Below are 72,089 nucleotides of genomic sequence, written 5' to 3' on the forward strand. Positions count from 1 at the left end.
GCCTTGAAAACCATAACCTAAACATTTATAGTCCGCACCTTACGCCGATAAACGCGTAACGGATTCGTTTTAGACACTTAGCCTTTGTCAACGGCGGATTGACAACCTACAGTATGAAATAGGTTAGCTATTCCATTACTTACAATGTTTGAAACCCTATAACAGGTTAGGGTTAGGTTTTCTTACCTAAGTACGGAGTCGGAATCGCTGGAATAGCGATGTAGAAGCGGTAGCTAAACTCGAGGAGCAATGGGATCGAATCCCAGGAGGAATCTCCAACTCACTCTCTCACTTTCTCTCTCTTTCCTTTCCTTTTCCTCTACTCTCTTTCTTAGGGTTTTAGAATTCGTATGGAATATGAGAGAGAGAGTTTAAGGCCCTTATATAGGCCCAGAACTGATGGGAATGGCCCCAGGGCCAAGATATACTTAAGTTATATCCAAAGGGCGTCTGTTTCAGCCCATCGGAGCACTTCTGGTGGCCCCTTTTCCACGTGCGGTCGGACTTAAGCTCCCTGACATTGGATCTAGGTCAGGCTGAGTTTTCGCTCCGATCGGGTTTGCAGATCGACCGTGGCGGACCAGTTTCAGTTCAACGGTCACGGTCACTCGATCAGGGCCACAAGTACATGGCCATGTATGGGACATTTTTCCTGATCCGAGGGTGTATTTGGGTCAGATTCTGACGGTCTGAATCCTTATATTTGGCCCGCAAGCGACACGACTCAGATTACTTAAATTCAGATTTTATTTCTAAAGATATTCACGTTTCTCACACACTTTGCTCCGGGCTCAAGTTGTGCATTTCTAGACACAATTAAGACTTGATTTTCGAGGGAGTTGTCAAGTCCAGTAATGCGGTCATAACTGTATAGTTTTGCGGTTATCGGACTTTCGACGTGCGGTCCAGGTCCGATACGGAGTTTCGGTGTGCTCCCGAGAGCAACCAGGTTTAGGGATGGATTCTAGATTTCAGGGTAATGTAGCGTCAATGATACTGCACGGTTTGGGTCTTACAGATCATATTTAAAGTGATTAGTGCTAATTTCACAAGTACTCTAGTTTAGCACTTGCTAATATTAACCTAATTTCTAAAGGTTTTGGCCTGGGTGATTTTTGCCTGAGGTGGTACTCGGGTCCTTGTACGAATTTTTTCGAGACGTTACACATACGGGCCAACATATATCACATCGGACCTCAAATACACACAACAGTTGGGCCTCGCACCAGGGCCTCGAATACATCCCAATGGGCCTCTTATGTCAGGCGGGCCACATTACATGGGCCACACTATATGGGCCACACCGACGGGCTTCATGTATATCAAATAGGCCGCACCGATGGGCCTCATTTATATCAAATCAGGCCCAACCTTATGTATATTTGAGATCCAACATATTTATAAGTTAACATAGGGATAGATGAAGTGAAAAACAAATATTAACTTGAGTGGGAACCACCGTGGCCCCTAAGAAGTTTTTAAACGGTGGATGTCACTGTACCCCACTATTTATTGCAATTGGTGGGGTCTACTTAAACTTTGGATCTCACTCATTTACCCCATGTCCTAAAATGATCTCACCGATGGTTGGACGGTTTGGATACAACACATGCACCATGGTGGGTCCCATAGATAGACGGTGTGGGTGAAACAAATGGGACCCACAGAACTAGCTGCCGACATAGAGAGAGAAAGAGGAAGAGAGAGAGACAGAGAGAGAGAGAGCAGCACGTGGAGTTTTTCTTTTTCTTTCTGAAACAAATAGAGGTGGGTCCCACGTAGGGCCCACCACAGCAGCATATATTTAATATAATATATATATATATATATTATAATATAATATATCATATATATAATATAATATATAATATATATAATATAATATAATATATATTATGTATCAAACGTCCAGGCCGTCCAAGTCTTGGACAGTACATACATCACAGTGCTGCCCACACGTGAGGTGGGTCCCACCGTCCTTGGACGGTGGACACAATACATGCATCATGGTGGGGCCATCTTATACGGATGGATGGCACAGATTCTACACATGCAACAGGGTGTGGCCCAACTAAGTGGATGGACGGTGTGGGTGGATCCCATGGACCCCACCGTCCAATCACACTTCTCTGCTAGCCACCTCCACTAGGGAGCCGTACCAAGACCTCAGCGTTGAATGAGGTATCTTTCACTCCGTCTGCCAATTGAGCTATGGATCTGGGTGTGTACACGCACCAAGGAGGGCCTACACGGACATGGGCCCCACCGTCCAGGGGTGATGGACGGTTTGGATAAAACACATACAGTATGGTGTGGCCCACCAAAAGGGATGGATGACGTGGGTGGGTCCCATGGACCCCACCGTTAGTCCACACCCATGTCAGTACACACTCCATGTTAGCCACCACCACAGGGATCGATACCAAGACCTCCCGTGTTGAAACGAGGCATCTTTCGCTCGATCTGCCACCTGAGCTATGGAGCTGGGTGGGCCCACGTTGGATCACACTTCACTGGCAGCCACCCCCACTATTAGCCACCTCAAGGTGAGCCCCCCTATGGACGGTTGGGATGGCATATAAACATCATGGTATGTCCCACATGGATGGAGTCCATCGGTAGATGGCATGGATGATATACACTCATTATAGGTGGGCCATAATCATAGAAAAAGAGAGAGAGAGAGAGAGAGAGAGAGAGAGAGACATCGGCGAAGATGGAGGTGATGGAGGGGCCCCGCCACTATGGGCCCCTCTTTGATACAAAACATACATCAAGGTGGGTCCCACATATATGGACCCTTAAATAAAACAAATGAATGAAATACAAAATCTAAGATCACCCACCACCTTCTTCTTGCTCCATTGGCTTCCTTTGCTCCTTAGCTTCGATCTTAATGGAGGAGATGGAGTTTTGATGGTTGAGATGGGAGATGAGAGGGGAGGAAGTGGGCCACACTAGAGTTTCTCCATGAAAGCTTGGGAAGCTCATACGTGAGATATTTTTTGTTGCTTGGAAAAGTAATTTGAGGAATGAGAGAGGGAGTGTTGTAAAGAGAGAGAGAGAGATGTGATAGAGTGATGGATGGGAGAGAGAGGGATGGGTGTGTAAGAGCCTTTATTGACTTTTGAGGTATTTTGTGTAAGAGGGGTATGGGGTGTGTAAGAAACTTTTGACTTTAGGGGTTGCTTGGGGAAGGGTGAGAGGTGATGTGTACTTGACATGTACTTGACATGATGGGATTGAGTGATTGATTGATTGAGGTGACAAGTCGTAGAGATTCTCTCGAAATTCACACGCTCGGCGTTTTCCTCACACCGAACGCTGGCCCACATCTCCTGGCCAGAGTATCGGATCGGCACGAGAGACGCGGCATCGGAACCGCGGTGACCGCTCGGTCACAAGGGTATAAGTCTCAGGTTGACGGCGTGTGATGCAGGGTCACGCGCAAATGCTGGTCAATGGTCGAAGGTCCGGGAAGACCGCGAAAGTCTACGGAACAGTACGGTCTAGGATACGGGGTTTACAACTCTCCCCTCCTAATAAAATTTTTATCATTTAAATTTATACAATCATCACAACTTGGCATAACTCATGAGAGATGTATGGCCCACCATGATGTTTCATATCCATGCCATCTAGCCACATGGACCCACCTTGATGTTTATGCCATCCTCACCGTCCGTGGATAGTGGACCCACATGAGAAATGTGTTATATTCCACACCGTTCATTTAACTGGATGAGGCAGATGCAATCTCTAGTGGAGCACACCATGTGGGGCACACTGACGTATATAGTTTTCCACACCATCCACTATCTGGACGGTGGAAAACCACCTTGCTGAAGGTATGGTATCTACGCCGTTCATCCAGATCATGTGGGACCCTCTGTGATGTATATGTTTGAGAATCCACACCGTCCGTCCATTTGAGGGTGGACCCCACCATAATGTAAGTGTTTTATATGTGTCGTCCATCCATGTAGGACCCGCATGATATATGTGTTTATCTATACCGTCCATTCAACTGGACGTGGCCCCACACTAGCTATGTAGCTAATGTATTTACGTCAGCAAATGGTGTGGGACGCCACTGAGATGTATGGGTCTCATCCACACCGTCTAGCAATTTGGACAGGTGGGACCCCACCCATGATGTTTGTGTTACATCCAACCTCCATCCATTTGGTGAGCTCGTCCTAAGGCTTGAGACTGAAATGAAGCAGATTCAAATCTCTGGTGGGCCACATGTGTGGGGCCCACCTTGATATATGTATTCTCCTCACCGTCCATTTGGACGTGAGATAGATCCGAATCCCTGGTGGGCCACGTATGTGGGACCCCACCATTATTTATATCGTTTTTTTTAAATCAGCCGTTCAACTGTTTTTCCAGCATGGAACGACCATGATGTATTTATTTCATCCACACACGGTGCTAGACAATGTTTGGATAGTGTTGATTTACTTGTCCAATGTTTGGACAGTGGGACGTTGCAGTGACGTATGTACTGGATGCACACCATCCTCCCAGCGACCACCATGATATATATGTTTTGTCCAGTGTTGCCCACACGGGCACAGTGGGACCCACATGATGTAAGTGTTGTATCCACACAGTCCACCCTATTTCCAAATCATTTCGAGGCCCACCATGATATGTAGGTTTTATCCTTGCAATCCATCGATTTTCAGGCCCACTTGCTGATTGGCGTGACCCAAATGAGATGTATTTGGAGCCCATGTTTGAGGCCCATTGGTGTGGTCCACTTGATGTATTTGAGCCCTATTGGTGCGGCCTATTGATGCGGCCCACTTGATGTATATGAGGCCCATTGGTGCGGCCCACCTGATGTATATGAGGCCCATTGGTGCAACCCACTTGATGTTTATGAGGCCCATTGGTGCGGCCCGTTGATGCGGCCCAATTGATGTATATGAGGTCCGATGTGATGTAATTATGGCCCATTGTGATGTATATACGGCCCTTGAGTGAGTCCCATGGTGATATATATTAGGCCCATGTGTGAGGCCATGGGCCCACTATACGTTTGGCTATATGTGGGTCACTTCTTGAAAGCAATGTTGTTAAATGTCCACATTGATGGGCAATAATGGTTGAATGTCCACATTGTGACCTTCTCTTAGGCCCTTTGTTAGGCCGATTGTTAGGCTGATTCCAATCGTCGAGGCCGATTCCGATTATCGAGGTCGATTCCGATTGTCGAGGCCAATTCCGTTTGTTGAGGATAATTGTCGAGGTCGATTATTAAGGCCAATTCCAATTATCGAGGTCGATTCCAACTGTCTAGGATAATTATCGAAGTTGATTCCGACTATCGAGGATAATTGTTGGGGCCGATTCTGATTGTCGAGGTCGATACCGATTGTAGAGACTGATTTTGATTATCAAGACCGATTCCAATTATTGACGCCGATTTCAATTGTCGAGGCTGATTCCGATTGTCGAGGATAATTGTTGAGGCCAATTCCGATTGTCGAGGCCGATTCCGATTCTTGAGGCCGATTCCAATTGTCGAGGCCAATTTCGATTATAGAGGCCGATTCCGATTGTCGAGGCCGATTCTGATTATTGAGGATAATTATCGAAACCGATTCTGATTGTCGAGGCCGATTTCGATTATCGAGGTTGATTTCGATTATCGAGCCCGATTCTTATCGTCGAGGTCAATTTCAATTATCGAAGCATATTTCGATTGTCGAAGTCAATTTTATAGGTCGATTATCTGTACTGGTTGTCGATACCGATTATGAGTATGTGACAGCATAGCATCATGATACATGCCCATACGTATCATCTGCATGTTTGTTATGAGATGTGGTTGACCATTGCATATGTCATTAGGCAGGTTTTTATGGGACTCCCTGATAGGCGGAGTCATCCCACATGAGCACACTGTATGCGCAGGATTAATGTATGACTGGATTGTATGACTCATGTATCACGCATTTTGTAATATGACTATTGTACGCCCTAGCGATATCAGGGTCGTAACCTCCACAGGCATATCATAGATGACCAGATGGGACACCAGAAATGTTTGGTTCTAGCATACGGGCGCTATAGATGTTCATGGGTGAAAATTCTTAAACCTCCATAGCCAGGAGATACCCCAACGTCGAGACCGAGTGGATATATATAGCGCATGAGGGTCGTATACCAGTAAGTCGCGTCTCTCACTGTGTCGTGGTCGGTTGGGAGGGGATGTGACCTTACCCGCCTGAGTGAGAAGGTAATATTTAGGTTGAGTTTAACCAGCTTAAAGAATGAGTCCGCTATCGACGAGCTAAGCTCGATATTGGCAAGCGAATAGTGAGGTCTGTTCCACTTACCCAATTGTTTGCTCGAATAGGGGCGGCAAATTGACGTAAAGTGTAATAGACTCCAGTGATGATCCCAGAGATGTACAATACTAATATGTGGACTTATTGAGCAGGAGTTGCATACTCATTCATTCATTCATTCACTATTTACTCGGACTGATGATGTGCAACTATTTATTACATGCACCTTTGCAAATGACCAGGATTTCGGTTGAGGCACACAACTAACCTGAGATCAAGAGTCTACCACATTGAGACTGACTATCCAAATTTAAGTATAAGACTGGTTTAGATAGAAGTTCCTCGTGATGGACCCCATAGCCCGTGATACTACGTACTATCATCATGTCCTCACACTCCAGCTTAGTCATTTCATTCGCATCACATATTGCATTACATTCGCGACATATAGCATTTTGAGTTGCTATGTTTCTGCACTTATATGGCCTAGACGGATTTAGCAGGATTTGCATATTGTATTGTATCCTCAGTATATAATATTTGACTCATTATGATCTGCATTGCGTACTCTGATATCATATGATTCATGATCTTGACAGTATTTCCGACATTGTATGATTATGACATTGTATTAAATACTTGACACTTATCTTGTGCACACACTTTCACCACCCCCTAAGCTTTCTATAAGCTTACGCACGATAGATGCATGCAGGTGGTGTTAGGTCACAGCAGCATTGAGTTTGGAGCATGCAGCCGTCTTCTGGAGCTTTGATTTCGATATATGTATTTTACCTTCAGCATTGTATTCAACTGTTTATATTAGTGGATATGTGATGATGATGTTACCTTTGTGATTTGGGTAAACTTGTAGTTATGCTTATTACGAGATAAATGTACGATGAAAAATTCTTATTGTAGGATCCTAGGATCGAAATCTAGCGTATGCGCACTGGGAGCCGAGAAGGGGTACTACGGAGGTCGTCGGCACCATATTGGCGATCGAAAATTTTGTGAGACTGGTTTCCGAGTTTGGGGCTTGGCACCTCAACAGAATGATGATCCCACTGAACCATCACCAAAGGAATGACCTTGGTCTGGAGGACCTGCTCCTTCCGATGAAGGATGCGAATTGGCTGCTTAATGTAGGAAGCATCCTCACGAACCTCGAGAGGCTTCCAATTAATCAAGGGATAGTGTCCAACTCACATTCTCGCAACATAGAAATATGGAATACATCGTGTATCGCGAACAACTCGGAAGGTAAGGCAAGCCTATAGGTCACAGCGCCCACACGCTTGGTAATCTTAAAAGGTCCAATAAATCTCGAGGAGAGCTTGCCTTCACACCAAGGCGAACCACGCCTTTCATAGGCGAGACCTTGAGATATACCATGTCCCCGACTACAAACTTGAGGAGTCGACGCCGACGATCAGCAAAACTCTTCTGTCGGCTCTAAGCTGTGCGCATCCTCTGCTTGATGATGTCGATGACCTCTGACATTTGTTGTATAAGTTCGGGGCCTAGGAGACGGTGCTCTCCAACCTCAGCCCAACAACTGGGGGATCTACATAGCTTGCCATACAAAGCCTCGAAGGGAGTCATACCAATAGTCGCATAATAGCTGTTATTATATACGAACTTAGCCAGGCGCAAATGCTCATCCCAGTTACCCGAGAAGTCGATCACGCAAGCATGAAGCATATCCTCAAGAATCTGGTTGACCCTCTCGATTTGTCCATCGGTCTGTGGATGATACGCGATGCTGAACTGCAAGGCAGACCCCATCGCTCTCTGAAATCTCCTCTAAAACTGAGATGTGAACCTCAGGTCTCGGTCGGAAACAATCGAGACTAGAACATCATGCAGTCTCATGATCTCATCAACAAACAATTTGACAAGCCAGTCCAAATGCTAAGTCGTACGAATCGTAAGAAAATGTGCCAACTTCGTCAGGTGATCCACGACAACCCAGATGGCATTATGACCGCGCTGAATCCTTGGCAAGCTCATAATGAAATCCATATGTGCTCCCAGTTCCACGTCGGGATGCTCGACGGCTGCAATGGTCCTGAGGGTCTCTAATGATCGGCCTTGACATGCTGGGAAGTATCACGCTCGGCCACAAAATTGGCTATCTTGCACTTCATCTCTACCCAAAAATACTACCTCCTCATATCATAATACATCTTCGTCAAGCCAGGGTGGATAGACAATCACAATAAATGTGCCTCAGTCATAAGGTTTCTGCGCAACTCTAAAACATCCGGGACACATAACCGACCTCTGAAGTGAAGTCCACCATCAGAACTAATTTGCTAATTTGACTGACTCTTAGATGCTGCCTCTGCCTGATAACTCTACAACGACTCATCTGCCTGCTGAGCCTTAATCACCCTTGCGACAAGAGAGGGTTGAATCGACAGGCTCGATCACTGCACAATAGAAGACTGCAAGCCAATCTCGAAGTCGAACGCTGACACGTCCTCAAGCATCTTCCATTTCTGAATCATCATGCGCGCCACCAAGCCTCGTGGCTGAATACTAGGGGCATCCGCCACCATGTTTGCCTTACCCAGGTGGTACTAAAGATCAAAATCATAGTCTTTTAGGAGCTCCATCCAACGACTCTACCTCATGTTCAACTCGAACTGAGAGAATAGATACTTCAAGCTCTAATGGTCGGACAAAAGCTCAAACCTGACCCCATAAAGATAGTATCTCCACACCTTTAGTGCGAAGACAACTGCTGCCAGCTCTAAATCATGCGTAGGGTAGTTTAGCTCATGAACCTTGAGCTGACGAGACGCATAAGCCACCGGCTTCCCATGCTGTATCAAGACAGTACCCAAACCAACATGCGAAGCATTACTGAATACAACAAAGCCTTCGCTCCCAGAGGGAAGAGCGAGGATAAGAGCGGACGTAAGGCAGTCCTTTAACTCTACAAATGCTCACTCACAGGTGTTACTCCACACAAACTTTGCGCCCTTCCGAGTCAACCTGGTCAGCGATGTTGCAATATGGGAGAATCCCTCGAAAAATCGTCGGTAATATCCCACTAAACCAAGAAAACTGCGGATCTTGGACGCATTTGTCGGTTGGTGTAACACCCTGTACCTCTGGTACACGGGTGTTGCCTTTTAAACCTGCATCAACTAAGATTAGAATGGATTAACCAAATAGCTTGAACTCAACATATACAGGATGAGAATTCCGGTCGACGTTAAGGCTATCCATCAGGGTCTCCAGGAGCCAGAACACACCCTACAACGGTCAAGAAGGTGAGGTTATTCGAACACTCTAAATGAAAACCACTATGTCGATGAATATTGGTGCAACACACTTGTCACCAACACTTGAGAGTGAGTTAGTGACAAATGAAGCCTTCATCATGACCAGGACCTTATATTAATAGTTGGAACCCGATTTCAAATCAATCCGACCTTGGGATATAGGTGTGATGGCAAACAGAGTATGTAGATGTACAATATGGCCCACCTGGGCCTCGACCCCACCAAAAACTGGGTCGGGACCATTATGCCTGGCCTACAAGACGATTGGACGGTATGGATTATAATACATACCTCATGGTGGGGTTCATTAGGGTGGGCCACACACATCGAGAGAGAGAGAGAGAGAGAGAGAGAGAGAGAGAGAGAGAGAGAGAGAGAGAGAGAGAAGTAGAGGAAGGAAGAAGAAGGAGACAGAATGGGGAAGAAAGGGAATGTGGGTCCAACTATATGTGGGTCCTAAATCAAAAGAAGAGGTATTATGAACACCCACCTTTGATCATGGACTTCTCCTTCCATCAACGCATTCTAGAGCTCCAATGGATGAGATTCAACGGTCGAGATGAAGCTTGGATGGTGGAGATGGGAGGTAGGAAGGTGGGCCACACCAAGCTCTCTCATGGAGGTTGGGACGTGTGTTGTTTGGAGAATGAGAGAGAGAGAGATGAGAGAGAGAGGTTGTAAGGAGAGAGGGATGGTGAGAGGTGATGGAGTGATGGATGTGTACTTAACATGTAAGGGAGAGAGTTGACTTTAAGGGAGGGGTGGTTGTACTTGGGGATGGTTGCTTATACTTGACTTGATTTGATTGATTGATGTGACGCGTCGTAGAGATTCTCTAAGAAATTGCAATGCACGGCGTTTTCCTAGAACTGAACGCGGGCCCTGATCTCCTAGCCTGGGTGTCGTATTGGCAAACGAGACGCGGCATTGGAACCGGGGCGACGATGCAGTTGCGATGGTATAAGTCTTGGGTCGAGCCGACTCAGATCGACAAGATGCGACTCAGGGTCGAGTGTAAACACCAACTACAGATCGCAGGTTGCCGAAATTCAACTGGGGGGACCACGGAAGCTTACAGAATGGTACGATCTCAGATACGGCCTGACATCGTATATCCTTTTTGTCAGCTCATTTTAAAGCATGAGCCTCAAAACGAGAAAGATGCAAATCTTAGGTGGATCACACTACAAGTAAACAATATTAATCGAATGTCTATCATGAAAAAACTTTATAAGGCTCACTAAAATGTTTATTTACCATCTAACTTACTGATAGAGGCACATAGACAAAAACATAAATATCAGCTTAATCCAAAAAATCGCTGTTATGAAAGTTTTCAACATTAAGCGTTCAATCCCCCATTGGAGCTATACACGAGTCAAGCTTAACATAGCTCGACTCGGCTCAGCCACTAGCTGATTCCTGCTCAAACTCGGCTCGGTCCTAAAGCCTAACTAGCCAGATCGCCTCGGTTCAATCAACAGCTGTGAACGTTGGAAATCGGCGCCTACGCTGATTTATATTTGTTTTGGGGTTGTATGGGCTAATTTGGATTGATGATGTTATAGACTTAGAGTCACAACTACTCAATTGGCTCAAAATCCCATTGTCGACTAGAACCTACAGAATCTGTAAAAGCCATGGAATCCAAAAACACTCTTGCTTTACGTTAACTCATGATCTATGACTTGAGATTCTAAGTAAGAGACCTCAATTACAGAGAGGGAAGGTGTTGGGCACCATCTCTTCCTGTATGGGCGTACAGTCTCTACTTCATATGGTAAGCTGATCTTAGGGGATAAAATGATAATACATGGAGTATTAAAATGAGACTAGGCAGGCTTGGATTTTTCCTGTCACGCTTTATGATCATGTCTAGGATTTGTTTTGTAGCTCCTAAATCCTTCATGACAAATTCTCTAGACAGTTGTAACGCCCTGAAAATCGGGAGTCGAGCAGGTACCCAACTCCCGAGTTCTAATGCATCACTTATGCAACATAGATAATGATGATTTAATGTTGTCCATGTTAGTGCATAAAACATGAATGAGATTAAGCTAAATCAGCAAATCATACTCCAGGGACAGTTGAATTTACGCAAGCGAAATATTGTGATAAGTGTATAAAATGTATAAACTATTGTAGGTCCCCAAAGTATGAACGCCTTGCCAGGTCAAATAGTTACAAGTATTGTTTCAAAATATAAAATATCAAAAAGTAATGGTCCACTACAAGTATAAGCCCTGAAGCCCTGTTAATCAGAACGGTCTATAGAAACCCGCCAGAATACTGCATGTATGAGAATGCCTCCTCATCATCCTCGAAGTCCGGCTCTGCCTCGCAGGTCGTGCCATCATCTAAAACTACAACAGGGTCTGGTTGGTGTTTAAAACACCATCCCGCAATGTGAGAGTGAGTGATTAACTCAGTGGAACAATAAAGCAAATGTTAACATGTTATCAATTCAGTCAAGCAATAATAATAACGTAATACAATTAGACATCCCTAAGTACTGTGATTAATGCAAGAATAGTATGTAATAATGATACATGCCCTCGCCTGCACTCCCTCTGCTATCTTCATCTCACGGTCTCGGCATGTCAGTCACTTCCTCAGTGCTCTACCCAACGCCAAACGACACATGCAATGCGGTGCATGAGCGTGATTATCAGGTTCTTATTATGTCTTTTCATACAACAGGATTGAGAAACTAAGGTACCTCCTTTATATCATTTCCCAAATGATGATCCATTCTAGGGTCGTCAGTCCTATCCAGTCTCATACGATGTTACGGTTACAGGTCGCTACAAAGGGTTCGTCACCTCGATGCATGCCTGGTTTATACTCTTATTTACTACGGTGAGGCTCGTCACCTCGGCGCAGTCCTAGAGTATGCCCGAGGTCACTACGAATGGCTCATCACCTAGACGTAGGCCGACAACTCGAATGCAGTGTCCTATACCACCGTATTCGGCTCACGAGTTTGGGTTGCTCACTGGTCACTGCGGGGAGGCTTGTCACCCTAGCGTAGGCCGACAGCTCGACCACGGTGTCTCATACCACCATGCCCGGCTCATGAGTCTTAGCAGATCGAGCTACCAAGGTTAACGGGATTTCCACTGGTGAGTTTGGTACCTTAGGTTCAATCAGTAGCGTCCATACATGGTGAACATACATTGGGTCAATCGGGTTACTTGACGAGCTCGACTGGTACGAACGCACGTTGAGCCGATTGACATGGAGCGCGAAAGTACTCTGCGTGGCCTAACCACTGTGGACAACCCAAGTACGACTCGGATTCATCGAACACGTCCGGTGTGGTGAAACAACCTCAGCCACCAACCCAAGACTTGTTACCGATTGCCTGGACTATACCATAGTCCCAAACACACTCCAAACAATTCATTTCACATGTGATAGTCGAGAACAACATGTGATAATCAATCCACATAGAAATCTTATTTGAACATTTTAACAAACAAATAGTGTACATACCAACACACATAGGCATTTCATCACAAATCACGTGATAGTAGATAAGTTACATAAGGAAACCATAAGTATAGATAAGGGGGTTGATGATCCTGTCTTAACGCCCTTATGTCATACCATTAAACAAGCATTTACTCACTCAATCATTTTGTCAAACACTTAGACTACACATATTACGTACATGTAATAACTTAATTAAAACACATATTATAGCAAATCCTTTTACAAGGAGATGCCACGTATACAACGATCATGCATTTACAATTAATAATCATGGCAAGCACGAATCATAACTCCATATTCATTCAAGCATATCAACAAACACATGGATTTCACTATATTCAACATAGTTCATATATGTGTGTAAAGTGCGGGAAACATCGCATCTAAGCATGTGATAGCATTCAAGTCAGTTATAAATAATTAACTAACATTGAAAACCTTGAAAACCATAACCTAAACATTTATAGTCCGCACATTTCACTGGTAAACAAGTATCGAACTCAGTTTGTATATCGAGTTTTTGTCTACGGTGCAACGACAATCTACAGTATGAAATAGGTTAACTATTTCATCACTTACACTATTTGAAATCCTAAAACAGATTAGGGTTAGACTTTTCTTACCTAAGAACGGCATCGGAATCGCCGAAATAGCGATACAAAAATCGTGGTTAAGCACGTGGAGCGTCAGGGAAAGATCCCGGCAACTAACTCTCACTCTCACTCATTTCTCCTCACTTTCTCCTTCTCTTTTCTCTCTCTTTTCTTCCCAGGGTTTGGAAATTCGTATGTGGTGAGAGAGAAGTAGGTTTAGGCCTTTATATAGGCTCAGGTCTGATGGAAATGGCCCCAGGGCCAAGGTATACTTAGGTTATATCCAAAGGGCGTCTGTTTCAGTCCAATGGAGCACTTCTGGAGGCCCCTTTTTTACGGCGGCCGGACTTAAGCTTCCTGACATTGGATCTAGGTCCAGTTAAGTTTTCAGTCCGATCAGATTTACAGATCGACCGTGGTAGATCGTTTCAGTTCGAAGGTCACCGGTACTCGATCAGGGCCACAAGTGCACTTACATGTGTTAAAATTTTTTCCTGATCCAAGGGTGTAATTGGGTCAGATTCTAACGGTCTGAGCCTTATATTTGGACCTGCAAGTGAACGACTCAATTTACTTAAGTTTGGATTTATTTCTAAAAGATATTCGCTTTTCTCACACACTTCGCTCCGGGCTCAAGTTGCACGTTTCTAGGTACTATTAGGACTTTATTTCTAGGATGGTTGTCAAGTCCAACGAGGCGGCCATATTAGTATAGTTTCGTAGTTATCAGACTTTCGATGTGCGGTATAGGTCCGATACGGAGTTTCGATGTGCTCCCAAGAGCACTCGAGTTTAGAGATTGATTTTAGATTTCAGGGAAAGGTAGCATCAATGATTCTACGAGTTTTGGATCTTGCATATCATATTAAAAGTGATTAGTGTTAATTTCATAGATAATCTAGTTTAGCCCTAGTTAATTATCGCCTAATTTTTAAAGGATTTGATCCCGTGTGATTTCTGCTTGAGGTGATACTTGGGCCTTTGTACGGATTTTTTCGAGACGTTACATGTGATAATGCTAGAATGTTATGTAGGAGGACCAGGCTACCATAAGTTTCTGATGTGACAGGGTCCAGAGTTCTAGCAAGTTACGGAGAGTACATTCAATAGTAACCTAAGAAAGCAGGGGTTGAGAAGGGAAGTAATGATGCGATTGATGAAGTATAAATGCTAGTGGTAATGGCACAATCTTTGACTTGTACCTGACATAGCTTGGTGGTTTATGTGCATCATGGTTGAAGGATTGATCTAAGTGGGATTGAGAGGCTAAGAGATGGCTGGATGCAGCTAGATGGGGGGGGAGGGAAAGACGGGAGCTTGAGAACTCAAACACTTCCTCTCTCTCTCTCTATCTCCCTCACTCTCCTTCTCTTTGTTGGTTGGTGGTTGGTTTTTTTTTTTAATAAAGAGAATATAGAGGTATTTATAGCCTCTTAAGATGGTTTTATGGTAATCTAAGAATTATGGAGGGTAAATGATGATGTGACAGCTTAGGATTGGTGGAGGAAAGGGAGATGCCACATGACACTTTCTTATAAGTTTGAAGGGCTTGGTAAAATGGTAAATAGGAGAAATTATAAGGTCAAATAGGTTAGCATAGTTGACTTTTGAGGGGAGCAACAACTGTAGCTCGTGGGCACATTTTTCGAGAAGCGACAGTAATTGGATTACCGCCCCTAACTGTACTTGTTCGAAATTCAGCTGGGTGGTAATTGGATTACCGCCTCTCTCTTGTTTGCTTCCGTGGTTTAGCCGATAGGCTTGTTCGGGCCCGGAGAGTGGCTAAAGGCCCCTTTTTTGAGATTTGGCTTGAGGATGGCTCAAATATGGCTCGACTTTGGGAGATGGCTCGGCTTGGGTAATAGGTCGGGTTCAACTAGGGTTTGGGATATTGGTTCGGGTTCCGCTAGGGTTTAGGATAAGGGCTTAGGTTCAATTAGGGTTTAGGATAATGGCTCGGGTTCGGCTAGGGTTTGGGTTAGGCTTAGAAATGGCTAAGGTTTTAAGTAGGATTTAAGGTTTAGGTTTAGTTCCTAAGGATCGTCCACACTTTATTAAGTTGCTAGCCTAGGTGGGGTGTTTAGAGCAACTCAAGCCAGTTCGAGCTGAGTTCAAGCCTGTGTAGCATTTTCCTAAACACATGGAGTGCGTGCACCTTCAATTTCTCACAATATGCAAAACAACAACAACAGTTTACATGTATCTCATCAAAGACTCGGTAGGCAACATCAAAATCAAAATACAAGGGTAGTTTTATCATGTAAATTTATTTTTTTTAGTGATTTGTTTCATATCCGTACCTTCCTTGCCACCGGCCGATGCCGCGAAGAATGTATGCACCCGAAACAACGCTTCATTGAGTCATTTCATCGAACACTTGGTGAGCAACATCAATATTAAAATAACTAAGTCACCAAATTTGTTCAATTCGAGCTCGGAGAAGCTTGAACTCGACTCGAAATTTTTTCGAGCTCCAAAAATCAGCTCGACTCAGCTCGAACTCAATTTCGAACCGTTACGAATAGAGCTTTTTCGAGTCAAGTTGAGCCAGTTAACCGAGATAACTTGGTTTGCATACCGCTCTAATCCCCACTATTTTTTATGGTGTAGCCCACATGAGATTTGGATCTGTTTAATTTTTGGACCCATGTCTTAAAATAATATGGAAAAGTGGATGGATGGCGTGAATAAAACACATATTACAGTGGGGCCCACAGGCATTCGACAATAGCTAGGTGGCTAATGTTGGATGCGGATTTCCCGCAAAAGCTGTTTTTTCCGACACTCACACCCACCGCGATTGATACCTGTACCGATGATCTCTGCTTTGAAACTTTTGTGAGTCTACCACTGATATGCGAGTAGAGGCCTTCGCGCTAATGACTTTAACAGCAAGTACCTGTGCCGGGAAGTTAAATGGCCCACCGTGGTGATGTTTGTGAGAAATCCAACCGTGCATTCGTTTTGCGAGCTTATTTTAGTACACGTGATCTAAAACAAAACTCAAGTGTGCCGCATGAAAGGAAAGGGATTGAATGACCACCGTCGAAATTTCATATGGCCACAAAAGTTTTGTTTCAGGTCAAGGGTTTTTATTTTTTCAGTTCATCGCAGTGGGAATGACCTTATAAACGGTTTAGATGGCATATAAACATGAAGGTGGAGCTCAGGAATGTTTCAACGGTAGGCATTTATTTTCCCACTCTTTCCTTTCGTGTGGCCCACTTCAGTTTTGGATCCGCATGATTTTTGGTCGAAAATCATGAAATGATCTCTCTAAACGGATGGACGGCGTGGATTTCTCACAAGCATCACGGTGGCCCCACATAGCTTCTCAGCGCACGAACATTCTGGCAAGGTTTTTCGCGTACGCTCGTCACCGGCAAAACCCCGTCTCAAAGCGCTCCTCTGAATAAACGTTCATCTCGATTTGCGGCGGTGGGAAAAGAGTAGAGAAGAAGAGCAGAGAGAGAGAGAGAGAGAGAGAGAGAGAGAGAGAGAGAGATGGCGAATGCCGCAGGTGAAGTAGAAGCTGTTGATTTCGAGCCGGAGGAGGATGATCTCATGGACGAGGACGGCGCCATTGAAGCCGAAGGATCGTCTCCTCCTCATCCTCCACTCCCCAGGATCAAATCCGCCATTACAGGAGGAGGCGGAGGAGGAAGCGGAAGCTTCGCTGCTCCAAAGAAGACCAAAGGCAGGGGATTCCGCGAAGAGACGGAAGCTGAACGCAATGACCGATTCGCTGCCAAGGAGTTCGATTCCTTGATCTCTGATGGCGGGCCCGGGCCCCAACGATGTTAGTCTCTCTCTCTCTCTCTATCTCTACATCGATTTTTCCATCTCTTCTTCCTCCGTTTGGTTTCTGTGCTTGTTTTTCATTTCTAGGGTTTCTGAGTTATTTTCCTTCACTTGGGGAGTTATCATTCGGTAGTCCGCAGGACTACACAGAGATGTAGTCTTCGGATGCATTCAGCATGCATCCCTCCCCTCGGTTGTCAGGGGTCCCCGCACGAGTGTGGATAGAGTGCGGCCCAGCTCTGGTTTTGAGGTCTGATTGAGATATGTACCAGATTTGAAGAACATTGTTTACTAAAAAGTTGCATAGGCAAGAATCACACGCAAGAATGATAAGAAAAACCGCTACTGTATAAGCTTCTCACCCAAAAAGAACTGTCGAACATGGGAACATGAGCGTTTCTGTTTTTTCATTTAAAATCAACATGGCTTGGTCCATATACAAGGATTATTCTCCGTATGTATATATAAGTTAGACGCAATATATCAGTTACATACAATAGTTTCCTATTAATATTATTATTGGAACTTCCTGAAAACAACTAACAGACCCGTTTTGGATGCCTTTAAAGTTTTAAGTTGTAAACGCATTACACCTGAAAAGAGTTTCATGTGTAAATGGTTTACATGCCATTCCCTTTGTCTTTTAAGTGGTAATCTGTTTACAGGTGAACAGATTGTGCGTTTGGCTAGCATGTAAAGTGTTTACAATGGATAAAGTACGCATTCATACCATAGAGCTTGGGCGATAAACCTTCCAAAATCTGCAAATCACATAAACACTTGATTTTATTTTTATTTTTTATAATTTTTAATAGGGGCCCTAACAGAGCAACATGCACACACTAGACGGATTGGATGTCCTCCACCCATCACAGTGGGCCTCAAATGCAATATGGGGGTTTTTAATGGTGAATGTCTCATCCTTCCCTCATGTGGTCCATTTGATAATCAATGAGCTATTTTTCTAGAGCCGTAGGAGAGCATCAAGGGAAGCACATGATGGATAGATTGGATGTACTATACTCATTATGGTGGGCCCCACATATCATGAGTGTATATCAACCATTGTGTTCCACTATGTATAATGCCTTTTTAGCTGCAAAGACTTTACATGTAATTTGAAACATGGCTTTTTGCCAGGTTTAAGATTACAACTATAAGTAGTAATCTGTTTACAGCCTATAAAGCCTTTACAGGCAAATACATGCATCCAAACAGCCCTTGTAATCCCTTTATAACATAAGCACTTTACATGCATCCAAATGATCCCTAAGAGAATGGTTGCTCTTCTTAAAAATAAGGAATGGGTAAAGGACTTGACATGATATGGCTACCTAATAGAACATGTGTCTTGCCTATCTTTTCATCATCATTGCGGCCTAAGCATTAACGAATTGGCATCAGCTATGCGAATCATGTTCTGCCTTGCACTCTATCACAGACCATATCCTCAATTGAACATAGTCCTCTAGTCTTTTCTTACTAAGTAAACCCACAGCTGTTCGCACCTTCCCTTGCTCTTTTAAAGCCTTCAACTTGAACCAACTCATTTCTTCTAACCCGTTTAGTTCTTGGTCTTTGTTGCATGTGGCTAAACAATACCTACCCTCGTCACCATCATCTAAGCCCTTCATCTTTCAAAAAAAAAAAAAACCCCATCATCTAAGCCTTATCCTAATTATTTGGGTTTGACTACTTGAATCCTTTTGTTGACTACTTGAATCCTGTTCCACTCTATCAATGGACAGACCTTCAGTTGGGCCATAGGTCATCGAGTTTCTTCTTAGGACCTCTATCCACATCCTTTTGGACCTTCCCCTTGCCCTTTTAGAGCCTTCAATTTTGGTGCAACTTGGTTATCAAGTCAACGAGATCTTGACACCCGAATTGCAAAGAAATGGACAAGATTACACTCACAATAAGGAGAAGTAGCTTCATTGATATCAAACTTCTTCTCATAATACCTATTAAAACAAACTTACACTTAGAAAATTTAGAATGCTTACTGCCTAGAACCCCCTGATATAGACCCTAAATAAATCTTAAGTGAGGATTCCCCAATTAAGAAATTGATTTCAAACAATCATAGTTGATTTCAATTCAATATAATGTGTATAAAATGGTAAAAGCCTAATAATAATAAAAGAAAACTTAAGAAATAATCCTCAAAATGTTTAATGACTTCTTTACATTAGCCTCATATCTTCCATCACATCGCCACCATATCTCCCACAAATAGTAAATTGTAGTTGTTGGCATTTAGGTCCCAAATCTATAAACAATCCAAAATTAGCGGACGCCGGTCCTTATGGTTGGCCATGTGCCTACATCAAACTTGTACCAACCTAATAGGCGTGGTTCTTGGTCTCCATTGCATGCAACCAAAACAATCTAAGTTTACTTTCCTTTATCTTATTACTTATTGATGTACTTATAAGTTCCCTCAAATGCATTCGACCAAACCATCTAAGTCTACTTTACCACATCTTATTACTTATTGATGTTGCAATGCCTCGAAAATTGACTCCCATGTACATCACATGGGATTCGACTTTTGTGGTATTATATAACGTACTCAAGGTATAATCTCTTGTACTTGTCATACATCACATGCATTCACATTCATGAAGGTACCCGGTCATGAGAATAAAACCAATCATACTATAATTCTTATTCTATTTAACCATAAAAGTTTAATAAATCATTTAATGCCCACTTAAGTGAGAGCTTATTATAATAATCTAAATTCTTAGCATGAAACGTAAATAAAACTAAACTAAAATGGAAGCATCGATGACGTAATTCCACCTTACTCGTAATAATCTTCCTTAGGGACATTATCGCCCATATCTTTTACCTGTGCATCAATTGCATCATCTATATAGTTGGAGAGGGTCAACTCCTTACTCATAGTGATGGTTAACCTTCAAAGTTAACAACAATTCAAGTAATTCACCACAATGAAACAATATAAAGGTTCCGATACATCTCGCATTCCAACACTACGAGTGGTATCGGTATGTGCAACCAATCTACACGAATGTATGCCTAGCATAGTTGTGCGACTCATCATACATGGTGACCATCACATCATGGAATATAATTCATAAAAGTTTGGCTCGCTCCGCATCCCATAACTACCAAGATTCATGAACCAGGCCCTGCTTGGGAAGTGGACCTGGAGACTTGGAGCGGAACCGGAAGCATTGTGGAACATCATCATCAAAGGAAAATATGGCTCCACTCCGGGTGGTTGGTGGACTAAGGATTCCACAAGCTACAGAGCCTCTTCTATATGGAGAGGTATTCTTCGTCACAAAAAAGCGATAACTGACAACATCACGTTCCAGTTGGGGTTGTCGATCCGTTTCTGGGATCACCGTTGGATTGGGGACAGATGTTTATGGGACTCCTTCCCTTCAATTTTTTGCCTGATCGTTCATCACAATAGACATATCGATTGCTTCTTTTCCATATCAGATTTGGGCACCGTTTGGGATATCAGATGCCGCAGAAATTTGCGTGACAGCGAGGCGACCGATTATGCTGATCTTCTCTCCCTCCTATCCACGGCGAACCCATCCACCTTTGAAGCTGACAAGATCATCTGGCCCTTGGATAAATCCTCCAACTTCTCCGTTCGATCCCTCTATTCAAAACTCATCCAACCCCACCATCCTGTCTTGCTGACTTCCCACTTCATTTGGAAATACCCCATCCCTCCCAAATGCATATGTTTCACCTGGCTGGCCTCCAAAAATCGGATTCTCACAGTGGATAACCTCATGAAAAAGGGCTTGCAGCTTCCTAACATCTGCCTCTGCTGTATGAACAGTGCCGAATCAGTCGATCATCTTCTCATTCATTGCCCGCTAGTTACCGACATCCGTCAGGACTTTATCCATCGTTTCAACACTGTTAGCTGTATCCCCTCTTCTGCGTCCCCTCTCCTCGCTTATTGGCACGGGTTCAAGATGGGGAAAATGAAATCCAAGGTTTGGAAAATGGCAATCATGGCCATCTGGTGGGCTATTTGGAAGGAGCGAAATGATAGATGCTTCAACAACGTTCACGCTTCTGCTCAGTCTGTAGGATCAAAAGCTAAGAAACTTTTAATCGAATGGGCTTCGAATGTGCCTACCTTAGCTGGTTTTGATTTTCTATTTTAGGGATATAGCTTTGGTCTTTTTCGCCTTCTTTTCCTGCTATCTCAGCAGCCCCGTTTGTATCTCTTTCTTTTCGTCTTTAATATATTCTGGTTACTTTAAAAAATAAAATAAAAATAACTACCAAGATTCGTCGGCATGTTTGACACTACCGTGGATTTATAAGAAAACCTCGAGACAACACAACTCATGGATTGGAAGAAATTACTTACACGATTTGTTCATGGAGCTACTAATTGTGACATCCAATCCCAGGAAGTGATGTACCATGCCTAGCGAAATTATGTACATCGATATGTGTTCCACTAACCGGATCTAAGGATTAACGCGTCGACCAAGATGGTCACTACACAGAGGACATTATGTCCACGATACATGTACTAGTCACCAGTTGTCAATCTTTCAACACATTACTTGCATCAATAAATAATTAAATAGAACCATAAGAGTTTGGGGTGTCTAGACTATTGTCATGGAGTCTGAAAACTCTTATGGTTCGATTTAATTCTTTATTGATGAAAGTGATGTGTTGAAAGATTGACAACTAGTGACTTGTATATGTATCGTGGACATAATGCCCTTTGGGTAGTGAACCTCTTGGTCGATGCATTAATCCTTACATCTGGTTAATGGTACACACATCGATGTACGTAATTTCGCTAGATGTGATATATCACTTCCCGAGATTGGATGTCGCAATTAGTAGCTCCATGAACAAATTGTATACGCAATTTCTTCCAATCTATGAGTTGTACCGTTTCAAGGTGTTCATATAAATCCACGTTAGTCTCAGACACGCCGACGAATCTTGGTAGTTATGGGATGCGGAGCGAGCAAGACTTTTATGAATTATATTCCATAATGTGGTGGTCACCATGTATGATGAGCTGCACATACTATGTTAGGTATGTATTCGTGTAGATTGGTTGCACATACCGATACCACTCGTAGTATTGGAATGCGAGATGTATCTAAACTTTTATATTGTCTCATTGTGGTGAATTACTTGAATTGTTGTTAATTTTGAAGGTTAACCTTCACTATGGGTAGGGAGTTGACCCTATCCAACTATATAAATGATGCAGTTAATGCATATGTAGAAGATATTGGCGATAATCTCCCTAAGGAAGATTATTACGAGTGACGTGGGATTACGTCGCCAATGCTTCCATTTTAATTTAGCTTTATTTATGTTTCATGCCGCGAATTTAGATTATTGTAATAAGCTCTCACTTAAGTGGGCATTAAATGATTTATTAAACTTTTATGGTTAAATAGAATAAGAATTATTCCCATAAATGCATCAATTTCTAATTCTATCCTTGCCTTGCCATTCATCCATCTTAACATCATCATTTAAGCCACATGCCCTTTCAATTTGAGTGTACATGACGATCGCATCTTACTCTCGAGGTACATCCCCAGTTCATCCACCCATCTTTAATTCTATGAGCAACATCCTTCTGAATCGCTTTGCTCTCCCGAATCATTGATCCCATATATTGAAAATGATCGGTCATTTTGGTCTGCTTATTGGTTGCCAATCTTAACTAATTCCTTGTTTCTACTCTTATTGTTACTTAAACTGTACTCTGTTTTAGTTCGAATAATTTTAAAACCTCTAGGTTTGAAGCATCCCTCCATAATTCTAGCTTCGTGCTTATCCCTTCGTTTCGTCAATCAGAATTATGTCATCTGCAAATAGTATATGCCAGATGACCTCTTCTTGTAAATGGCTAGTTAATGCATTTGTAACCAATGCAAAAAGATATCTGATCAATGTTGACACCTGCCGCAAGCCTATAACAACTGAAAACTTGCTTATTCCTCTAGCGATCCTCATATTTGTTCAAGCTCCCTCACACATATCCTTAATCAGGTTAATACAACCTCTTGAAACTCCTTTCTTTCCCAACACCCGCCGGATTAACTCTCCAAGGACCCTTTGTCGCATGCTTTGTCTAATTCAATAAGACTGTGAAGATCCTCCTCTCCTTATATTTGTCCATCAACTAAGTAGGAAAATGGTATTAATGGTCAACCTTCCTAGCACGAATCTAATTGATTTGTTGATACATTTGTTGCATGCTTTAATTTTTAATTGATCACTCTCTTCATAAGTTCCATGGTACGACTAATAGTTAGTGCATCTTTGTATGCAAGTATTTTAAATAGTGTGTAGGTGTAGCATTCACCCCTTTGAAGCATGAGGCGTAGCTACATAGTGTTTAGCATAATCTACATACTACTTGTAGATTTTTAATAAAGGTCGTACTGGGTTGCACCAATTTCATGATATTCCACCCCAAATTAGATTAATTAATAATGAAATTTAACAAAATTTGATGACGTTTGGTGTAACCAAATGCAACTTGAAGTAATAGGAAAGGGCAATGATATGTATAAGGGTAAAGAAAGAGCAATTAAAACTAATTTTATATTGTTACCTATATTATTTTACTAAAAGCATTGAAAAGATTAACTCTCTCTTCTTCTTCTTCTTTTTTTTTTTTTTTTTGTTTTTTCTTTTTTTAATTATATTGAAAATAGAAAAATGGAGCAAATCATCTAAAACATTAATTGATTTTAATGTTCTAGTGAAAAATAACTTGTAATGTCAGCTACATGGCGTGTAGTGTATGATAATTAATCATATGGCAGCGTAGGCTACATGCGACTTAAGCTATTTTCATGAATTACATGGTGATGGCAGCATTAAGGCTAAGCTACGCTACATAGCGTATCTATTGAAAACACTATTATATGCTTTCATGGTGGTTGTCATTTAACAAGTTCTGGAAATAGCTTCTTCAGCGCTCATTGATCTCATTATATACCCTCTGGTTATCACCTTTAATGTATTTGACATGATCTACATCCCTACCCTTGTTGTCTCTCATTTTTGCAAGTTTGAAGGCATTTTGTATAATCTCTTTTCCCCAGTCTATTGTAAATATCATCATATGCCTTAAGTTTAGCCTCACTTTCTACTTTCTTAACGTTCCTTTTGGTGCTTCTCTATTGTTCTAAATTTTCCTCGTATCTAGTCTTTTCTAGGCTTTGGAACAATGATAATTTGTCACTAACAGCCTTTTGTGCTTCGTTATTCCACCATCAACTTTCCTCATATGAGTGGCTTTTCCATTTGAATACTCCTAAAACATCTTTCACCACTTTCCCAATGCACTGGACCATCTTATTCCACATAATATTAACTTCGTCCTTGACATTGTACTTTCCTTCATCAATTTATTACTCAATAACATTGTTCTCTCTCCTTTTAAACTCCACCACCTTGTTTTTGGACACCAATTAATTTCATTTCATACATCTCTTAATGTAAACGTCCATAATCATTAACCTAAGTTGCATAGTCAAACTCTCTTCTGGTATGACTTGCAATCTTTGCATATTGATCTTTCCATCTTCCTAATTAGAAAGAAATCAATTTGACTTGTATATGATCATCACACTTCCGAAAGTTATTAAATATTCATCACTCCTTTTAAAGTATGCTTTTGCTAGAGCTAGATCTATGCCATAAACAAAATCAATGATAGTATTTGCTATTAATTCCTTCCTCCAAAACCATATCCTCCATGTACCTTCTCATATCCTCTATTTTTTTCTACATGATCATTTAAGTCTCTTACAAATATCCTCTCTTTGCTTGGAATTCTTTACATTAGTCCATCCATGTTTTCCTAGATGTTTCTTGATTTTGCAGGTCCCACCCTTGATCCATGGTGGACATTGGAGTAAAATTCTGTCTTCTTTTGGAAATTGAGGGTGCCCATTTTTTGGGATTTCAATGCCCGGAGGGCATTTAAATTGCCAGTATTCTCAATGCAAATCGCCCTCCAAACACTGGAATCATAAGGTTAGTGGATATTAGAATACCCATGCATTCAAATTCCCCGAATCCAAATGGCCCGTAAGGATTCTCTGGAAGTTCCTTCTCAAGCAAATTGCCTACTCTGTTAGTCTCACCCACGTGTCCAGAGGCATCTTTGCTTTCATTCTTTTTTCTATTTAGACCACCACATCAGCCATATTGATCTCTTTGAATGAGCGTCTGTTTAGACTTTTACCCTTATGGTCAATGCAAACACGAGTGCTTCTGCATGACAATCATTTAGGGGCTCATATAGGTTAGAATTGTTCTCTCTCTCTCTCTCTCTCTCTCTCTCTAAGTTAATGATTTCTTCTATCCCTAATCTCTCAGTGTGGGAAATAGGTTAGAATTGTTCTCTCTTTCTCTCTCCCTCTTAAGTTAATGATTTCTTCTATCCCTAAGCTCTCAGTGTGGGAAATAGGGGGCACCCTTCATGAAGATTACTGGACACGAATTGGTACGGTCCGTTCATTAGGCATGCTACGCTAATGAACATGTGTCTGATTCAATGCATATGTGGCACTGGGTCTCACCCTGTGAGTGGACTGATCTGTTTTGCACACTAGGTGATCTTGTAGTGGCCCCACTACCATATTGTGTGTAATAAATGTAATATAGGTGTAAATACAGTTAGGACGTTAACATTTATGATAAAAAGGATTTTTTTTTCCTTCTTCCTTAGTTATGTTTAGTTGTTTGAAACACTAAAAGACCACCTGTATTTTTGTTAAAAAAGATACGCATTCCATGATTATTGGATGCCATTTTTTGTTACCTTTAGTATTTCTCCCATTGACATGCAAGCTAGAACAATTGCTCATATCTCCATATATTTCTTTGAGAAATTCAGAAATGCCGCATATAAATAAATGAATAAAGAAGAAGAGAATTTGGAACTGCTGGTTCGCATGTCCATAAATTCACTTGCATAATCTTGTTGCATTTGTCTAATTTTCCAAGTTTTACAGCATTGGCCTTTTTTTTTTTGAAAAGGCACAGCAATGGTCTTGTTGGTCTTATGTTCCTAAAAGCATTTTAAGCAATAGCTTGCCTTTCATGATGCATTTTTCCACTTTTCCAAGGTTTTACGGATTTGTGATCCCTTTTGGCTGTTTTTTTCCTGTTATCAGTCTACAACTTTAGACTTAGCAGAAATTTTATGAACTATATTGCCTACCTGCCAAGAGTTTCATATAATTTGCAAAATAACTCAATTTGTCATTTTTTTTTTTCCCTTCATATGAGCAGCCATTGAGGGATGGATTGTGTTGGTTACTGGAGTACATGAAGAAGCACAAGAGGATGATCTCCAAAATGCTTTTGGTGAGTTTGGGGAGGTTAAGAATTTGCATCTGAATCTTGACCGCAGGACTGGATTTGTTAAGGTATGCAAACTGCTTTATATATATTGATGGAGCTACAAATATACAATTATACATATGCGCACACACAATCCTCACCCACATGTATTGGTTTCATTTGCTTTGATAAGTCCACACGTGTACAAGGCTGGTAATGCACATGCTACACATGTAGCAGCCAAGCACATTGGTAGGGGATCTAATCCATAAAAATATACAACTAGATATATATACATATACATAATCATCACTCACATGTATTGGTTTCATTTGCTTTGCTAAGCCCACACATGTATACAAGGCAGGTAATGCACATGCCACACGTGCCAACCAGGCATATTGGTAGGAGATCTATCTATTCATCAGAGGTGTACCGAGTACAACTTAGATGGTCTCAACCGAAAATCAGATAAGTCCAATCGTCTGATGGGTCATATTTTAGAAAACAAATTTATTGCTGAAAATGCTTTGTTGAAGTTTCCTTAACCACGTAATTGTTTCTGAAATTGTGGCCCATCTGTTGAATGGACTTGATTAATGTGTGGCTTGGATATTGCACCTGTCAGTCTCACTAGTGCATGTGGTGGCATGTCAATTGGCAGCCTTGTACACGTTTGGGCTTAGCAAAGCTCTTGGTTCCATTTTGGTGTGAAACATAAAATGCAGGGTGGTCATATTTGTGATCCAACCACCTTTGGTTATTTTTATTTTTATTCTGAGAGACCACCTTCGGTTTTATGAGTGTCAGCCCTTGGAAAAAAAAGCAATAGAGAGAGTCTAACTGATTTTTTGAGGGTTGGATCTCCTAAATCCAAGGGCGGTGGATGGTGGAATCATGAATGTAGTCACTCTTGTGTGTGTGTGTTTCACCCCTATTATGTTTACACATGTGCGTCTACGTAGGCGCACGACATCTATTGCAAGGCACTTTTGTATTGCTTTCATTCAAAAATTTCCTAATGCATTGCATCTATGGTACATTATCGTTGTGCATGGATATTTTGATACCAAGATTTCTGTTTACCATTCTGCCACTGATGTTTTTCTTGATTTACTTCATTGCCTTTTAAGCCCCGCATTAGGATTACATTGCCTGTCAAGACATCTGTGATTATCGTCTTCATATTCTAGTGTATAACTCAAGATAACAGCGCATTTAGATGTGTAATTTATTGTTGTAGTTAGATTATTACATGCATATATCAGATTCAATAATGGTGTGAAAAAAAGGCCTTGAGAATGATGATAATTCACCACTGTTCATTACCTGGTTGTGTCTCATCTATTATCACCCACATGCAGTTCAAACTGGACTGTTCAAATTATGGGCCCTATTGAGAATGGATCGTGGCCTGGAATTATACTGATTGAATGATCTTAGCCAACTGATATCTCTCATTGAATTCAATACCACTGGCCATTTTAATTTTAACTGTTTATGTGATAGTCACCAATTGCATGGTTGGATTGTTTGTGCAATATGACTGCCATCGCCTGTTTGCTTTGATGGTCAAGCCACATGTCATAACGGTCTTTCCTACTGATGTTTAACTCTAGGTAACATAGGTGCATTTGGATTTGCTCTCTTATGGTAAATATATTAATCGAATATCATATCAAGCTAGGGCACTCCTTGGAAGTGGCACACCTCAAATTGTAAATCCAGTTGTCGTGGAAAGTGAGGTGTGTTGGGGCATTTTGTGGAAGTGGTGTGCCACAGGTTGTAAATTTGGTTGTGGTGGATCAGGGTGTTTCCTAAAAGTGACACGTGTAATGATGGCAAATTGTGGTGGAAACTGGGCAAAGGTTCTCGCACTAGATGGGACAGACGTGGGTAAAAAGTGCAAATGAAGAGATTTTGTCTTGCCACTTGGGATGCCTGAACTTTTTCAGGTAAGAATATGGACTATGGAGTTGGTGGATACAAATAAAAATGGGGGTTAATGACTTAAATATAGCATGCTTGCAGGAGACGAGGTGGAAAGGGCAAAAGCCAAAGACATTGGAGATGCTACAAATTGTTGTATATGGGAAGGACAATACTAAGAACAGATTAGGGATGGGTATAAATTGTTAAACCCTAAGAGACTACATTGTGGAAACTGTAAGGTTGTTTGTTTCTTTGAGAATAACTAGAATATATAGAAGAGATTAGAGATCTATAGAGATTTGGAGATAACCTCAACAGATACACCTCTTAACAAATAAGGAAAAAACTTAATCTAAGTAAGATACGTAATGTACTCTTAACACCCCCCGTCAAACTCAAGGTGCTTTGAAAGGAATAACTTGGAGTTTGAGAGGTACAATGAGCATTTATTCTAAAGCAAAAGAAAAATTCAAAGATAATGTGGCAATGAAACGACGAGTGGTGACAAAACGATAAGTAGTGACGTAATGACGAGTGGCAACGAACCATCCTAGCTTAAGGCAAGCAAACACTTTTGATAACTTTTGAGATATGAACCAATGACACTTCCAATGATTGACGAATGATCAAGTGGCACTTTCAATGGCTAGAATTTCACCTATTGCTTTTCCGGGGAAACACACTTCTGGCGGCGGCAAGTTCAATCGTTAATCTTTCGATAGCTCTAGTCTAGATATACTGATGGTAAGGAAAAAAACAAGTCTGGTCCAAATGCCTGGCACAATAACATGTCCAGTCTATACGCTTAGCACGATAAAAAGTCTGGTCATACGCCCGCACAAAAAAAGGAACAAAAAAAGACGATGCTTGCCACGGGGAAGCTACATTGTTGAAGGTGTACGAAAGCGGTGAATAGACGAGGTTCAAATGGTAGTAGGAATAGGCTAATGATGCTGATGATTGGATGTTGGAATGATCACTTGATTTGGCATACATGACAAAGTTGGGAAGATGCAGATTTGGAAATGAGTCTGAAAAGATGATTACAATGACACTTGATGTGGGCTTCAGTGGATCGACAACATGGGGTTACTGTGAGATTCGTGGTGATGTGGTGGAGATGGAAGGAGGCCTTTGACACGGGAGTGGTCGCAAACGATTATAGAGGTGTAAACGGTGTCGGTTCTATTGAAGGGGTGTGAACAATGCTTATCTTAATAATATTGGTGCATGTGGATGGCGAAGATAGCTTCCAGATATGAGATTTGGAGGTGAGTCAACTTGATTAGAGGGGTGCAACATGATCAGAAGGTTCTGATATGAGCAGACATACTGACTGGATTGACTGAGCGGTGGATGGGGAGCAACCAAGGGAAGAATACTGAACAATCGGCGCCCCAAATCTACCTAGGGAAACACAAGTTACAATGCTTTAATTTAGGAACACAAGAAACCCATTCAATAACCAACTTCCTTGCCCTTGGGGAAATGCTCTCAATTGGCGTGCATGTGTTGTTAAAACATCTTGCATTCCTTTCTTCCCAAATCGCCCACCTGATAGCTAGAATCACCATTCTCCACTGAGTTGATCATTCTTTCCTTAGACAGGCTCATATCAAAGAGACTAAAGCACTGTCCACTGAATCTGAGGTGACCCACATCACCCGGAAACGATGAAGGAAATCAGTCCAAACTGCCTTAAGGGGAGAGCAATGCAAGAAAAGATGATCTACCGACTCTTCATCCCGCATACACATAAGGCAAATATTTGGAAGCACCATCCCTCTCTTCCGGTGGTTGTTGGTTGTCTATAGTTAGAACTTTCTTCCTCCCCACCAACCACCCAAAAGCTGCAATTTTAGGAGGGAATTTATGATGCCAAACAAGACTCGTACTTGCCTCGAGAAGATGATGCCTACCACTAGTCATGATAGAATGAAAGGATTTAACCAAGAAAGAACCCGATTTATCGGCCAACCACACCATTCTATCCGATTCGGATGAGATAGGGACAAAGGTGAATATGCTCAAGGAGACCAGCAAACTTGCTAATTTCTTCGTCCCGAAGAAATTGCCTGTAAGGAGGCTCCCGAACGACTACATTCCTAATACGGGAAAAAAACAATCTGCCACCATAATGTCCCAAACTGGCACCAACTGATAGATAGTGAGGAAGTCATCTTTCAAGAGAGAGGATCCTAGCCAAATGTCGTCCTAAAATTTTACATTTTCTCCATTACCTACCAAAAAACCCACTCCTTCCGAGAAAGCTATTTTAACGGATTAGACCCCTTTCCAAAGAGTCAATGTTTGATATATTGTTGAGGCTCTAGTCCAATCCCCACTTGAGGAGCCGTATTTGCTCTTAATTACGCTCCTCCAAAGGGCTCATTCTTCTTCCTCGAACCTCCAAAGCCATTTCCCAAGCAACGATATATTCACGGTCTTGAGATCTTTAATCCCTGCTCCACCCTCATGTTTTGCGCACTTCCTCCTAGCTAATTGAATGGATCTTCTTTTTCTCTTATGCACCTTTCCACATAAAATCACGTCTCAATTTTTCAAGACGAGATAACATTGTAGCTGGATATTTGAAAAGAGGCATAAAATAAAGGAGGTTTGACAGAACCGCCTTGATAAGGGTGATGCACCCGCCAAGCGAAAGATACCGCGTTTGCCATGAAGTCAATCTCTTTTCAAATATTTTCACCACCTTGTCCCACAGTGCCTTTGGCGGTTTACCTACACAAAGCGGTAAATGCACAAACGTGGATGCAAGCACCCCAACCACACATCCAAACACTTCAGCTAACCTCTCCACTTCATCCTCCCCCATATGCACCCCAAACAACATGCTTTTTAAGATGTTGACTTTAAAGACATGAAACGAAAGAATTCTGCCAAGAAGCTCATAATGTCCCCTTTTACAGTCTCCCAAAATGTTTGGAAAAACGCAATTGGAAACCCATCCGACCCTAGAGCTTTATTGCTACCTAACGCATCCACAACTGCTTTAACCTCAACTTCTTTAAAAGGAGCCTCCAACGACATCACTTCTTCTTGAGAGAACCGATTAAAACTAAGGTTATCTAGCAAGGGTCTTGTCCACTGTTCACAAGACAGAAGATTCTCATAGAACCGAGGGACTTCAACAAACAAGCGGTCTCTATCTTCAATGCGGAAGCCGTCAATGGCAATACTGGATCTTTTATTACACATGGAACGCACACTAGCTAGTTTGTGAAAATATTTAGTATTCTTATCTCCCTCCTTGATCCAAGAATTCCTAGACCATTGTCGCCATTTATCTCCTCTTCCTTGACCCTTCCTGCATACTCTTGAGTAAGCATAACCCGAGCTACAAAGGAGGTTTAGTTTGCGGTTTCTAATTCCCTTTTGAGAAGAACCTCCCTCTTCCATATTTTGATTTTGTCTTTCAAGAGTTTCAGTTTGTGCGTCATGCGGAATCCTACAAAACCATCACCTGAAAGGAGGACCACCAATCCTTCATGCTATCTTTGAATCCTTCAACTTCCAGCCAGCTAAGTTAAACCTAAATGGTTTAGGACCCCAATTTTCTATATCAATGGATAATAACAGAAGACTATGATCGGAAATAGGCCTCGAAAGAACACTTTAAGAAATGAGAGGAAAATGCGCAACCCAATTCGACAAAACGAGAAAGCAATCCAACCTAGACATGATTGGATTAACTTGGCCATTGGACCATGTAAATTTATCTCCTTCCAAAGGAAGATTGATGAGGTTGTGGACACCAATCTAGTTAAAGAAAGCACGCATACTTCTAGAGCTCATCCCCCCCCCCCAACCACTCGATCTCTCATGAGGGAAGTGGATAATATTAAAATCACCACATATGCACCACGGTCTGCTGAACTTGAGGTGACACTTAGACAATTCTTCCCAGAAAGCTAATCTCCTATCCTCCTAAGTAGGCCCCTACACAGAAGTGAATAGCCGTTGGAAGCCTGACAATATATCTATCAATAGCACTGACACAGAGAATAGATTGATCGACAGATAGAAGAGTCCCGTGTCACCAACACTCCCCTTGATGAGCCCACCACATCTAGGGTTAACCAATCGAGATTGTTGGATCTCCAAATAGTCCCCAAAAGCTTTACATTGAAGTTCGAAACTTTTGTCTCTTGCAGAGAAACCACCCAGGCTTTAAAATTCTTGCAAACATCATTTATTTGGCTCCTCTTTTGCTTACTGCCTAGCCCTCTTACGTTCCAAGAAATAATCTTCATTTTGGAACCGATTTGTCCCTTTTGCCCTTCTTGGTTCTTCCTGCTTAGTCGTCCATGTGAGTGAAAACCTCATATGATAGATTGGCCAGTTCCCTACAGCTCATGGAAGTTCTAATGGTTTTTTTTGGGAGACCTAGAATAATCTTTTAAACAATCTTGCTCTTCCACAAATTGGAAAAGTCCATGGTAATCTTCCAGGCGATCTCCAGATGACATGCCAATCAATCTTCCGAAATGGCCAAGAACTTCCTTAATCCACCTATTACCTCTCACAACTTCCATCGGCACTACCTTGATCGAGTCTGCAGATTCTTCGATGACATGGGGTATCTTTGACGCAACTGTATTCTCCCGCTTAGACGCTAGAACCACCTACAAAGGAGGGACATCAAGGACCTCCCTCCCTCTCACGTCTGAATCGCTAGGACTGCGAGGGCTAAGGAGGGCTTGCTGTAATAGCCCCTTCATGGAAAATCTCGATCTTAAACCATAAACCAACCAGGGTGATACATAGCTAAACCCTAAACCCTAAATAATGCTAAAAACCCTAGTTAAGCGGAAGGTAACTCAGAAATTCAGGGTTCAAACCCTAATTGCATAACAAACTGTATGTTATTGTAGCATGATACTGTAGCAGTGTTACTGTAGCATCGTTACTGTAGCATCAGTACTGTAGCACGGAACACAGAATTACGTTTTAGACAGGGTTAAGATCATGAAATGACAGCAAATATATAAACACATAATTAGTAAACCTAAGCAGGCTAAAATAGCGGCAATGATCTCTGGCGGATACATGGAAGAGAAGGAAGTTGATGAGGCTTTAAATAAATACTACGGGGAAATGGAGTAGTGAAGATAATATCAGTAATAAGTAAAAATCTAGAAAATCTATAAGGCAGTAAGTACTTAACACGAAGACGGAATTTAAAACAAACACGTTTGCTTAACATAAGCTGAAACAGAAACAGAATTACAAAACAAATAAGGAAGAGAAGTCGTTATCAGAAAAACATCACTTTCATAAGTCTCTTTCAAACTATTTACAAACTCATAAGCTGGGATTATAACACTATTTTCTCACTTAGTTTTTTCTAGTACTTCTTTCTATTTCTTACTTCTCTCTTATTCTACAACACACATTATACTGGTATTTATAGAGGGGAGAAATCCACTATGACGGATCTGAAAGAGGACTCCAATAGAGAAAATTTTATCGTCTCGAAGTTGCAGACGACGCGGACGAAGGAGAAGAGCTGCAAGGGGGGACTCTTTCTGTAGATCCATTCCTTTGGAAACAGCTGTTGGGACACGTTTTCCTTGGGAGTGATGAGAGTGGATAGCTGGAGAAGCTAGGAGTAGTAGCGTGCGAGATATTATACAAGCAGAGAGGAGATTTACTATTGCTGAAAGTGACATGTCGAGAGTGACATGTGAAGAAGAGATGAGCTTGTCAGAGATGCTTCTGCAAACGAGCAGAGATTCTTCAGAGAGGCAGAGATGCTTCAAAGGTGCAGACTTTGATGGCGATGGGTATGGCTTCAGTCGGAGCCTGAGTCACTGGTTGGAGCAGTGCGATAAACAGAGTGGGGAGACTCATCATCGCTGGAAGAGGGTGTTGGAGCCATTAAGAGTTCGAGATTCCTTTCCATGTAGGATGTGAAATGGTCCAAGCACAAATCACTGTTGGCTGTAGACATTGGTGTGAGCCAAATGGAACTTGGAATGTTGGCATAGAGAACATAGAATCGTTTAGACATCTTGCTGTAATGTCTATCAAAGAAATTCCAGTGATGAGCAAGATTGTAGTGTCTGTATCCTTGTATCACTGCTCTGTCTTCAATAGCAGCTGGCACGTAGTAGTGCTCATTTGTTGCGAATATGGAGTGGAGTGTTCGAGGATCTCTGAAGGAAATTTCAACATACTCACTATGGTGGTGGAGTTGTGAATGCCAGACTTCTAATGGATGGAACCATTCAAGGAATACTTTGAGATTTTTGTTGGTCTGAGACAACTGGTTGGAACCAGTGATTTCAATCCAATTGAGACGAGCAATATAGGCATGGAGCGAGGCCACTGGGAAGATAACCATGATGGTGTAGCTTTGTACAAGATAGTACAAGAAACAAAGGGCTTCATTGGGTAAGGATAATAGAGGTCTCGAAAGGAGATGGGAGTTAAGTATGGGTAATGAGGATGAGGGATGTGCCGGAAAACAGGTTCATTTCGAAAGAGGTGAATTTCAAGAAAGGTTTTTAGATTATGGGTAGGCCTGTTTGCAATGTAGATATCATGGATCATTCGCTGGAGTTCAAGGGGAAGAGTTGGGATCCTATCTATGGGAAATAAACAAGGGATGGAGAATTCATGGATGGCTGGTGAGGCTGTGACTGTGGGGGGATGTTTGGTAGGGAGGCGAGACAAAAAGTCAGCAAGGATATAGAAAGAGTCCCCCCTTGCAGCTCTTCTCCTTCGTCCGCGTCGTCTGCAACTTCGAGACGATAAAATTTTCTCTATTGGAGTCCTCTTTCAGATCCGTCATAGTGGATTTCTCCCCTCTATAAATACCAGTATAATGTGTGTTGTAGAATAAGAGAGAAGTAAGAAATAGAAAGAAGTACTAGAAAAAACTAAGTGAGAAAATAGTGTTATAATCCCAGCTTATGAGTTTGTAAATAGTTTGAAAGAGACTTATGAAAGTGATGTTTTTCTGATAACGACTTCTCTTCCTTATTTGTTTTGTAATTCTGTTTCTGTTTCAGCTTATGTTAAGCAAACGTGTTTGTTTTAAATTCCGTCTTCGTCTTAAGTGCTTACTGCCTTATAGATTTTCTAGATTTTTACTTATTACTGATATTATCTTCACCACTCCATTCCCTCGTACTGTTTATTTAAAGCCCCATCAACTTCCTTCTCTTCCATGTATCCGCCAGAGATCATTGCACCTATTTTAGCCTGCTTAGGTTTGCTAATTATGTGTTTATATATTTGCTGTCATTTCATGTTCTTAACCCTATCTAAATCGTAATTCTGTGTTCCGTGCTACAGTAACACTGCTACAGTCCCATGCTACAGTAACACTGCTACAGTACCATGCTACAGTAACACACAGTTTGTGTTGCAATTAGGGTTTGAACGCTGAATTTCTGTGTTGCCTTCCGCTTAACTAGGGTTTTTAGCATTGTTTAGGGTTTAGGGTTTAGCTAGCTATGTATCACCCTAGTTGGTTTATTATTCCAAGCCTATTCTTCCTCATTGGCAAAGCTTGAGGAATATCCCTCAAAAGCAGAAACAAAAGGAGTAATAAGCTTTGGGAATTCCATGTAATCGCATTGAAGAGAAATAGGTGATGTAACGTGCATGTGCTAAATTTGGGAGCATAATTGCATGTGTGGATTCCTCTCTCTCACGTCTGATGTAACGTACATGTGCTAAATCAGGGAGCATAATTGCATGTGTGGATTCCTCTCCAGCGCAAGAAATGATTGCTGAAAAGAGCCTCTCATTGCAACCATAAGAAGAATAGCTTCTGCCACGCGTTAGGGATCCATCTGCGTTGGACCGATCCGAGGCTACAAGCTCGGAACCCGACCCAACTAAAAGGGAGTGTTGGAGCTTGATGTCGCCAGAGGAGGGGTCGGGGCTGACTGAGGGAGATTCCGAAGTAGGAGGATTGGACATGAAGCAAGCAACCGAGACATCTTTCAAAGGTTGAAGCAACAATTCATCGCCACGAATCACTACCTCGGGGACACGCATCACCTCGGGAGGGATTCCTTCTTTTTCAGCCATCGACTGCTCCCCCTTGTCGCATGCCACTAGTGAATCAATCTCACCTTGCCACATGTCCCTTGAAATGGATAGAGGCCTAGAATTTTGCCATGTGCATCCCTCCTCCTGTGCTCCGCTGGAGTAGGGTCGAGGTGCTCATTCCCGATTCCTAGCGAAGCCCCCCATCCATGACCTGAGGCCCTCGACTCCCTTCTGATATAGAGTTGTTTCCTTATTCTTTGCAAAATCTAACCATGATCATAACTCCACCAACCGATAGGGCTTCCATAGCTCAAGTGGAACCCCTTCAATGCGAAACCAGTTGTCTTCTATAGCAAAAGGTGAGAAAGATGGCCAACTTACCATCTCCAAAACAGGGCTGCCCAACGCCGAAGGACCAAGCGAAAGAAATTGTCTGAACTCTTTCTAGGATCGTAAGGGGACCCAAATTCGATCTTCAGAAAGAAATTTCATCAATTCCATATTCAAATTAAGAAATCCCAAAAGCGCCATCCAAGAGCTGATTTCTTCCTTTGAAGAGCCAACCTTGACTGCCAACACTACACTCCATTGGAGCACTTCCTTTGCCTTCTCTAGTAACGCATGATGGAAACAAACTACTGGCCTATCAGTCGAAGTCTCTTTCTAGACCCAGTCTGTGTTTGAGAATGGATTCAACTCTTTGGCAGAGGGATTTGTCACCTTTTGCCCTGTTATCACCACGTCTTGGAATGGGACTGCCTTATTTCGAATCCCTACTCCAGGAGTAAAAGCGTTGCTTTTAGCACTACCCTCAACCCCCTTCGCTATTCTGCCTCTCTTCTCACACCGATGTTGTATAGGCTTTCTTCCCCACGGCCCCTACTTTGGAGAAGCCATTTTTGCTATTAACCCTCTTCGGCCCATATCTCACCCGCTGCACCGACAGAGGAATGCCTTCAAAAAACCTTCCATCAAGCTCGTCCACCGCCCGCTTGATCTCATCTTCCTTATCAAAACGAACGAAGGCGAAGAATCGATCCCCCAATGAATTCCTCTGTCATTGTAACACCACTTTGCGCACCTGGCCAATCTGATTGAAAACCCTACGGAAGTTTATATCTGTCCAGCCAGAGGGGAAATGTTCCACATACAATGTTGGCAGCTCCAACAAAGGCCAGGCCTTGGGACTTTGACGGAGATTAGGAGCAGTCTTCCTGGAAACCGGAATCCAATCCTTCGAAAGCTACCCTTCTTCCGTCTCCTACAAACTCCGATGCCTTGATGGGTCCCCAACAGCTTCGTTCCTTCCCTCAACCTCTGGGACCCTGCTCCCGGATGGGTTCTTGCGTATGAAGATCTTCTTGCAGATGATTCTCCCCCCCTCAAGGAGGAGCTTGGTCTCTAGCTAAGTGTATCTCATTGCTCAACCTTGATCCCTAGCTGAGTGCATCTCACTGCTCAACCTGGATCATATAACACGAGTTAGGAAAATGGGCTATAGACTTTTGATAGTTAGATTCATTTTGCTCGAGGAAATAATACTGTTAGTGCATATGCACCTTAAGTGGGACAAGAAGTATTAGAAGATAGTTCTGGGGTGCTTTGAATGTGTGCATGTGCACCTTAATGAACAAGTATTAAAAGATAGTTTTAGGGAGTATTGCATGAAGACTAAGAGGAGAGCAAAGCGCCAATGGTATGTGAACCGCTTACAGAATGGGTATGCAGAGAATATGAGCAGCAGCATCCCCATCATGGATTGTGGAGACCCCTAAATATTCTAGACTGGAAGATCCTGGTCATCCAGTACTATGTGGACTGTTGCTGCATTTTTTACTAAAACACTCTAATTATACTAGGCTACCAATCAAAGGGTTAGGTTCTTCTGGTTTGAGGATTTTTGTGTTCCACATCCATGATGGGATCCATTAGACATTGGTTTGGATCACCTAACCATGGTCCCCACTTTCATCAATTGGTGCATCCGGAGATTCAGGAAACTAGCACGGTCAGATTGATCTTATCTAGTCTCTATGGTATTTAGTTGATAAAACTGAAGCAAAAAAGTTCGAGCTGCTTTTTGTACGCAAATACAAACACTCACGATTCAAGTTTGTCTCTCTCAAGTCATCATTTTTGCCGTTTCCTTTTGTCATGAATTAATTCTGTAGGGGTTTCTCTCCTCTTCATTACCAATCTCTCATACATGGCTGACACTATTGAATCAGGGGTACGCGTTGATTGAATATGAGAACTTCAAGGAAGCCCAGGCTGCAATATCAACAATGAATGGAGCTGAGCTTCTCACACAAACTATCTCGGTCGACTGGGCTTTCAGCAACGGGCCTTACAAGCGCAGGAACATGAGGAGGAGGTTTGTCTATTCCACCAAGCACTCGTACTAGCACCACTGAAGTAGATTTCAATCTAGGCTCTTTTTAATTGTTGGAAATAGATTGAAGAATTATTGCAAGCTCTCCCAATCTGCTCACTACTTATGTCATGATATGATGATGCAGACCATCCATCTAGAAGTTCCCACTATGGTAAAATAATGCCTCTCACCAGATATTTTATTTTTCTTTTTTAAGAAATGCCAGAGATCTCATTTTCTATGCAAAGTGTTGTAGAACAAAAGTCCATGAAAGCAGTCACTCACTCATGTTAATGTGGAAGTGTGGATCTTTGGTTGTTGTCATTATCTAAGCCTAATCCCATTCCCAACTGAGGTTGGCTCTAACTGGGGTTGGCTGTTGATCTCCAATCAGTAAGCTTTTTCCACTGGGCCATACAAAATGGGAATTTCTAGATGAATGTCCTGGATAATCACAGTGGAGCAGAAGGATGAGCACAACCTGGAAACTTCTAGATGATTGTTCTGGCTCATCACGTGATGGGGCCAAAAGGCGAGTAGTTTATGCGAGCCTCTATGGGACAAGTGTTGCTATGGAGACTCCAAGTCCAAATTCTTTGTGCATCAATAGCGGTTGTCTTTAAAATGGTTTTGAAAATTCAGGGGTTATTGATCTTTCTTGCTAATCAGTTGGCTGGTTTTCCTAAATTGAGTTTATTCTTGGAAAAGAAAGTATAGATAGTTCTGTGCATATGGATGTAGAAAGGTGCAGTTTCTGGATTGTTCGTGAAGTAGATAGTTTTGGGAAGTAGATTGTTCTATGTATAGCCCAATGCCCCACAGACTCTATGCCTCCTTTCATCTCGGCAGCCATCCAATCACCATATAAACGCATCCCATCACCATTCAAAAGTAATCCTTCATTTGTTAGATCTGTTTTTTTTAAAATAAAAATTATATATATTATTAACCCCGAGTACTCTTCTTTCATTCTAAGTCTGTCAACAAAACCACAAATTTGCAAAATTCAGGTATTTATGGGATCCGGAGTAGGGGGATGCCAACAGACAAACAGATGCAGCAAAGTCAGGATTGACTTGCATAACTCCCACAGGACTATGAATTCCTATGCACTTGGGCCCCCAAAAGAATATTGAACCCACGACCCTGCTCGTCTTTGTTTTTGATGTGATTCATTTCTATTTGCAGATCACCTCGTGGACGCCGCTCTAGGAGTCCTCCTAGGAGGAGATAGTGAGGCGGCGGCTGCAATGTCAGAAAGCTGCAGGGATCACCTCCTTTACAGAAAAGGACTTTGGCTGCTACTTGTTGCTTGTGAGCATTCTGTTTTGGATTTTTGACATTTCTACACACACTTCTCTTGCTTTCATGCCTCGTCCTTTTGTGGTTTATATGCTGTTCAAAAGAGATAATCTTCTTGAAGATGTGTTAAAATACACTGCTGTAAGAGCTGCATTGGAGTTGCAGATTTGGAATGATTTACAATTGCTAACTTTTAGTTAAAATCTGGTTTATTTGATCAATGACCTTTATGGCCCATTTGGACACACCATTAAGACCAGGGTTCAGAGATGAAACCCTGGATTTCCAGTCGGGTTGGGAACCCAACTGGAATAGTTGGTTTCAAAATCACCCATCGGAATTGGTGCTAACAAGCCCACTAGCTGAAAATTAGTGACTTGACAAAATTGGATTGGTTTTTCCTTATGGTCAGGGCAGGGACTGCAGCAAGGCCAGCCCATTGCAATCCCTAAATGTGATGCAGTATTTCGGTTACAAAATGGTTTGGGGAAAGGCTGAGGAATAACGGTAATGGAGGCCATAACGGATACCACCTTGACCTTTACAACTGGATCTCTGGATCCACCGAGGTCGGTGTGGGGGTGTGGGGCCCACTGATGTATGTGACTATATCCAAGCTGTCCATCCGTATTGAAAGCCCATTTTAGAGCATGATCCAAAAAACCATATCTCAGCTGGAAAATATTATAGGAAAGTGGTAATTGACCATTGAATGCTTCATGTGGGCCACAAAAGCTTTGGATCAAGATTATATTTGTGTGGTCTCTTCATCTAGATCTTTGTGACCTTATCAACGGGTTGCCGCCAAATAAACATTCTTATGGAATCCCAAAAAGTTTTTAATGGTGAGGAGTCAATAAAAACTGCCAGATTTATTTTTGGTATCATGTCTTAAATGAGCTGTGAAAATGGTTGGACGGTGTGGTTGTTAGGCACATACATCACAATGGGCCCCCTAGTCAGCGGACCCACCCACCTCGTGTGGATCCACGGGCTGTTAACGGTGTTTATAGGTATGTAACGGTGGCAAGTAAACGTAAAAGGCCCTTACGGCGCATGATGGGTGAGGCCTGTTAGGGCCCACCCCATCTAACTACCCACGCGTGGCCCAGCTAATTAACCACGTATGCCAGCATATTAACCGGATCAGATGGTTGGGCTGGTTTTAGCGTAACACCTGAATGGCTGTTCTGTTAACCTGGCCGAGCTTTCTGCACTATGCAGGACATTCTTTGGTTTCAATAATAACGCAGGACTGTCAACGGGCTGGGATTGAATTATTTCAAAATTTTGATTTTGTTGTGGGCCCGACCCATTGGCGGCCAGGGTAGAATCAACGGCATCTACTCTCCCCATGCGGAGATCAATGTCAATGGGCCACGCCCAACATGATTCAAACCTGGTCCAGAAAAGTTGGCTGGCCCAGTTGGGGACCGAAAATTAATGAAATCTATATTTCCCACGCAAATATTCCTAATTGATCCGTTGATCATGTCAGCCACACATGTAGAAAGAAATATACATTTAGAGGAATTAGATCAATGGTCTAGATTCAAGATGCATGTGTTACCTAAACGAGGATTGAAATGGTATTTTAATACATAGGAAGGTGGGTTGAGCTTCATCGGGCTTAATTAACTTGAGCCCATCCCCAGCAAAAACTATTCAAACCATGCATGTTAGGCCGAAATCCAGCACATGGGCCAACTTAATACTTCGAACACCGTTCGAAGGTGGGGCCCGCTCGACGGCCCGCCCATCGCCACCCTACATGCAGATGCATTGAAGTGTAGTTTATCAGAAGAGATGGGAGTGTGGGGTCATGTTGTCAAAAAGTGGGTGGAAATTATCCCAAAAGTGGCCGTTTGGCAATGGGATTTTTCCTGTTTAGGATAAGATTGTCCGGGCTTTATTCCCAAACAAAGCTTTAGTGTGAACAAATTTACACTTTTTATAGACTTTCTACCTTAGGAATCTGATGCCTTTTTGGTGGATGGGCCATCCCAACTAAACGTGGAGGCGGATAGATAATCGAAAGAACCACAAAGCTCGATGGATCTATGACTATGGGCCCACCACTATGTATATGTTTTATATCCTCACCATCCATCCATTTTGCCAGCTTATTTTTGGGCCGTAAATCCAAATCTCAGGTGGACCACACCACAGGAAATTGTGGCCATTGAACACCCACCATAAAAAAAAAAACACTTCCAGCTTGATCTAAAACTTTTGTGGCCCATGAGATTTTGATCTACTTCATTTTTGGGCTCATGCCCTAAAATTAGGGGGCCAAATAGATGGATGGCGTGGATATAAAACACATATATCATAGTGGGTCCGTAGTCACAGATCCACCGAGCTCGGTGGTCCTTACAATAATATCTCCCAAAGAGAAGATCCTATCCATTAATTTTGGGCCTTTTTTTATTTGAACGCATGCCATAATTGCATTTATTCTAACCATCCATTTACGGGCCACAATTTGAAAGGTCAGGATTGTCCTATTGAAGAGAATATGGGTACATGGTCCGTACAAGGTGGAATCCTTGGGAGTTATGGGTTCCTGACGGTAAGCCATGATTTTTTTTGGTAGCCCACTGGATCAGAATCTTTTATTTCTAATTTCCAGACAATGGGGAATCCAATCAACGGCTCAGATTTCTTACGGTGGGCCCCACGTAGTGTGAAGTCCCCCTTATCATAATTTCGGCGTGTGAGTTACCTCACTTTTCTGTCCCCATGTCTGCTAGCACCACTTGCCACACACTAGTGTTTGTTTAGGAGTAATTATTATGAAGGCTCATATCTCACAGAGTACACACGCAGTTCCAGTTTGATAAGTGGGGCCCATGTTTCGGTAATCTAGACCGTTGATCCCTTGTGGCCCTCCATGGATGGGCTATGCCACAAATTTCTCCTGATATGAAGATTCTAGTCTTTGGATTTCTGGACTGAGGATAGATGGCTGATAACGAAATATAACAACGGTCCTCATTCAATTGCTAAAAGATCCCAACATACCAATGGTCAAGATTATTGAAACAGACGGATACACTTGTAAAAATCGAATGCAAGCTGATGCTTCGCAGGATGTGGGCCACGTAGCATACAGTTCCTGTTTGCTTAGCTTGATAAACCTTGGTGGGTCCCACCAAAATCCCACTTCTCTTAGATCAAGTGGTTGAGAATACTGTATTCCTTCTATTGCGTGTCTCTTTCTCTTTCATGTTATTATTATATTTCTTGTTTTTAATGAGGTAGTCTCAAGTCAATTAGTTGGACCGTAATTTACGGTCCATCCATCAGGTTATTTCCAAAATCTTAGGTGCATCAAAATCCAACCGTTCTAGTAGATTGGATCCACACGAATATCACTTCATGTAAAAATAAGCCCCATGCACCTACCAAATGGACCACTATACAGAAAAAATTTGTATCCGTTGATAATTAACAAGTATAAATTAGTATATTATGATTGGATGTAGCTACAAAAGAAAATTGATATGATGTGGAAAAGCTATTGAACGGTTTGGATTTTGCGACGCACATGAAAGTTTGGAATTTATTTGATGAGTGGAGCGTTAATTACGGTCCAACTGGTTGAAATTAAGAACTTCTAAATGAATTTATTTAATTATGGTTGATTCACGTGTTTCCAAAAGCTTAAGAAACATATGATGCTCTGTCACATCCACGAGTGTTTGGCGGGCCACATTGTCGGCTGTCCGTTGATTTAGAAGCTGTCACTGCCGTTGATTGATTGGATCTGCCTGAATTTTTGCACTGGGTGATCATCATCATGGTGTGGCCCACCTTTTCAACGTATGGGATATCCTCCTTGTGAGCGAGGCTTGGGTAGATCCCCGGATCCACTAGGTGGGTGGGACCCCTGACTATAGATCCCACCGTCACATATGTTCCTTACATCCACACCATCCAACTGATTTTACAGTTAATTTTAGGGCATGATGTCAAAAACTGAAGTAGATTGAGATCTTGGTTGGCCCATGCAAAAAGGGAAACCATCGTGATTGTCCATTAAATTTTATTTTTTATTTTTTTATTTTTTAGGGCCATGAAAGTTTAAGTTCACTTATACATGCACATCTACTTTCACACTTACATTCATATAATTAAAAATTCACGTAATAAGAAAAGATATGCCTGTTGAATGGAATCGACGAGTATGTATTTGTGACTGCTAAATTGAATGAACAAAAGAGTAGATGATAATGTAGAATACATGTGAATATTGAATATGAATTAATGAAATTATTGGTGTGGATATGACCGTGGATGTGGATGTTGTCTTGGGAATGATAAAATATAAATGTACATGTAAATGTAAATGTGAGTATAAATGTGGATTTAAGTGTGAATGTAAATGTTGAATTCAAGATATATATGTGGATGAAGATGTAAATGTGGTAGTGAATGTATATGAAAATATGAGTTTAAATTATATGGATGCCCCTTAATAGTGTGGATCTCACCTGAGGGTGTAGATCCTCCCCGAGCACTGTGGATCTCATGAGTCCAATGTGAGATCGACAGTGCTCAGGAAAGGCCCACCCCCTAGATCCACACTGCTTAAGGGATCCATACAATTCAAATTCACAACTATATTCATATGCACTTCCATATGTGTATTAATATAATTCAACATTGACAAACCACATCCATGTGTACACCATAAGGAAAAATATTGACATCCACTTCTAGTTATATACATCTTCACATGTTTACACCATACAATCCACATTAACATTCATACAAATCCACTCCACTTCCACTTCCACATTTTCATTCATACAAAAACACATTTACATCTATTTTCACAGTTTTATACCGTACAATTCAATATCCACAACTAATGCACTTCCACATATACATTCATACAAATCCACATCCATATCCACTTTTACATTTTCATTCATACATATCAACATTCATATCAACATTTGCATTCATTCAATTTAAATTTCACATTCACCAGTTACATCATCACTTGCATTCATACAATTCAACATTCACAACTCACAAATACATCCACATGCAGATTCATTCATTCAACATCCACAAAAAGGTGCCCAGGTGGGATCCACAATCACCAAGTGGTATCCATAGTGGGCCAGTTGGAGTCTATAGTGCCCGAGTGGGATCAACATCTACTGAAGGATCCATGTTGCCTACATGCGGTCCACACTAGTAGACTTTAAAAAAAAAAAAAAAAAAAAACATTCATACTATGTATTCTTACTTCTAACCGCCAAATCAATAGCACTCCCTTGAAGTTAAACTTGAAAAACTTAAAATTAATCAACAATATGAAGATTGCTGACCAATTGATGGTACTATCAACTCAAAATGTCGCCAAAATGAAGGTATTGTCACCGTAAACATGTTAGATGATTGTCGTAGTGGCTCCCACGGAGGTTGAAGCAATGGCCTTAACCGCCTTCTTTAGTCATGGTGGTAGTTGTCCCCTCTGTTTCTCTAATTCGGTAGTGGTGGTGGTTCACTTTCTTTCTCGATTTAGTGGTGGGGGTGGTCCACTCTTTGTCTCTCTCATCGGTCTCATCGGTGGTGGCGGTGGTCCCTTCTCCCTAAAAAAATTGAAAACCTGAAAATGAGTTAGAATGTGAGTCCGACCACACATATATGCTTAGGGAATGATACTATGGAGCCTACCGTGCATCTCCATTAAAATCTATTACGACCATTAGCTAAATAAAATAATTTCAAGGCATTATCCCAAGAATCGGGGAAGAAGACATTGGGATGGATCATACCGAATAAAATAATTATAAGAAAAATGTCATTGTTATCTTTATTAGGGGCCACAAAGGCCTTAGACGAAGATAAAATTAACGCCCTCCGATGTGCAAGGATACTTTGAAGTGGATGAATGATTTGGATTTCCCAAGTAGTGGGCCTATTTGTGGCTTCATGAGACCCATAATCTCCTATTCTCGAAAAGCCATCTACAAGTTATGGCCTTACGATGGAGCAAGTGGGCAATTTCATACTAAACAAAAAAAAAAAAAAAGAGAGAGAAAAAAGAAGAAAAAGAAGCAAAATCTCATCTTAGGGCCAAAAAAGTATTGTTCCACAAGAAATTGGCCATTTTAGGGTTGATGTCATTTCATAGGGTTGTTACAATAATAATCCATTTGGAGAAAGAATAAGGTGAGATTTCGGCGTCACCCAAGACGATGTGACCCTTACAATGGAGTTACCATGAGCCCACCTTGATGTATGTATCATTTATCCATGTTGTCCATCTATTTTTCCAAATTTTAAGGCATTATCTCAAAAATAAAGTAGATCCAATTATCAGGTGGACTATACCATAAGAAACAGTGGTGATTCAACATTCACACATGTGACTATGGATCTATAGTGCGCAAGTGGGATCAACACTAGTCAAATGATCCACAATGCCCACATGTGAACCACAGTAGCAAGCGTTTTATAAAGAAAGACATTCACAGTATGTATGCTTGCCTTTTTCCATCATATCGGTTTTACTCTCTTAAAGGAAAACTTGAAAAACTTGAAATTGATCTGGAATAAAAATTGCCCCCAGATTGAAAGTTTTGTCATGTGATTATCGGAATGAATCCCACAAACGTAGAAGCAACGGTCTTAACTATCCTCTTCAGTAGTGGTGGTGGTCCACTATCTCTCTTGATTCAGGATCGGTAGTGGTCTCCTCTCTTTCTCGAACGGTGGTGGCAATTGTCCCCTCTCCATAAAAAAAAATTTTTAACTAGTTTGGAATGTGAGTCCGGCCCCACATATATGTTAGAATGTGGGTCTAACCCCACAATATGTTTTGAGAATGACACTGTGCGGTCTACCATGCATCTCCATTAAAATCTATTATGGGCATTAGCTCAGGCAAATAATTTTAGGACATGACTATAAAAATTTGGGAAGAAGACATTACAGATGGACTATGGAACAAATAGTTGTAAGAAAAAGGTCAATGTTTTCTGTATTGGGGGATATAAAGGCCTTTGGTTGAAGACGAAATCAGCGTTTAGTCGTGCAAAAGGATGCAACCCCGATCACAAGGATGTATGCACCGACACAAGCTAGAAGGATTTTCCAACTAACGGGTTTCAAACCCAAGACCTTGGGTTGAAACTCCTCATGCTCCACCACTGTGGCAAGGATTGGAACCCTATTTAATGTTACCTAAGAATGCTAATAACAACTCGCTAATAGGCTATTCACAACTTACTAATGGGATAGTGCTTTTTGGCATCCACCATCTATGTATGCGGTTTATCCATGTCGTCCATCCATTTTGGCAGCTCATATCAGGTGACGAAGACAAATTCAAATCTCAGGTGGAAAGCACGAAAGAAACAACGGTGATTGAATGCCTGCCATCAAAAACTTAATAGGACCCACTATAAATTTTATTTGTCATTCAACCGTTCCCTAGTTCAGACATACCTGGGTGAAGGTAAAACAAAAATATCTCCTTCATCAAAACTTTTGCGGCTCCTGATAAGTTTTTAATGATAGGAGTTCAATAACCACTTTTTCCTGTGGTGTGGTCCAACTGAAATTTAGATCCATCTTATATTTGTGTTCATAGTCTGAAATGAGTTAGAAAAATGGATGGACGGCGTAGATAAACCACATGCATCATGTTAGAGTGTACAAAGCACCGTCCGAGGCACAATGTGATTAATCCACATCAACGGCGGCGTGTTAGCGTTTTAACTCTTTTCCAACGGAGGGATTCGGTTGACGAGTTTACCAGCCTTACTTTCTAAGCACTGTCATCCTCACCGTTCGTTTCACACGCTTTCCAAGTTAGCACGTGCGCTTAAAGATAGCGCTAGATTTTTTTTGGCCAGGACATGTTCACGGTTGATCACACCTGATGGACGGTCCATATCTTGCACGAATTTGGTACAAATGACAGTTGAATCATTGTCCTTGATCGGAGGCAGCTGGAAGGTATATTCCAAGAGTGGATTCGGTTAGGCCGAGGGACGAACGTTCACAGTTAGTCGCACCTGATGGAAGGTCCCTGCCGTCCATCCGTTTTGACAGCTATTTTACAGAACGAGCCCAAAAATGAAATAGATTTAGATCCTAGGTGGACCACAGGAAGCATAAGTGATTGAATGCCCACCGTTGAAAATATTTTGTGGGTGACAAATATTTTAAATCAAGCTGATATTTGTGTTTTCATTTGGTCCAGGTCTCTGTTAGGTTGGATGGCAAATAAACATTATCCACGTTTTAGGAAGTTTTAATGGTGAGCGTTCAATCACAATTCGTTCCTATGGAGTGGTCCACATAAGATTTTGATCTGCTCCATTTTGGGCTGTTGACCTTAAATTATCTGGAGAAACGGATGAACGGTGTGGATACACAACATAGACATCAAAGTGGGCCCCGCGGTTACGCCCTCACCGAAACCGCTCTTTTGTATATGCGTCGCGATGGCCCATGTAATAAAAAACCACATCTTGGATGATGCGTATGCACTGATCCACAGGTGCGTGTCGAAACATGCATTCGATCTAAACCGTTCAAGTTATGGGCCCCCACTGACGATGATGTGCAGCCCAAGATTCACGCTGACCACACACTCATAACGATGTAACTGTAGACCGTCAAATGGACGGTAGAGAAGCGATGATCCGTCCACATCATGGGCAAATGCCATTGAATGAGTAACATGAGTCACGCAAGCAATGTGAATGTTCGTCTACCGTGCCGGAGGTGGACCCCACATTTTGGTATGTCAGAGTCCGTTGACGCTTGCCACTTGCCAGTGTACGAAGGTGGATTTACGCTCGAGTATGATCAGTCATTTTTGAGAGGAGAGCGGATTAGCTGCTTGTGGAGGTACTGCATGACTGTTACCACTCACTTGGCTGACGTGTAAATTGATCAGAACCATACATCATGTGAGATCAACCGTTGATTGGATCATAACCAAAATTTTATTAGGATTGGACAATCTCAACCATTTAAGAAGTGGGACTTTCATAATTAACAAAATCCGTTCATATTTTTGCTTTTTAGTGTTTATTTGTAGGCCTTTAAGTGAAGGTCTAGGATCATCCGATCATCATATTTTTTCGACTGTGGCCCAATTATACTGGATCTAATATATTAACGGTTCTGATCTTATCCAATTTCTGCCACATGTTCAGATTGACATGGAGACGTGGAAAATGACGTGCGTATGAAAGCAGCGTCGCATATTCAACGACTGCCGCTCTCTGTATTCAATGTCCGTTCTCTTTCAAGTTTATGGCAGGGGCTCAACTGACTCGGATTGCCTACGATCCACGACGTTATGTGGGGCCCACGGTGATGTTTGAGAAATACACCCCGTCCATCCATCTTTAAAATGAGGTGGGCCACACTACATGTTTGATATATGTACTAAAATCAGCTGGCAAAACGGACGGACGAGGTTGATTTATTACAAACATCACGGTGCTCATCTTGGTTCGAGTTCGCAGGCGATTCGCGTTGCTTTGGTGCGCATGACGACACGGCGCATTCTGTACAGAACTGTCGTTGAAAATGAGGAAGGGTACACGACACGAGATATAAAATTACCACAATGCCCTAAAGAGAGTATCTTTGACGAAAACCCGAAAAATCCCTTTTACCTTGCAGTCGTTTGCATTTCGGGAGACGAGGGGATTCGAGGGTATTTCAAATTCATTCGTATGTTTGGTATTACATAGTAGCGGGAGGTTTCAAGTACCCCGATTGAAGGAGTTTTAAATCCAAGGTAATAGCTTGGATTACATTTAAAATTATTCCAAGAGTTGCATATGTAATATGTGTTACTAGGCTATTAATATATAAGACACATGGTCCACTGGCGATATTCCAAAACAATTAGATTATCAATTGCATCATTATAATTACTTTAAGGGCTTGTTTGGGAGCGTGGATTTGGAACCCCCTGGATTCGCAACCCCCAGGATTGGAAACCCCCTGGATTGGCAATCCTCTCGGTGTGTTTGGTACCCTTGAGTGTTAATCAACTTTAATTCAAAAATACATATACATGTTATATTCACAGGGGTTTGAATTTAATTACTAAATCAACTTTAATATCCCCAATTAGTGAGATATATAATTTTTGACACTATGGTTGTGATAAGCCCGCTAAAATATATGTTTTGCCTAAAAGTGATGAAATTCCAAATCTCAGATGGACCGCAAGCACAAGATCATATCTGAGTGACTAACCAATGATTTTTAATCGTTGATTGATATGGACAATGTTTGGACGTACATTTATACCTGCAACTATTCAAATTGTTTGGACGGTGCTGATCATCGTTAGTGGGCCATGTGCCTAGTGGAATGATAGTGTACAGTGATATACATTTATACCTGCAACTATTCAAATGATTTTATGTGTAATCCAAGCTCTCACCTTGGATTACAAACACCCTCAAAGAGGGGATTGGAAACCCCCTGGATTGGCAATCCCCAGTTGCTTTATGCTTCCAAACAACCATGGGGATTTGAAACCCTCTCCAATCCCCTCCAATCCAAGGTGCCAAACGACCCCTAATGCAATGATATGTGCCGTGCAAACATTGTCCAGGTAAATCAATGGTTAAAAATCGGTGGAATGTGATCTCATGCTTGTGTATCATTTCATCATTTTTTAGCAAAGTATATATTTAAAAAGGCTTATTACAACCATGGTGTAAAACAGTACATATGTACACTAATTAAAGATATTAAAGTTAATTTAGTAATTAAATTCAAATCCCTATAAATATGGTATGCACAACTACTTTTGAATTACTTGAATTCAGGTGTCAAACCAAGAGGAGGATATCAAATCTAGGGGGTTTCAAATCCATGCTCCCAAACAGCTCCCCGCCTTAATATCTTTGTTATATCCGCTCCGTCCATCAGTTTCCGAAGGAGTTTCAGCTGTGAGCATTTTATCACATTTTTTCCTGTAGTGTGGCCCACCTTAGCTTTTCATCTGCCTCATTTTTTTAGTTTAAATTGTAGAATGTAGTGAAACATGAATTGGGCCCATGGAAGGTGATTCAAAATTCGTGTCCAATGCAAGAGAGGGTTCTATATTGAGAGTGCAAAGGACTGTGAGTGAAAAGTGATGTCATTGGAGCTTCTCGTGGTACCTTTCGTGGAGCACACGCCATGGATGCACCATGGCCCATAATTTGTGTTGATCGTACGGTTCTTATCGTTACACGATTGACTGCATTCGACAGGCTATCACTGTGGTACTCGGATCGATAGTGATCCCTTCAGCACAAGTTCAATGCTATGTGGGTCCCACCATGATGCGTGTGATTTATCCACACGGTTCATACATTTTGCCGGATTATTTTAGGGCATGAACCCAAAAAAGAGGCCGGTCCAAATCTCATGTGGACCACACCATTGGAAATAGTGGTGATTAAATGCCCGTCATTTAAAACTTCATAGGGCCCATTGGAATGTTTATTTTGCCATCCAGTCGGTTGATCAGATCAGGTCACACACATGGATGAACTAAAAACACAAATATCAACTTGATTGAAAATTTAATGGTGGGTGTCCAATAACAACTATTTCCTACGGTGTAGTTCACCTAGATTTGGATGTCTCATTTTTTGGGGCATGTGAATGCTCCCTTCGTGCAAGTGATTGCTTTTACTTATGTTTAACAATGGTGGAGATTGGGGTGTAGAATTGACTAAGATATAAAGAGAATGTGTGCGGTTTTTGGAGTAGTCATTGCCTCGATAAAGTTTGAAATTTACATTAGGTTAGAAATTTAAAAACTTGTTTTCAAATTAGGGATAAAGTTTGAAATTTACATTAGGTTAGAAATTTAAAAACTTGTTTTCAAATTAGGGAATCATGAAATTTCTTAATTCAAATTACTCATGCGATTGATATGTGACCGTAGATTCTTAATAAGAATCTTGATGATAAAAGATGAAGGATTTAAGCACTCCCTTCTACCTACACAATGTACGGTTTTTACTATACAAAATTTTGTGATTATTAGGGAGATTCAGCAAAAATTCAGCATTACATATCTAGTCATACTTCGCGTAACCCCATGAGGGGTCAGGTGGACAAAAATGAAAAATCTCAGTCTTAATTCGCAGAGTCTAGTAACTTCGGATAAGTGAATGTAATAAAGAAAAAGATATACAAAAGAAAGAAAAAAAAAGAAAGAAAAAAAAAAAGTAAAAGTGTCAGTTGATGGTGCAGATGTATCAAGAATGTACGGAATGAAATGTAATTTGAACTTAATCAAGATGTGAGAAAGAAAATGAGAGATCAAACACCCTTTTATACAAAAAAGGATGGTTAGATATCTCCAATTTTAACCTTAATCTTTAAATTTGTTGACTTCATTTGTGAATTAATTTTATCAAGGTTGGCCACTTAAGCCAGGCATGGTCTTAGCATTAGCCAAGAATATCTGAAGTGTTCAAAGAAGAAGACTCATCCCAACGTCTCTCTTATTGACCATCTATGTCTCTCTATGTCACTAGGCCCCCCTAAATGGCAACCGTGGCACTGAATTTATAGATTGAGACTGATGGCTTGTGCTAAGCCAATGGTGTGATACATCTTCCATTTTTAGATTATGGCTTCTACATGGTCTGAATATAGATTCTGGCTTTATTTTTTCGATCAAGTTGGTTGGTTGCTTTTAGAAAGTGCCAAGAGCTCTTAAAATATGACTCATTTGAATTTGTGATATTTTATGGGTAAGATAGAAACATCTTTTTATCAAAATAAGGCACAAATAGAGTTTCTTTGAGAGTTTGAATGACCGATCAAGATTTGATTGATGGTTATGGATCTGCCGATCAGGTTCGTCGGTAGTTCCTATAACGCGAAAAAAGTCCTACTCATTTAATTAACTGAATTTACAATGGTTCTTAAATTGCCTAAAAATAATTTTGTCGAAGCTAAGTCAAGACTTAAAGAGTAATTTAATCTCATTTTTTATATAGTATCTACGGGAACATGATCATATTCTAAAATAATTTGGCAAAATGAATGAAAGCGTGATTAAATTCACATACATCATAGTGAGGCCTATGGAACGCCATCTGGTGCTGACATTAGTACCAAGAGTTCACTACCAAATCCCAATCCCTATTCGTGGATGGTTATGATAGCCAAATGCCAAAATTTTAGGTTATGGTCAATCCAAGGCATGGCCCACTAACCCCAAACCTCCGTGAGGTTCGAATGTAGAGGTCTTGGTTATAGGTTTCACTGGATCTAGATAGACTTCGGGTCTGGGTCCTCGTATGCTATCGCTTGTATCAAGCAAGCACCTAAAATTATTAACTTTATCTTTTCAACTCCTTCATAAGGTTCGGGTATGAAAGTCTTAACTACAGGTTTCACTAGATTTAGATAAATTTCGTATTTTAGCCTTTACATGATATCGCTCGTTTCAACTAAGCATACAATATTATAACTTTACAAAAGGTATGTACTTTAAGACTTGCCGAATATCAAGATCATATTACATTAGAAATCTGAATAAATTCTATTGTGTGTGTGTGTGTGTGAAGAGGCTCTATGCAGTCGAGCTCATGTGTGTCAAACATCAACATTGTGCATATGATGGGTCCCCTTTAAATTATATGATATCCTAAAAATCAACCGTATATGGAACTCAGGTGGGCCATACCATCTAAAATCATATTTAGACATGCTTAAAACATATAAAAGCACTTGGTGGGGCCCACTTGAAATTTTGATGCGTCTTAAACTTGGTTTGACCCTTCATCCAAGTGGGACACAAATAAAGAATGGGCTAGATTTGTGAAACACATTTCGGTGGGCCCAACAAATGATTATGAATGTTTTAGTGGAGGGTAACCCCTCTCAACTTTTGTATGTGGTGTGGCCCTTACAAGTCACGGATTAACTTGATTTTTAAGCCCTAGGTCCACCATGGAATGGTGCATCTGACTGATGGAGTAGATGTTCAACACGCATCACGTTGGGCCACGCAGCTCGACCTCATGGGAAGTTACCATGAGCTCTACTACATAGAACCTTTGTGTGTGTGTGTGTGTGTGACCGTCATTCGATTAATGCAACCATCAAGCGACTCAGCCTGGACCCATAATCGGTAGCTCAGGGTATTTCCCACCAGCGTTCACAAATTGCCATCCAACCTATTGATTAGGTCACATAGGCGGATGAAGGGAAACTAAACCCATTGTGCCATTAAGAAATTTTTAATGGTGAGTGTTCAACGAGCACTGCTTCTTCTAGTGTGGTTTACTTGAGATATGGATATACCTTATTTTTAGTTTCATTTGTTAAAATAAGTTAGAAAAAAAAAAAATAATAAAGAAGAAGGAACAGCATGGATATAATATATATATATATATATCAGTGGGGCCACATAACTTTTCCAGCACAGACCAACGGGTAAGTGGACACTGGAGGGGTCATCATGCAGTCTGCGTCCACTCGCACCATGGGACACACATAGTTAGGGTGGGAGCTGATTAGCTATCACCGGGCGAGAGCGCAGTGGGTGTTACCCTTACCATGTGGGGCCTATCTTGGTGAAATTTTTGCATGTCCCCGCTATCTATCCGTTTTCTCATATTATTTTAAGGATGTGATCCCAAAAAACTAAGCATATTTAAATCTAAGGTGGACCACACAACTAGAAATAGTAATTAATGACTATTAAAAGCTTTTTTATGGGCACGAAAAAGCTATGGATCCGGCTGATATTTATATTTTCCCTCCGTCCTGGTTTGGTTGACCCCGGTTGGATGGACGGAAACATCACGGTGGTGATTCTGTTGGCCTTAGGAAGTTTTTAATGGTGAGTGTTCAATCATCATGTTGCGTGGTCCATCTGAGATTTTGATGTACTTAATTTTTAATATATCCTGGACAGGGCTTAAGAAACAGATGGACGGCGTGAATTTACATCACATTATTAAAGTGGGCCCCACAGTGAAGGCAACGCCCGCTAAGGTGAGGGCACACCTGCCAACGGGGCGTGAGTGCGCCAGATCAAGGGAAACGGTTTGGCTACTCCCCCTCCGATGACTGGTGGTCTGTGCTCCGTGGGGCCCACCATAATGTATGTGTTTCATCCATGCCGTCCATATACTTTTACAGATCATTTTATGGTATGAGACCAAAAATGAGGTATATCCTAATCTCAACTGGACCACATTACAGGAAATAGTGTTGAATGAGCGTCGACCATTAAAAACATTTTGGGGGCCATAAAAGTTTTGGATCAAGCTGATTTTATTTTCCCTACATCTGGGCCTGTATGACCTAATTAACAGATTGGATGTCAAATAAAAATTACAGTGGGCCTTAGGAGGATTTTAATGGTGTATATCCAATCACTATTGTTTTCATGTGGTGTGGTCCACCTGAGATTTATATACCTCTCATTTTTGGGATTAAGACCTAAAATGATTTTTAAAAATGTATGAACGGAATGGATGAAACACATACATAATGATGGGGCCCACACAGCACCGACCACCAGCCCCGGGGCTGGTATCAGGGAAAGTAGCCAATCCGTTTCCCAAATCAAGCCTCTCGTCAGCTGGGCCCACCGTGTGGATTTCTGGAGCAAGATTAATGTGGACCGTTGGTCAATTCCAGAATCTGCAGATCCATCAGGGAGTGACTATCTTGATTTCTGTGCGGAAGCATATGAGCCTGGACTCGGCTTCGGCAGTGACCCCTCCAGTACACAGCTCAGTACTGGTCGCTACTGGAAAAGCTCTACAGGCCCTAATATGATGTATTTGATTAATCCATGCCGTTTATCTATTTTTCCAGCTCATTTTAGGTTATGAAACCACAAATAAGGTAGGTAAAAATTTCAAGTTGGTCACACAATAGGAAGCAGTGGTGAATGAACGCCCATAGCTAAAACCTTTCTAGGGCCCATCTGTAATGTTTATTCTCCATCCAACCTGTTGATTAGATGAAACTTGTCTGGATAAAGCGAAAATACAAATATCAGCTTGATCCAAAACTTTTATAGCCCACAAGAAGTTTTTAATTATGAGTATTCATTCACCACTATTTACTGTAGTGTGGCTGATATTCGATTTGGATCTAACTCATTTTTATGCTCACGCTCTAAAATGATCTGTAGAAATGGATGGATGGCGTGGATAAAATCGATACATCATGGTGGGCCCACAAAGCTTTTTCCAGCACCGACGAGTACCGAAGTCGGTACTAGAGGGGTCACTACCGAAGCCGAGTACGAGGAGCCGTCGATCCATCTGGTTAATGAGTTCTGTGGCCGTACACGTGTTTCGGTAAGCGTGCCATCGGGGGTTAGGCTTTTGTCGTGGAATACCTTTCTACTCAAGAACTGATAAGAAAATCAACCCGTAAAAATAACGGTCGCAATAACTTGTAGTAATGCACGTTCTTTTCCACCAACATGGCACATGCGTCCGTAATCAGTGCCGTAAAAACGATAGGGACCGCCGTGAAGAAGGCCACTTGAAAAATCATCAGGTACATACGCTCACCAGATGGGCCCGTATCATAGTTTTAAGACAGATCGACGGTTGTGCGTTTGTAACAACGGTGTGACCCACCTGATGGGTGGATTAGTATGATTTTTTGTAAAACTGAACTTCGATGTGGGGCCTACTGCTTACATTATACCGATGTCCCACATTCGTTGCATGCCCATGGAAAAGATGTACGGTACTCACAGTTGTGGGGACCTGTCTTACTTACAGCTTGCAGGTGATCAGATCTCTTTCGAGAAAGAGAAACATAAAGGCTACCCGTAAGAGTACATCGGTGGCACCCCACAATGTGCGGGATTCAAGCAGTTCATTCTGAGGGGCCCACCTGGCCCACAAATCAGACAAGGCTTTACCCAACGTGGGGTGCACGTGAACGTTGCGTGTGGGGGGCAAAGCCCATTGTCTTACGCCATATTTTTCTTCTCCACGTGTTGCCGTTTCATGTGCCGCCAGGGGCCTACATAGTCGAACTGGGCCGAGCGGCTTCAGCTTGACTTGGCTCGGCCACTAGCAAACCTTAGCTTGAACTCAGCTCGGTTCTCGAGCTTGACTGTCCAGCTTGGCTCAGTTCAATCAACAGCTTAGGCTAATTTGAACCGAGTTTGAGCTGAGTTTATCTATACAGTATTTTCACAAACACCTACACTACCTGCATCTTCGAAATCTCACTATATTTAAGACAACAACAATGTTTTTACACATATTTTATCAAATATGTTCTACGCAACATAAAAAATAAGAAAAAAATGGATATTGATTTGATATACATGCCTTCCTTGCCACCAACCATGCTTCGTTGGGTTATTTCATCAAACACTTGGTGAGTAACATCAATATCAAAGTAATTGAGTCACCGAAATAGTTTGATTTGAGTTCAATTCGAGTTGGGTTCGATCCAAGTTGAGTCAAGCTGGGGCCAGCTCGAACTCGGCTGGAACTCATTTTCGAGCTCAAAAATTTAGCTTGACTTGGCTCGAACTCAGCTTCGAACCGAGTTGAATCAAGCTTTTTCAAGTCGAGCCAAGCGAGCTAACGAAGCTAGCTTGGTTCGTGTACACCTCTACCAATAACAGGTTAGTGGGTGTTACCCTTACCGTAGGGCCCACCTTAATTGTATGTTGGATATCTACTTTCTCCATCTATTTTTCCAAGCCATTTTTATGACATTGTCCCAAACATTTAGGATATCCAAATCTCAGGTGAACCACAAGAAACGGTAATTGTTGAACACTCACCACTAAAAACTTCCCAAGGGCAACTGTAAACATATAAGTAATTTCCCATCAAACCAGTTGATAAGGTCATATAGAACTGAATGAAGGGATACTGCAAAGATTATCTTCATCCAAAATTTTTAATCTACAACAAGTTTTTAATTATCATTCATCACTTTTTCCAGGGGTGTGGTCAACGGGAGAATTTGATTAACTGAACCAAAAAACATATAAATGACATAGATATGAAACACATTCATTAAGGTGGGCCCCACATGGTAAGGTAACACCCACAACTGATATCCGGATAACAGCTAATCCGCTCCCCATTTTATAAGACCGTCTATCTGGCAGTGTCCGCTTGAAGAAGAACCCCGATCTCACTAGCCTCGCTCCCCCTGTCCGTAAGAAAGAGTAATCAAACCACGATTTCAATAGATCGTAGCGGCTTCGGTTGATCCCTGAATGTGGGATTCACCCTGTTGTATGTGCCTTATATACATCCTCTCCATCCGTTTCACTATATAATTTTAAGGCATAAGCAAAAATTTGTAGCATATCCAAATCTCAGGTGGGCCACACTATGAGAAACAGTGGTGATTGATCATGAAAAACTTATGAAGGGCATAAAAGTTTCAGTCCATGTCACCTTACCTCCTTGCTCTTGCTCGGGTGGTAGACTCTCAGGAGTTTCAACCCCCGGTGAAGGGATCGAGTACCCATAGGTGGTGAGATTCCACTAGTGTGAGTGTTTGGGGTGTGTGTGCGTGTGTAAAAAATAAAATAAAAAAATTTTAAAAAAAAAAAACAACCTTACCAAGAAGTTAGATTGCAAATGAGCATTCAGGTGGCTCTCTAAAAGTTTTTAATCTGTGGGTGTTTAATCACTATTGTTATCTGTGGTGTGGTCCTCTTGAGATTTGGATCCTCTTTATTTTTGGGCGTGTGCCTTAAAATGTGTTGAAAAAATAGATAAACAGTTTGGATATAAGACACACACATCATAGTGGGTCCCACAGTCAAGGATCCACCCAAGCTGCATCCCAATAGCTCGGCTAGCTGGTCTCGCCGAAATGGAAGCTGATTGGGTGGTGACTGGTTACATGACTCTTTGGGCCCACCATGATGTATGTGTTTTATCTAAATTGTTCATCTGATTGTCCATCCCATTCATCAGCTCATTTTTTAGCATAAACCGAAAATTTAAGCATGTCCAGAGCTCTAGTGGACCACACCACAGGAAACAATAACAATGACACTACTGAAACTTTCGTAAGGCATACAGTGATGTTTATTTGCCATCCAAACCATGAAACTGAATAAAAGGAAAATACATGTATCATCTTTATGAAAAGCTTTTGTGTCCCCGAGAAGTTTTCAATATCAGCCATTCAATCCTTACCACCTATAATGGCATGGTCCACTTGAACTTTGAGATCATGGCTCAAAATGAGCTGGAAAACGTGTTGAACTGTGTGGATAAAACATATACATCATGGTAGGCCTTGCAGAGTCTGATCATATGTGTTGTTGGGATCACCACCCAATTTATTGCTCTTCAGCATGTGGGCTGTCACCACTCAATCCGCTTCTCTCGCACCCACCCACAGCAACTAAGGGAGCGGATTAGGTGAGGCCCTTGACATGATGAGATTTGCCTGGATTAGTGTTGGGTGATGGATTGGGGATTGGCTACTCCCCTGCCACCAGCCAATGGCTGGTGGTCAGTACTGTGGGCCCCACCATGATGTATGTGTTTTATCCATGCCGTCCATCTAATTTTCTAGATCATTCTAGGTTATGAGACCAAAAATGCGGTATATAACAATTTCAAGTGGACCACATTACAGGAAAGTGTTGAATGAATGTCGACCATTAAAAAAAATGGGGCCTATAAAAGTTTTGGATCAAGCTGATCTTTGTTTTTTCCCTTCACCTAGGTCAGTGGACCTTAGGAGGATTTTAAGGGTGGATATCCAATCACTATTGTTTTGCTGCATAGGAGTCCACTTGAGATTTATATCCTCTCATTTTTGGGGTAAAATGATAAGTAAAATTGGATGAACAACATGAATGAAACATATGTAAAAATAAATGAACAACGTGAATGAAACACATATCATGGTGGGCCCACAGAGCACCGGCCATCAGCCATATGACAGTAGCGGGGGAGCAGCCACTCCGTTTTCATCAGTTGACGGACATCACCCAGGAAACGGATTGGCGCCTCCCCTGCCACTAGTCCGGTGGCTAGTGGTAGGTGCCCTGTGGTCCCTAGTTAATTTATGTGTTTCATCTATGCCATTCATTCATCCATTTTTACAAATCATTCAGAGATTGATGCTATAAATGAGAGAGATATAAATCTTACGTGCACCGTACAATGGGAAAACAATAATGATTATATATCTACCATTGAAATCCTCCGAAGCCTATTATACTATTTATTTGACATCCAATTTATTTATTAGGTCATACAAAGTTAAAACAAATACCAGTTTAATCCAAAGCTTTTATACTCAAAAAGTTTTTACTGGTTCAACGCTGTTTTCAGTAATGTGGTCCACTTGGGATTGTGATATACCTCATATTTTGTCTCATACAGTAAAATAATCTAAAATGATCTAGAAAAATAGATAGACGGCATGGATAAAACACATACATCATGGTGGGCCCACGTAGCACCGACCACAGGGAGTAGCCAATCCACTCTCGTCAACTGTCAAGCATGCTTTGTACGGTCTTATCTTTATTATCTTTGAAAGCAACGTGTAGTCTAGTAAAATCTTAGTACCTCATACAATCTGCTCTCCACCTGCCAACGCTATAACTGCGTTTGCAAATGGGCCCTCCCACAGATGGGCCCCACCTAGCAGGCGTAAAGCTGAAAGTCGCTCTGTCTGGCCCACTTACGAGATTGACTGAGTACGGACAGTTGTCTTCTTTAAGTTGTATCCTTCTCTCTCTCTACACGTGTGTATACGTCTGTGTGTGCAGTGTGGTCCAGTTGATTAGCTGGACCTGCCTCGATTTGAGGCGTCTTCAATGATAGTGGTCCTGCTTAATAAATGGCCGAGGCTAAACACACGTGTGCCACTGTAGCACAACAGGGGCGTGAGCTGGCTTGGCAAGTCTACGCGTGCAGTCCAGTGCTCTTCCCGATTGCCTTGATGTGCGAGCTACCCTGGACGTCCAGGCGTTTATGGCCGTGGGTTTCATTCCCTGGCTGCTGCTTAGATGGTGATCTGGACCGTTCATATTCTGTAAAATTCTATTCCACGAGGACCATATGGCTGTGTATGAAGATGAATCTAGAATATGGAGAGTTCGATCTAATGGCTCGTATTCCAATTTAAAAGTCAAAGGGGATGATTATCGATAAAACATGATTGTCCCATGATCAGTGCCACATACCACGCGATTTTGTCCATGAACGGTTCAGATCCTCATATGAGAAGCAGCTTGGGTGTGAAAACCCATCCTCGGATACGGTATTGTGGTGTGGGGAACCTCATCCCATGAAGAGACCCACGGGTGAGACCATGGTGAAGGAAAATCTGTGTGAAAATTAGGAGGGATCCATTTGATGGGCGTAGTGTTTGGACGTGTCAGGATTTGATTGGGCCACGTATTTGAAGCTCGCACAGAGCATATACGAAAGGAAGGCGGTTTGGCTGGTGACCCACACCTGGCTGCTGTCAAGCCGTCCATCCATTTTGCCGGCTCATTTTAAGCCTGGGCAAAATAAAAAGAGACAAATCAAAAGCTCAGGTACACCACACCATAAAAAAATGGGGAAAACTTTTGGGCGGCACTAAATGTTTTAGACGAGGTTTTTTTTTTTTTTGGTACACACGCACACACACCACCACACACTCACGCGATGGTGGGATTTCACCACCTGTGCGTACTCGAGCCCTCAACCAGGTGTTGAAACTCCAAAGAGTCTACCACCGGAGTAAAAGTAAGGACCCATGTTTTAGATGAGGTTGATATTGCACTTTAATTCAATCAAATTAGACTACTCAATGTCTGTGTGAGTGTACATGGGTATATATTGGATACACGTGTGTGAGTTGGATGTGCGGGTTTGCTAGAGTTTTTTCAAATCAAATGTTGATTGAATTGTTAGTGTCCTCTTCACTGCGATAGAGAGATTGAAAACCGGGATAAAAAATCTAGAGTCTTCTTGGCTATTAATATTGCGCTCTGTTCAGGTAATTTGTAGAAGGAAATGAGGCCAATTCTTTTGAATGAATTCTTTTTGCCCTGTGACAATAGATATGAGTATACAGACCTAATGACTTTTCATTTCAGCATGACTTGATACCGTAGTTCAACAATAAAAATAGATAGAGAATGTATAAGTCGAAAGTGTTCTTTTATTAATGAGTTTTATAATAATGGTAATCACGATCGACTTGAAGGACGACAATCTGTTCGTTGTCCAATCAAGACTGAGCTTCGTTGTGGGATGTTCGTAATATATGGATGATTGTTTGTTTATTGCTTGATCCAACCGAGCATCATGGCGAGACGACCGATGAAGGGTGGATTTTTTATAATCTTTTCGTTGCTCGATCGAAACCGAATTTCATAGTGAGATGGGCAGTGAGGTGATGGAATGTTTGTGGTCTCAATCGAAACTAAGCACGGGGCAAGATGGTCGTAATTCGACTATTTGTTCGTCATTTGGTTGTGGAAATTGGATTCGAGGATGCGAAATCACATCCCTTCCATGGGTGCCTCTCTCGAGGGCTTTTTATGTTATGATTGAAAGTGTAGATTTAACCATAGTTGCCATTAGCCAATTGTTCGTTCCTACAGTGGGATAAACCCTGCAAAAATGTTCAGATAGAGGATCTGGAATTTCTCAACACTAAAGTGATCATGTGGTCTGTGGTGGGAGATTTTAAGTAAAGGATCACAGTTACTAAGAGGGAAGGTCTTAAGCACCCACTGTGTTTGTATTGACGTACGATCTTTGCTTCACAAGTTTGACTATTCTCAAGGGTCGATGATCAATTCTCGCATGCCAATGTTGTATGGAATGCAATGCTTGTGACTAAATCGGCAAGGTTACTGATGGGCATGATCCGATTACATCGACAAGCTGCATAACATACTTTTGAGCCAATTTGGTGCAAAGGTGTATTGTATGAATAAGATGAGTATTGCACAATGTAAATACTTGGATTAGACAAAGCTTAATTGAAGATTGAACGGTTGGATGAATGGTAGTATCACAAGGGTCAGACTTAGAGGCTTGGATCGAGATTTAGATGGCTCAGGTGGCTTTAGATTAGCTAAACTAAACCGGACCTAGGTTGGACTTGAGATTTGGATGGCTCAGGTGGCTTTAGATTAGATAGACTAAATTGGACCTAGGTTGGACTCTTTCTTATGACTCTTTCCTCCCCTTGATGAAGGGATGAAAGGGCTAAGCTAAGGCCTGAAGGGACCTCTTAAGGATTTGTAAGTGAGAGAGGATGCTTTCAAATGTGAAGGGAATGAGGATATTTATAGCCCCCTATCCTGGTTTTATGGTAAATCTTGCAAAGCTTGAGGCTATAAAGGGTTTGGATGGCTGACATTTGATATTTTCCTGTGGCAAGATCTTATGGGTTGGATTGATGGCATAATGTGTAATTTTAACTTTAAGGAAAGGCACCAAAGTAACTTCAAAATTCATTGCATGCATGGGATTGGAAAAGAGGCTAGCTACACACAAGTGAGTATTTGACCAAAGTACGGCTAATGCCACGTGGTAAGCGGTGCCCTGAGCATCGCTCGTCCCTCGAATTTGCTTCAACTTCGGAGGGAGGCTCCTCCCATACACATGGACTACTTTATTTATTTGAAGTTGATTCATTGTCCCTTCTTGTACATTGATTTGGGCTTTGGAATGGGCTTGGGCTAAAATGGGTAGGTCATGTGGGCTGACCGGGTGAGTTGATTCAATGGGCTGACTCGACAGGTTATGATTTATCAGAGTTTAGGTTTAGGGTTATGTTTTTATTGGGTTAATGTGACTGAGTTGATTGGTTTTAGGGTTGGTTCCTAGGGTTTGGTGTAGATTAAGGTTTATGTTTTGGATCGAGGTATGGATTAAGGTTCGAGGTATGGATGGGGGTTTGGATTGGGTTCGGATTGTGGTTATGGGTATAGATTGGGGTTTGTTAAATCTCAAACAACTTATTGGCCTAAGGTGGGGTGTCTACACTTGTGTGGACTAGACTTCGTGACGAGATAGGCGGTTGAATCATCTAATACGTAGCAGGAAACCCTCGTAGCTTCCCATTTGAAATTGAACGATATTCTTTACGATCTATCAGAATGTTGTGCATGAAGGCTGGGGGGATAACCTAGAAACTAAAACTAACTATGGGCTCCATGCCATGAGCAACGATGGGTTTAAACTAAAAAAAGATCAAGATAAAAAAATAAATGTCAGTGGTGGATGAAAAAATAAAGTCCTGCTTGGTTGTAATGATGTGAGGCTTGAAGCTCTTTGTGGAGTGATGTTTAAATAGGATTCGAGGAAGCGGTGGCCTTGCGTAGTCTTCATTATTGGGAAGAATTCGGACGATTGGTTGTGGAAATCTCTTTGATTCTTCCACATCAGCGTGGCTTGTTGTATACGACCACATATACAAGAGATATATCTCGCGTGCATCTCGGCCAAAGTCCTCACGTCTCTGAACTCCTACATTGAAAAGTTGTTGTGATTCTTGCATCGCTTGGCTTTAACGTCCGTATAGAGTTGCTTTTTACAAGGCTCTACCAATTAATACTAGATGGATATCTTATTTGACGTGACTCTAACATTTAATGTCGAGAGAGAGAGAGAGAGAGAGAGAGAGAGAGAGAGAGAGAGGGGTCTGACTATTGTTTTTGCATATAGTACTTTTGATTTTTTTTTTAAAGTATAGCATTTAATGCTCTCTCTCATGTGCATGTGTTTAACTCCTCTTGTCTCTAACTCCTCTTGAAATTAATTTACACTACACATGGCATGATTGCCATGTGGCATATCTTAGGCCCATTTGATATGGCTGTGGTAGATCGCGTTTAGGCAATTTTTGAAGTTGTGAGTCGGATTTCGCCATCATTTAACATGTAATGTTGACACATTGCAACATCTCATTGGCCCATGTAAGTGTGCCGAAAATGGGTATAAACAATTGATGTCCATGTTTTCCCTTCATGCACGTTTATTTGACCTCATGAACAAGTTAAAAGATGAATAAACATCATTGTGTGCCTTAGGAAGGTTTTAATGATGAACATCATTGTTCACACAATTTCTTATGGTGTGCTCCACTTGAGCTTTGAATCTGCTTCATTTGTTGGGCTAGTGTCCTAAATTGAGCTGAAAAATGGATGGACAATGTGAATAAAACCAATAAATTATGGTGGGGCCCATTTAGCTTTGACGCATGCTACTGGTGTTTGGGTCACAAGTGAAACTATGTCCATCCAAATGAACATTATTATTCACCCAATTTCCTATGGTGTGCTCCACTTGAGCTTTGAATCCGCTTCATTTGTTCAGCTAGTGTCCTAAATTGAGCTGGAAAATGGATGGACAATGTGAATAAAACAAATATATCATGGTGGGGCCCATTTAGCTGACACATGCTACTAGTTTTTGGATCACAAGTGAAACCATGTCCATTCGAATGTTGTTAGGTCAACCCCATCCCTATGATGGCATGTGGCTCAATTAAATCTCGCCATGTACTAACACACTGAGTAACTTGGTGTTCACCAACCTCTGGACGGATGTTGATTGCCTACGACACCGGCATAAAGATATACCCATGTCTAGGTTGTGTGGCAACTATAGAGATGTCAGTGACAAAGCCACTTCGTCTAGTTGTTTTTAAAAGACCTCAATAGGATCATAATCTAAAAAACTTGCAGATCCAAAACTCAGCTAGGCCACATAAAATGAAAAAGTGGGAACGACACTGTTGAAACCTTCTTGGGGCTGAACATGATGTTTACATGCCATCCAAACCATTGAAACCTTTTGTCACCCCTAGCATTCAATCCCCAATATTTATTATGGTATGGATGGACACTGGATTTGACGCAAAAGGCGATTGCGGGGCCATGCTCACATTTTTTTTAAGAATGTGTGTGTGATCTGATTGAAATGCGAGGGTGTTATTTTTAATTAGAGTTGCCACTAGCTAGTTATTCTAATTCTGCAGTCGGCTAGACCCTATAGAAATGTTAGGAGGGAGGATTCGAAAAATACTTATCCTAAGATGACTCATTGATTTGAGACCGGAGAATCGGGTAAGGGATCACAGTTACAAGGAGGGAATATATTAGGCACCCTTTATATTCGTACGTATGTACGGTCTCTACTTCACAAAATTAACCAAACCATTAAAGATCGAATTTACGTTTGTATACTATGGATGCTTTAGTGTGTGAAATGTCGTGTTAATGCGTCATTGTTGCCAGGTAGTAGCTCGGGTTAGATAAATCTACCTTGACTCGCTCATTTAGGCAAACTATGACCGTTCAACTTGAGTTTTTGATGGGCAAAGATCCAATAACTCGGCAAGATGCTTAACCCACACTCGAATTGACTGGGTGAAATGCAATATATAAAATATTTTGCAGATGAAGACAAGGGAGGTTGGGAATGGAATAGGAGTTGTCTAATGCCTAATGCAGTTTGAATGAAACTAATCGAGGTTGACAATATTTTCGCAAGGGTAAGTGACTTAGGATTTGGACTTGGATTGCTCAAGTGACTAGAGGATGTGCTGGGTTGGGCTATCATTTCATTACACTCTCTCTTCTCCTCGATGGAGGGATGGAGACTCGCTTGGACTACTCCTAAGGATTGAGGATATGGATTGATTGGTTAGTGAGTGCTCTATAATGAAATGGTAGGGGGCTATTTATAGCATCCTAGCTTGGTATTTCAGTAATTCTTGGAAAAGCTAAGGGTAAAAAGTATATAATGGTTTGGATATGAGATCGTCATGTAACAAGATCTCAATAGCTATATGGGCGGTAAGATGGTAAATTTACCCCAAAGGAGGGGGAATGGAGTAATTTCTCATTTTCACATGATTGTAGCTCGGTTCAAAGCGATCCCTCATGTTTTGCCCCCTCTCTTGTCAAGCAACGGGCAAGGCACCGGTGACCTCTACGTTGAGATGGGCCATTTAAAACCGAATAGGATAGTGCGAGAGTGTTTGAGTCATACTCGATTCTAGTTTGATCAACTACCGGTGACCTCTACACTGAGATGGATCATTTAAAACCGAATTCAAGGACTTGGCTACCTTCTTAACCACCAGTGGGTATAGCGATTTGATGATTTGTATAAGGGTAGGGGTTGGTAATTTTGAATTGATTCTTTTTGCCTTGTGTATTAAGAACTTTTTCTTTCACCAGCAATTGTAGCCCTTGTATTTATCAATAGAATGAAGATGAACATATTTTGAACTAAATACAATAAATAAATGCTGATTTTATCGATGTATAGTTAATGCTCAATACAATTAATAAACTAAAGTAGGGAAACAAAAAGGAGAAACTAAGCCTGAATGAAAAGCAGTGTTGGATTATGTATATTGATTTGTGTTTGTAATGGACCTGGATATTTGTGCGTAAGTTTCTATATTGTGAGAGGTTTGAATTGTCATTTGTGTAAATTTTCGTAATTCTCCCCATAAGCACAATCTATCATATTTGGCTAGACGTACGAGAGAGACGCTCTCAGGATCAGGCATCAGCTGAAGTCTTAACATTACTATACTTCAGTATATAAAACTTATTGGAGTTCTCACGTCATTTGACATGTATCTAGTATTTAAAGAAAGAAAATTTACTTTAATGAAAATTTGACATTTGACCTTTAATTCCTTCTGAACATAGCACGACTGCCGGGTAACATCTTTTAATCCCTTCGATATGCTTTTTGACAAGTAATGTAGCACTTAAGGATAAAGAGCCAAAGATACACTCAAGACGAGTAGAATTTCGTCCATTAGTAAGGGCCCGTTTGGCCAGTCAGATTGGAAGGGATTGGATTGTATTGGAAGGGTTTGGAAGTCAAATCCTGGGATTGGCCTGGCGTGCCAAACAGAGTTGGTGATCTGATCCCAATCCCATGCCGAATCCGGCGCCGACAGCCTCCGTAGAACCCCATTCTCGGCTCCCAGCGCCCATTCGCCAGATTCCGATCCTGGGATGCTACAAGGAGGATTTTCAACATCAGTTTGATTCGTAATAAGCATAACCCACAAACAACAACCAAAAACTCCATCACATTTTCACTATAATAAAAAACTTTACAAGTACAATGAGCATAAGGGAAATACAATGAAGTGAACAAAACTCCAAAAATGATCTGCCACGCGCCTAAGCCTTAGCGTTGCTGCGATCCAACGTCACCTGCACGCAACAGTCGTGCATAAGCTTATAGAAAGCTTAGAGGGTGGTGAAAGTGTATGCTCAAGGTGGTAATGCAGCTATACAGTATCAGAGTAATGCGGAACAAGCTGATGAATGCCAAGAATACTATAGCCGTACCAAGGCCATGCGGTGCAAAGAATGATGTCGGCCATACCAAGGCCATGTAATGCGAAATGCAAGTCAAGCATACAAATTCTCGTCTAAGTCCACATGTCAATACGGCTCAAATCTGGAATATCACCGGAGTCTAGTACACTCCAAGCCAAATTGCCGCCCCATCGCGCGCAATAAGGTGAGTGGAAAAGACCTCACTATCCGCCTGCCAATATCGGGCTCGGCTCGTCAATAGCGGACCCATTCCTCGAGCTGGTCAGACTCAGCCTAGCATTGCCCCCTACTCTCGGGCGGGTAAGGCCGCACCCCCTTCCAACCGACCACGACACAGTGGAAAGCGCAACCGTCTGGTAATCGGCACTCAGCGCTCATGCATCCACTCGGTCTAGACGTTGGAGCAACCTCCTGGTACCATAAGGGTTTAAGGACTTTCACCCAGGGATATCTATCGCACCCCATGTAGAACAGTATTTCTAATTCCAATCCTACCAACCACGATACGTCTGTGGAGGCTACAACCCTGATGTCGCTAGGGCGTATAGTAACCATATCACTCAATGCGAATGCATGAATCACACTATCCAGTCATGCAGCAATCCTGCGCGTATCGTGGGCTCATGTAGGGCAACACCCCTATACGGGGCCCCTAGACAATTTGCCCGAAGGCATATGCTATGATCAGTCATTTCTCATATCAAGCATACGTATGATGCATATGATCATGAATCATGGAACTAAGCATGTTATATAGGATGGATGATAATCATAACAAAGATGGGCCTAGACGGCCTACACATCAGACGTACGAGCCTAACAATGGGCCCTAGGGAAAGTCATAATGCGGACATTTAACCACACTATACTTGCAATGTGGACGTCAAACCACCATTGCTCCCAAGGCATAGCCCTGACGTAAACATCATTACATAAATCATGTTGGGATTACACATTGCAATGGACCTTAGGTATATCCCATTGGGCCTTAAATACATCAAATGGGCCAAATCACATGGGCCTTATATTCATTAAGTGGGCCACATCAATGGGCCGCACCAATGGGCCTTATGTTCATTGCAATGGGCGATAACCCATGGGCCTTAGAGTGCATCAAATGGGCCTACTCACATGGGCCTTATATGTATCAAATGGGCCTACTCACATGGGCCTTATATGTATCAAATGGGCCTCGCCAATTGGGCCCCATACGTGCATCAAATGGGCCTACTCACATGGGCCTAATGCACCTTAATGGGCCTTAACCCATGGGCCCCTAATATATCAAATGGGCCTCGACCCATGGACCTTACATATAAGTCGAAGTGGGCCTCAACAATGGGTCAGAAGTAGACTGAGATGGGCCTCCCATCATCATTAGATTATTTATAATATAATATAATATATATATATATAATACATATAATATTATATATAATATAATATTATATATATATATATATGCACACACACACAACACACACACGCACGCACACCACTCGCCCACCGTCCCTGGACGGTGGGGAAAACACAAACATCATAGCTGGCCCCACCGTCTGCCTGGATGGTGGCCAAAACACATGCATCACTGTGGGCTCCATGTGGGGCCCACCATAATGTTTAAATGCCATCTAACCCGCTGATAAGGTCACATGGGCCCAGTTGAAGGGTGAAAGTAATTTTCACCCTGATCCCAAACTTCTGTGGGCCCAGAAAAGGTTTCAAGGGTGGAGTCCAATTCACACTGTTTCCTTTGATGTGGGCCACCCGAGTCTTGGATGGACCTCAAATTTGAAGGGTGGTCCACTGACCCTAGGGTCCACCATATGAATGGATTGGATGACACATAAACATCAAGGTGGGGCCCACGGCTACCGCCGTGGGTGACTACCTGACACAGCAGCCGACGCTGCTGTGTTGCTTGTTTATTTTTTTTTTTTTAATTTTTTTATTTTTCAGTGGTTTTCGCAGGAGGGGTCCACATCTAGGCGATCCACTCCGTCCAATAGCCTTCCATAGCTCCTGACAAGCAAAACAAGCCCAATATTGGGCCTGTTTCGGCGTATAGAAACAACAGGGAAAATTCAATGGTAAACCCGTCGTTTGCCGTACCATGGCCCGCATGAAAGTCTGATTGGTCCCATCTTTTGGCTTAACGCTTAAAATAAGCATGGGAGAGGAATGGACGGCATGGATTTAATACATACATCAAGGTGGGACCTACATAAGTGGACCACCCCCAAACCAAGCTAATATTTGCATTTCCCATGAAACGTCCAGCGTCCCTGGACGCTGGACTCTGTAAATACACTAGAGGTGGGCCTTGCTTATGTGGGCCACCTCATGGAGGATGGTGTGGATACTACACACAAAGTGGGCCCCACTTGTAGGTGATTTGGATGGAATACATACCCTATGGTGGGGTCCATTCAAGTGGGCCACACAACCTCATCATCATACAATAAAATAAAAATAAAATAAAAAGGGAGAGAGATAGAGAGTGAGACCGTGTGATGGAGGGACCCCGGCACTATGGGCCCTCCCTTGCACTAAATCATACATCAAGTGGGTCCCATTACATGTGGGTCCATGAAATCGAAATCTAACGGTGGAGATCCCTTCTCCACTAAAATAAATGGTCTAGATGACCCTATGCATGCAAGAAATAAACATCATGATGGGGTCCATGGAGAATGGCCCCATCATGGAATGATCATGATGATCCAAGTGGGCCATCGGCCACATCTTAGGGTCCAAAGTGGGATCCAAATCATTGATCGGTTGGTCTCACTTGGCCCATCATAAAAATACCAAAATCTACCCTATCAAAACACCCACCACTTGATCTTCTTGCTCCCTTAGCTTCCTTAGCTCCTTATGCTTCTCTTAGATGAAGGAAGATGAGAAATGGATGGTTGAGATGAGAGATCTAAGGATGGAAAGGTGGGCCACACATGTAGCTTGGGAGGAAATGGGAGAGGCTCATACGTATGAATTTTTGCTTAAGGGAGAATTGAAATGAGAGAGAGACTTGTAAGGGAGAGAGAGAGAGAGAGAATGATGGGTGATGGAGTGATGGATGGGAGAGAGGGATGGGTGTAAGAACTTTTTGACTTTTTGGCTAAATGTTGTAAGAAAGGGTATGGGGGTTGTAAGAACTTTTTGACTTTGGGGGTTGCTTGGGAAAGGGGTGAAAAGTGATGTGTACTTGACATGATGGGATAGATTGATTGATTGATTGATGTGACACCTAGTAGAGATTCC

At 41.9% G+C, this 72,089-nt stretch overlaps 1 protein-coding gene across 1 annotated transcript; it reads left to right on the top strand.

Moving 5' to 3' along the window:
- Positions 1 to 17,107: 17,107 nt before the first annotated feature.
- Positions 17,108 to 40,707, top strand: LOC131246636 (RNA-binding protein Y14A). The gene is made up of 4 exons (XM_058246963.1): positions 17,108 to 17,488; positions 26,800 to 26,936; positions 39,039 to 39,184; positions 40,373 to 40,707. Exons 1-4 carry the CDS (start codon positions 17,194 to 17,196, stop codon positions 40,416 to 40,418), a joined length of 624 nt encoding a protein of 207 aa, XP_058102946.1. The 5' UTR covers positions 17,108 to 17,193; the 3' UTR covers positions 40,419 to 40,707.
- The last annotated feature ends 31,382 nt before the right edge of the window (positions 40,708 to 72,089 follow it).

This window comes from Magnolia sinica, chromosome 5, assembly GCF_029962835.1.
Source record: "Magnolia sinica isolate HGM2019 chromosome 5, MsV1, whole genome shotgun sequence".
NCBI classification, from domain to species: Eukaryota; Viridiplantae; Streptophyta; class Magnoliopsida; order Magnoliales; family Magnoliaceae; genus Magnolia; species Magnolia sinica.

Bases quoted from the DNA above. Each gene is read 5' to 3' on its own strand.
- LOC131246636 (XM_058246963.1), top strand. From the start codon at position 17,194: ATGGCGAATGCCGCAGGTGAAGTAGAAGCTGTTGATTTCGAGCCGGAG. The intron at 17,489-26,799 runs GTTAGTCTCTCT...TCATATGAGCAG, and splicing joins CGGGCCCGGGCCCCAACGAT to CCATTGAGGGATGGATTGTG. The intron at 39,185-40,372 runs GTTTGTCTATTC...TTCTATTTGCAG, and splicing joins CGCAGGAACATGAGGAGGAG to ATCACCTCGTGGACGCCGCT.